The 69,489-nt window shown below is 41.8% G+C and overlaps 1 protein-coding gene across 3 annotated transcripts; it reads left to right on the top strand.

Moving 5' to 3' along the window:
- Nucleotides 1-12,916: 12,916 nt before the first annotated feature.
- Nucleotides 12,917-47,414, top strand: gabra6b (gamma-aminobutyric acid type A receptor subunit alpha6b). 3 transcript variants are annotated; one of them, XM_069678024.1, is made up of 10 exons: nucleotides 12,917-13,027; nucleotides 13,182-13,309; nucleotides 13,720-13,787; nucleotides 14,894-15,114; nucleotides 15,711-15,793; nucleotides 16,298-16,441; nucleotides 16,909-17,061; nucleotides 22,363-22,640; nucleotides 33,441-33,697; nucleotides 44,816-47,414. In XM_069678024.1, exons 1-10 carry the CDS (start codon nucleotides 12,939-12,941, stop codon nucleotides 44,826-44,828), a joined length of 1,434 nt encoding a protein of 477 aa, XP_069534125.1. In that variant the 5' UTR covers nucleotides 12,917-12,938; the 3' UTR covers nucleotides 44,829-47,414. The 3 variants fall into 3 exon arrangements, with proteins under 3 accessions (XP_069534125.1, XP_069534133.1, XP_069534141.1); XM_069678032.1 differs by lacking the exon at nucleotides 44,816-47,414 and having other exon boundaries at nucleotides 33,441-33,701; XM_069678040.1 differs by lacking the exon at nucleotides 12,917-13,027 and having other exon boundaries at nucleotides 13,067-13,309.
- Nucleotides 47,415-69,489: the final 22,075 nt, after the last annotated feature.

Raw genomic sequence — 69,489 nt, 5'->3', positions numbered from 1 at the left:
TGTCCATGGTTCTGAATGCGCTCCCCTCACCTACTATCGCTTTGTCTCAACACAAAAAGGGGGGTTCCGTGCTATAAATGCATCCCTGCACTAACACTTGCTCACGCATCGATCTCCACGCACCCGGGCCTCTGACGACAGCGAAAAGCGTGGCTTAATACTCTGAGAGGCGCGATGCCAATGCAGAGCCTCGGGGTTGAAACCGGGATGCATGGAGCAGAGCAGTATGCACTGAAGCCTACAGTCAGTGCAGCTCTCGCAGCCATGCACGCTTGTGGCTCCACGCACTGGTGAGCAGGATGTGCGCCACTCACCGTGTAAAGTCGGACACGAAACGTCATGGATATGGTGGGATCAGAGGCGGATGCTAGAGCAGTGAGCCCTGTGTAGGAGTCCTGCAGCGGCTCCCCTGCCTGAGAGAGGAGGGGGGCAGAAGTGATCCAAGCAGGAAGATGCTAAATGTACCGCAATGTACAAGCACAAGTGGAAAATGATAACTGGCCCTAATGTGATTCTACCCATGTTGACATTTTATTGATTTGGTGACATTAAATATTAGAACCAGTTTAATCATTTAAATAAGATGTAAAACTATGCACCCTATTTGACCTGAAGGGGGCGTTGTGAAATATAAAGACATGCAAGTCAAATTAAAGGCGGTTTAAATTTAGAAATAATTAATGTTTTGTTCTCAGCCCCATTACACATATTGATATTATATCTACAGGGGGGGGTGATATAAAGTTGTTGAGAGACAAAGCTCAGTTTGCCAGTTGCATTTTTAGCTTTTAATTCACTCTATAATTACCCACACCTGTCAAAAAATCAAATTAAAAAATAAATTAAAATTTAATAAAATATCAAAATGTGCAACATATTACATCTTATTACCTATTTATTTTTGGTTTCATCATTGTGTGGCAAAAAACAAACAAGAAATAGGTCGAGCTGAGAACACTTGCATGTCAAGAGTCCCTAATGTAAGATAACCTTCATAGTAAACACTTGGCCCATGACGCTTCGCTATAGCAGTGTTTGTCAATGTTGGTTGTGATTGAATCACTTGAGTGCTTAAGCTCTTTTTTGACAGTGCTTATTTTGTCTCCACCATGAAACTAAGGTATATTTTGCCATTTACAAAGCACTTCAGTTAAGTATTGTTTGCGTATCCTCCAGGTAATTAGTAGAGATTAAAAAGCATGACAAATGTAATTGGTATTTTGTTCAATATTAGTTGATCAAATTGACACACATGTATGTTCATTTTGCCATCCCACTAAACTCAACAGCAAATGTTCAATGCATTGCCATGGTTTTGCAAAAAAGACTGGTGGTGCAAGCTGTTAACCCAGTGCCTGGAACTACTTTAACTTTGGTGGTGTGTTACTAAGCAATTGTGTGTTCTCCATGCAGAAGGATCAGCACCACGGACAGCACTCATGACAATTGGTTCTACTTTTCCTAATGGGCCTGCCACCATTTTTTTTTATTTATGTCAGTTATGCAATCAACCCCCAACCCAAAAACAGAAAACACTGCCGCCATCAGAACCAAACTCCAATCTGTTGTTTCTCATGCATGCACAGATTTTAGTGACTGTCCTGATAAGTAGGTCAATCTATTGAAGTAATGTGCAAGTTTGCATGTGTGGGACAAAGAGGGCATGATCGAAATCAATCAAAGTTTACACATCCCAATCTCTTTTAGCATGCCTTTCATAGCTCATTAATATTTATCTGAGGGCAAACAGATGGTGGGACATAAAATGCTTCAGCAATGATAATATTGTGAGTATAAATCAAGAAGAACTTGTATTGTAACCCTTCAAAGTCAGTGGGTGGATGTTCACATCCCCCAGAAACTGGCACTGATGCAAGCAAACAAATATGTTGACCTGCTTCGCTGTTCTTAATGCCTGATTTACTGAACTGTTTAACTTTCCCAAAAGCGCTTTAGCTCTCCTCTTTTCTCTCTATACTTATGTCTTTCTGCATCTTTGCACTGAAAGGAATATAATGCCTGCTTTTTTGAGCCCCTCAGTAAAATAGCATGCATTTCTGCCACTGCAATGTTAAGGTTGTCCTGTGCTGAAGACTTAAAAAAAACAGGATGTCCTCAGCGTCTGAAAAAAAACAAAAAAAAACGGCATTTGTGTTGTTTCGTGTCAGTAAACAGGGGTTTGTTTGCTGGAATCTTGGCAAGATGATGAGAGATGTGCGTGTGTGTGTGAAAGAGAGAGCGAGTGAGGACTCTGTGCCTGAGTACACAGATAACACATCTCGGTCCATCATCTGCCATGACATTGACTTTTGCAGTAAATAACCACAAACATGATGAAAGAACTTAAATATTGGCAAACAAAGTCACACACTCAGTGTTTCATTGGTTATATGCCAAAAGCTTTAGTTCCCTTTGCTGATACACACACGCACACATTGTTATGATTTAACTTTGGTGGACAAGCTTTCTTCCCCCAAAAATAGGAAGTGAGTCTATTATTATATCATGACTCTGAGGTAGGTAAACACATGAGCACATACTACAAAATCTAAAACCTTGATGAATGCTTTAATAAGGCTTCTTCTGAATCACAGAGTAGCTTTCTGAATTTGAATTATGAGACACTGTGGTGAGGTGAGGCATCCAGCATCATTATTTATTCATGAAAAGGACAATTTCAGTACAACGACAGGTTTATCCACATGTCTCATTTAGGAATGTGTCCTCAATCAAATCTGGCTAAAGGTATTGTAAAACCCGGTAGAAAATTGGCGAACTATTAAAGCCGGTTGCGATCAGCTTTTATTTATTTACACATTTTCGGTTTGTCCAGGCTTGAAGGTGGTAAATTATGAGGCTGAATTACTATGCAGTGCTTAATAAACCGCTACAGCTTGTGGTCTTACTGCAGAGTTTGCACCTGGTCTGTTCTCAGCAGGTAACACCTCCCATGGATTTACTATCTGATATCCATCCAGCACCACTGAGATGGAGCGGCAGCGTGCCAAAGCACATGGCCAACAATACAGTGGCACCATTTCATCCACTTGCTGTAATGACTCGTTTCTTGGAATGGCACACTCAATAAAGAAATGAATGGCTGCTGTGGGTTTGTGTAGATGTACATGTGTTTGTATGAAAAAGCTGGTTAGCTTAAAACGACCTCCTAAATGTGCTTTTTAAGTTTAGTTGTCAAACTGAAAATAACCACACGCCAATAGCTTCAGACGGTTAACATACATAACATTTATAGTATAATCAAACACCATTTGTCAGCCGGAGATGAAAATTGCACTCTGCCTTCCTGTAATTAAAACACCTCTCTGTATTTCTCTTTTATATGTCCTGCAATTATAGCATTGACATAGCTGATTAGAGCTCCTTAACTCAGCAGGCGAGCTCTATTAGAGGCCTGTGGAAGGCACTTTTATATGATGGCCTTCTAATTATTTAGAGGGTGGGTATTTAGGTCAGTGAGACACAAAAAGAATTTAGAAACCAAAGAAATCTGACAACTAGCGAACTGCTGTGTAATTATAGGTGACAGGGACATGATTGATTATATTTATTAATTTAATTCAAGCATAAAGCACTGCTTCCTGGACTGGAAATACACGTGATCACATGCTTAGAAAAGCCATGGAGGAAACACACAGATCCTTTGTCTCGCTAACAGTTGAAAAAACTTGCATGTAAAATCGTCAAACTACAAGTGAAAGACTTGCAATCAAAATCGTACTCAACTAAAAGTATTACCAGTAGAATTAACTCAACTTAAATGATAATGTCAAGTTAACTGCATCCTGCATCAACACCATCTGTCATTATACATAAGCTAGAACAAAGGAACAAGTTATTAAGCAAGCCAAACATTAAACGCAAATCCACTGGTATCACTTTGGTTGAGCTAAAGTTAGCAAGCAAGCTAGCTAAAGTAGCTGATTGTTGCGCTGGTTGTTTTTAACGTTAGCTGCTAAATTACTTTTCAAACGGCAAGCTAGCTAATTTATCTGTCGGATAAGCTCTGCAAGCAGTTGAATAAGCTGATGTTATCCACTCAAACAGAATTGTGCTACTTTAAGTGAAGCTAGCAGCTTGCCTTCATTATTGAGCAAGCTAACTTTAGCTGACACAACCAAGCAAGTATCCCCACATGAATCACTAACGATCAAGAGTTTCTTCCCAACATCGGTCACATTTTTCCGGCTTTACTAGACAGAACATTTTGTGCTTTGCAGATGACTCCCTGTTGTGGTTAGTGCAATTCCACTGGTGACGCTAGCTAGTGAAGCACACTGCTAGCTAGTGTAGCACATGGTAGCAAAGAAAGGCAAGGGACTTATTAGCGTACATCATTCTAGAGATTCCAGGTGAATCTGCTCTAAGTCTACAGGCTGTTATGAACAACTAAGAAACATGGGAGAAGCTTTCAAGCAGCGTTTCAGGAGCAGGACCACTCAGCCGCGCCTCTTCTGGCAATCCTATAAATACCACCTGGCACCCCCTTCCTCCCACGCCTCCTCCTCTCTTGGGTACTGACGGGATCTGTCTTGCCTTTAGGCTACAGCAGATTTCCTACCAAAGCTTCCCCTCAGCACTGATAAAAGAGGTTGTTTTTCCTGCATCAATAATTGTGATGCTCTTACATTATCACCAGCAATTTTGTTCATTAACTTGTAACCAAGCCTGACAGATACGTAGACCGCCATGCTACCAAAAGTGACGACGCTCCATCCATCACTGTTCACCTTTACTGGAAGCTAAATTGCCCCGTCAATTTTGCCTCAAAATGCCCATGCATCAGTCTGGACAGCAGGGCTTTTTCACGCAAGCCCTGGCACCACCTGAGGGCCTCTGCTGGCCAGGATCTCAACCTGTCAGGCAAAATGTCATGCCAGTGGGTTCAACCTTCGAAGTGTAGATAAGCAGGACGAACGAAGCCCATCAGCCAACCGTTACGCCTCATTACCCGCCATCTACCAGAGGAGGCGCCACCTGCTACCATGTCAAGGTTAGCGTGTCCTTCCCAGCCTATCCACCAACCAAAACAGTAGATATTTGGCAGAGTCCTCGCCTACTTTCACACATTCAGTCCTCCGCTATGCTCCTGACAGACGTTGGCTATCATTGCCAAATCTGCTGACAGGAGTCCAGGGTGAGTGTCAGCTTTAGCCACAGTTGGAGCCGGTAAAGATGAAGGGAGCGGTGGAAGGAAGGAAGGAAGGGTAGGAGGATTACTTGGCAGGTCTCTGCCAAAAGCCCCTCTTTTGGTATCTTGGCGTCAGAAGTGATTTAGAAGGTGACACTGGATGAAAACACAGTAGTTGGAAGTGGTGCTGCCGTTTCACCATGCCGCCTGCAGAATAAAAAGTCCACAAGCCACTGTTAACGAGTATTATAGTTTCCTCTTCAGGTCCAGGTTGAGTTTCAGCTTTAGCCTCCCAAGACGCCACCCAAGAATAAACCCAAGAAGCAGTTACTAAGGTGTGGATTAAAGTTTTCATGGGGATTTTCCTCACTTAAAGTTAACCAATCCCTTTATTTATTCCACTGAGTAAATTGCAACCTGCACAGGCCCGCAGCTGCTTCGACCAGGTCAGGCTTAATCGGATCATCTCAGTTTGCAGATAGCTCCACGGAGTTGGCAGAGAACCACCTCTGCAGGCTCGCTGACTTCAACTTGACATTGATTCTTTACAAGTGGTAACCATAGAGACTGAATACTAACTTTCTATTCTTACACCTGCTGAAGGAGGAATATCATATGCACGGCGATGGTTCAGAATGTCAGAACAAATTTAGCATCAACTATTTGCGTGTTTCTTCATGATGAAACAAGCGTTGAAAAAACATTTAACTCAAAGGATTCATGTGTCTGCTCTTGTGCACATATTGGTACTGTATTGTTTCATTGCAAGTGTGTTTCTGAGTGTACCTTTTGTTATTCCTGTAAGCTTTGAGTCTCTGGATTCAGCCTTAGGACGTTTTTCTGAAGTGGTCAGTGTGTCCATTGTAGGGGGCTTTGGCCTTTGGTATAAGTCATTAACTATAATCAGAATACAGTTTCAGTGTGAACAGTGCTTTTACACTACATGTCACATTCAACCTTTTACACACACCACCTCCAATCAGGATCTATGCACATTCATACCTGATGGCTTTGCCTTTGGGAACAATATGGGCTTCAGTGTCTTGCCCAGGGACACCATGTCATCTGACAGTCAGGGATCAAACCCCCAACCTTCTGATTGAAAGACGACCGACTCTACCACTGAGCCACAGACAAAGTTTCTCTAAAGAGACACATTCATACACATTCGTGTTGTTGTACTCGAGATCGGTCTTGGTCTCAGGACCTACTCAATACCACTTTTCTCATCTCGGACTCAACTGCCTTTTCACGTGGTTTCAGACAACGAGGGCGAGGGATGTGGTTTCAAGCCTGGCCAAGACCACAGCTGCTGTAAAATAATTTCCTGTGCAGAGTCTGATTCATAACAGCATTACTGTTGATGGATGCAAAATGCATTGCTTCAAATGCAACCACTAACCTGACCAATTCTAATTGCAACTTTTATTGTCTGTATGTCACTCGCACTGCTCTGGCCTCGACTTGGCCTAGGCCTGTCTTTGTAATGGTTTGGACTTCGGGCTAATCAATCAAAGTCTTGGCCTTGTCAGGGTCTCAATATACTCTGATCTTGGTCATTACTTGGTCTTGGTTCATGTCAATTTATGTAAAAAGCACATTTAAAAACAGCAGCAGCTGACCAAAGTCCTGTGCAATGCATAAAAGAAGCAATAGACAGAAACCAAAGCAATGAGACAGACCCAAACAATAGGCTGCCTATTCAGGACGTGGGGGCTCAAAAGCTAGCATATACAGGTATGTTTTGAGGCGAGCCTTGAAAGACTCAACAGAGGGCGCAGACCTGACACAGGATGGAAGGCTATTACACAGTCGAGGGGCCTTGACTGAGAAAGCGTGGTCACCTCTAAGTTTAAATTACAGCGGAGGAATGCCAGGAGACCTGTGTCAGAAGATCTGAGCGGCTTGCAGGTTTTGTAAAGGCTGAGAAAGGGGACCAAGTCATTCAGGGCTTTAAATATAAACAACGCAACCTTAAAATCAACCCTGAAGCGGATTGGAAGCCATTGAAGAGAGGCTAAAATGGGACTAATATGCTCCCCTCTTCCTGGAACCAGTCAGCAGCCTGGCTGCAGCATTTTGGACCAGTAGCAGGCGGGACAGGGACGACTGGCTGATGCCAGTATACAGGGAGTTACAGTAATCGAGTCAGGAGGAGATGTACGCAGGTGGTACCTACTATAACAGTTATACACACCAATGCTTTATCAACCAAATATATGAGTGTTTTAAACATGCACCACAATGTATAACACATCTGTCTATAAACTCCAGATTAAACCTGATTATATTAGAAATATGAGCTTTTAAAATTCTTGTACTGGTAAGTTTCTCTCACTTTGTATTTCACTGGGAGCTGTTGGCAGAGTTTTATACTGATGAAACTTCTGTTTTCTTATTTATTCACCTTAAGTGTACAGGTCAGCTGAGGCTGTGAGGAAGTTTTCTCACAGTGGAAAAAGCTCAGTCACGATAGGCGCTTTAACATATTTCTTTTTCATCTTTACATGTGTGATACCTGCGTTTGATGTATTCTTCTTTGTTCCTATACACTGTACATGTACACAGCTGTTTTATGCATACATTTACATTTCAAATGCAACTACAAACCTTAAGGCAATAAAGTTTATTGAATTTACTTTCTGTTTCTGCTTCTATTCCCTCTCTGCGTGCTGCAGGCTGTTGGCAGCTGTCCAGCAAAGTTCATTGTGAAGCTCTGGGCTTCAGTCAGGCGAAAGGTCAGCCGAGGCAGTGAGGACAACTGTTTTCTCAAAATCAACATTTATTTTATCCTACTATGATATGGTTTGGTCTCCATGGAAACTGCAGTAGATATCTACTGGAGGTGGTGCAGCACATCATGTATAAGGAGTAGAGACGTTAAAAGGACTATAGGTTGTATGCGCTGATATGGATGTTTGGCTGTGGGGGGCTGAGATAGAGGATGAGGCTGTAGCAGGCTGAGTGGCAAAGTTTCCAAGTCACAAAGTTTAATGTGGGTATTAAGCAATGAGGTTAGGGAGAAGAACCTGCACACAATCTCTTTGTTCATCCAACCATGAACCCAGGCACGCAACAAACTATATACATAAACACATTACAAACTTAATTCTGGACTTTCTACTACTACACTTTCTCCAACAAAATCCCTATTTTCAAATATTAACACTACAAAAAATTAACCACCATATACTGAGTGTGTCTTAAGTCATCAGAATAAGCATCACAACCAGAATCAAGGTTTAGTGTTGTGACGTTTGAGGACGATCCGTTTCTTTTGAACGGCTCTTTGGTCTGAACGACAGGAACCGAGTCGTAGGTGAGAGCCCTTCTTTTTACAGTTGTGCCCAAATTTCACTGCCTGCAGGTCAATGCAGGTCAAGTGATTTAGTGCTGCTAAACCTAATCCACACATACCAATTGAAATTTTATTTGTGGGATGTCTAAGTTCGTATCTGATCCAAATCTTACCCTATCATTATCCAAGTGATTATTTCGCAGATAAACCTAGAAACCTCCGCCCCCTGAAAAAAAAAGGGGAAAAAAAAGAATGATGAATGGCTCTCAGAAAAGAACGGAGCCATAAGAAACAGCAGCACGCCGTCTGTCAAGAAACCAAAATAAAACAATAAAAAAATGAAACAATATTGTACAAAATATGTACATAGTAAATGTCATGGAAGATACTTATTGTAAACTAACCTTAAGTTAAGTCTAACTTAATACTCTAATTCTAACTCTGCTCCGCAACCTCACTCAAGTCATTTTCAGCAGCAATGACCAGAAATTTCTCACCTTTCTATTCTTGTAAGCACATTTAGTTCTAAATAGTCTACACACACACACACACACACACACACACACTCCAGCACACAAGCAGAGTTTCTCCTACTGTAAGTGGTTACCATAGATACCACATGGTGAGGCTCATGAAGTACAGTGGGTCCATCTCACGTGGGAGATATTGAGTATTTATAGCAGCACTGTGGTGTGGCCAGAAATGAGTTTAGACAATGCACTTTTTTGGGTAATAACAAGCGATGAAGTGCTGCGGTGTGAAAGAGGCTCCGCGCGCTGTGCTTGTGAGAGTGTGTTAGCAGTGACTTTGAATTGTCATTGTGTGTAGTCCTTCAGTGTGTTAAAAATAAAGTGGCTGTTGGAACTGTCCGTGGTGCTGAACATGTACTGTAAAGAATTCCGACTGTTCAGACAGGAATCTTTCTTCTCATTCCTTCTTGATTTGTCATCTGCTTGTGCAGATTTTTGCTCTTCCTCACAGCATGCTTTTATGTATGTCAGTGTCAGTCTGTTTTCCACAGGAAAAACAAAAACGGATGACTAGCACTGAGCAAACAGCTTAAAAAAATAAAAAAATACTCTGCCATCTGAGAGTCTCTTCCTTCAAAAGGTCAGCGAGTTTTTGAAAAGTTTCTCGCAATAATCTGCTAACTCGGCATTCGGCTGCATGTTACGGCGATTCGAATGCGTTGCACATATCATGACATGTTTAATTAAATCCTATTTTGTGGAATAATGAACTAATTAACAAACTCCTACAGAAGCCGCTTTTTCAGTCATCAAAACACGCTGGATTCTGAAGTATGTCCCCTTATCTTCCCAAAGTAATTGTACTTCTGAAATTGACATAATTGAATTGCTACCCCGGCTGGCACACGAGGTGTATTGTTCTCATGGAACAGAGCATTCATAATTGCAATCCATCATAATCAGGGCGCCTTTTTCATCTCAATTCAGACCTTAAGTCCAAAGAATGGTTCATATTTTGTGGAAGTATTGTCTACAAGATATAATGGCCACCAATTATTGAACATTATTCTCTTGACATGAGCTTTAAAAACTGAATAGCTACAGAAACAAGGTGTCATAGTCTGTCCTGCCTATACGACCTGTTAAAGGATTCACCTGAGCTGATGATCTTGACTTATTTTTTGATTAATATCCGCTTTATATTATGATCTGCATTTATAGCTCTAATTTTAGCAAGTCCAACCATCTGCTTCTCTGCAGCACAAACTGCCGATGTTGGCTCAGTGACTGACAGAGCCCGCTCAGTATCCGGGGAGAAGATGTTCCAGTCAGGAAAGACAGGCGTTACTTTTTGATGGCTGTCCATTAATCAGTCATTCTGTCTGTCGTGCGACCATTTAGGAGATGCATCTAGCTCCTTCGCATGTCATTCAATCAATCCGCCATTTAGCCAAACGGTCAAGCCTGCAAGCGTGTGTATCTAGAAAAATAATCCCTATGCTGACAGGAAATGAGGTGGGAAAAAACAGGCAGAAAACACACTAGTTAATGCAAGAACACACATGTGAGTGCACGTATAGAATCTGGATTTAGGGCAATGCAATCATCTCTAATCTAGACGTTACTGTGACGCTGCAGAGCCTCTCAGCATCAAGTATAAACTCTTAATGTAAGCTAAATTCTAAGTGCATTGCTCGTAATGTATTGTGCTAATTTTGCGTGAACACCAGCAGATTCTTATTATAGGTCACATGCCTAAAAAGCAGAGATTAATAACGACCGTGTGGGCATGTCCAGTGCATGATACTTAAAGCTACCAGCTATAGAGGTGGATTAAGAGTAATGGCTCTTGTTTTTGTCGTGTGTGTGTGTGTGTCCGGTTCATGTGTGCGCACTATACACGTGGCCCTGTGCTTGCTTGCGATGCTAGAAGCCATAGTGTCGCATGCAAAGCACAGGCGCAGAATAAGTTGTCCTGGCTCATCAACAAACCTCATGTAGTGCCAGCAAAGTGAATCAGGTCAGGATTCTTTCATGAGCGGCGCGTAAATGAGTTGACCTCCCGGTGGATAAGATCAAGTTGATGACAGCATTAGGGTCAGATTACTTACAGCCGACAGCGACACTGAAACAGGGAGTTGTCCACTAATTATATAAAAGTTCATCTCAACAGCCACAACCACAGAACTTGGTGTCTCTTACTGCTGTTACTACTTTGTCCTGCTGATATTCCCCCCATACTGCTGTTACATAAATTCATGTTACACCCGCCACTTCTACTCCTACTCCTGCTACTACTTCTTTTTCCAATACTCCGACAACTTCTGGATGGTGGGTTGCAGTGGGTATTGAGAAAAAAATATCAAAAGATGTTTGTCTGATCCCCGGCACTAGCAGTGTGAATGCAAAGTCCCTGAACAACAGACCATACCAACCAAAAGAGGCTGTTTCCCTCTGGTGCATCTGAAGAAATCCACTCACTCTAGTGTACAGCATGTTGGGAAAAAAATAACTTTTACTTCATGTAAACTTGAAATCCTGCAGAAAATTCTACTTTTAATACTCAATCCAGCTAAATCCAGCAGTACTAACCAGACGTTTTTAAGTACAAACCAACAGGAATGTGTAGCAGTAACGTCTAATCTTCTTTAAACGGACTAACTCCGGGTTCATTTGACCTGAAACTGATCCATTGTTGTTTGCATATGATTTTAATCATATTTTGAGATCATTATATAACTTCTGTTTGGAGTACAAAGAGACCGGAGTTGAAGGATTACGTTGCGTAATCATTCCCCACATTTTAATGCCGTCAGAAGAATATCCTATATTTTTTTCTCTCCCTCACATGAATTATTGACAACATGACTATGATACCACTTATAATGAAAAAGTAATGCTGTGCCGGAATAACGTATTCTGGTTCACTGATCAATGAAGGCGTAGTAAAGACGCTGAAACATCAGAGCTTTGATTTGTGTTTTTATTTTGCAGATATTTCCCATCAAAGGGTCAAGCAAGGTCAAAGTCACTTAAGTTCAGAGTTATAATTAGCTGGCATAGAAACAGGCAGTAGTGCAGAATAAAGTCCTCCCACGCAGTGCTTGCTTTACTTGTCAACTGCTTCTTTTGGCTAAATGACCACAGAACTGAATTTACAACTGGTTCAATCTTTCACCAAACTTTTAAGCTGCAATAATAGAAGAAAAACAGGAGGATTCCACTTTGGTCAGCAACGTTCTCTGTTTTGCCACTGTGACATAACGCTGCTGGTTGTGCACAAAATGATGCAGTTTCTTGATTTGTGTTTTCTGCACCAGAAATAAACTCACGCCGGTGTGGTTTGGATCAGCTGATTTTGGCTGTGTGGTGTTCTCCCCGTGCTCTCGGTCTATGGGTATTGTGAGTTTGAAGTTGCACTAAATGCATCTACCACCTACTCCACTCAACCACCCAACCACCATATGAATCACAGTTCAGCATGCTTTATCTGGAGTAGCAGTTTTTTTGTCCTTGCATGACCAAATCCTGTGGTTTCACACAGGTAACAAAAGCACAAAAAAATCTATAATTTAGAATTTATTCTGCATCCAAAATGTCACTGAGTATGCTCTCCATTGATATATGAGTGTTGTGTTAGTGCAACCATTCTTCCTTCACTTCTCCCTCCTCTCTCTCTCTCCCTGTTTCTATTTATCTCCTTCGCTTCTCTCCTCCTTTCCTTAATCAAACAGACACAGAAAACGTCATTATTCCCACAGAACAACATTGTCGAAATCTCAGAGTTGCATTTGAGACTACTGTATTTCCTTGCTCGGCGAATGTTAATGCCCCCCTCGTCCCTCCTCTTCACTCTCTTAAAAACTCTTCAGGTTTTTCCAACTGAGCGATTCAGGCTGAGGCGGGCGCAACCGCACTAGAGGGAAAGTCAAGTCGTGCTGGACTGGCGCGATATCCTCGCACGGTTCACAACTAAAAGAAGACCTGACGCGCGTTAAATCATGTTTCTAAACGATGGAATATGCTGATTTTAAAAGTTGACCAGGGATTTCTAGTTGTGGGGTGTTTGCGAGGGATGGCTTTCCTTTTAACTTGCTTATTTCTGTCTTGGTGAGTATGACAACTCTTTTCTCTGCATGTTCTCCGACTTTTACGCACGGGAATTAAAGACTGTGGACGGATGTGCATTTTTCAAAAAGTCTGTGTGTTCAACTGTTTTTTTGATCCGCTGAAATAAGCTGTCATCGGTGCTTATGTACTTTAGTTACAGTGTGAGCAGTGTTTGGGGAAATCAGCACATTCCAGATACCAGTATCTATTTGGATAACATCACGCGCATATTGGATAGATTACTGGATGGCTATGACAACAGGCTGCGACCTGGATTTGGAGGTATGCCCATGACCGTGTCATATTGTACTTTATAAGATATGCCCTCAAAAATGATGGATGGATGTTGTTTTTCTCAAAAGGTAAAGTTTCCTCCAGGAGTTGTGTGAGCCTTATGTTGATCCAGTTTTTTTGTGCTCGAGTGGTTAAATATGTTTCTCTTTTTAAACACAATAATGATAAAATTGCCAGCTAATGACTGCAAACTGAGTTTGAGAAAGATTATAATCATTTTCCTGCTCCTTTGTTGTTGAAACGAATGTGATTTCCAGTTGCCATTTTGCCTCTATAGGCTATATATTAAAAAAGAGCTGTTTTTTTCACTGCTTTTTATTGTGAGAAACATCCAAACGCCTCATGCAAACATGTTGTCTGTGTGTGTATCAATGCGACTACTTATCCTCCTGCTGTAGGTCCAGTTACAGAGGTCAAAACTGACATCTTTGTCACCAGCTTTGGACCTGTTTCAGATGTTGAGATGGTATGTAAAAACACGCCGACTACTGAAACCCCTCACACAGAGTACACAGGCTGATTTACTGACTTTCATGCTTGTGCACGAGTTTCATCACTTGTTATCAAAGTCAATGTCAATGTTTGAACTGAACAAAAAAAAAAAAAAAAGAATATGTCCGGTTGTCCCGGCATCTCAGTGCAATGGTCTGCTCAAGTCATGGTTCTCCCAGCCTTCATTATTCCAGCATTTGGGCAGGATGTCATTAGTGCAGCTTAGGATTTTAATCTGGTTGACAATCCCCCCGCCGAAGAGGGGGAGAGAGAGAGAGAGAGAGAGAGAGAGAGAGAGAGAGAGAGAGAGAGAGAGATGTGGCTGATGTTGGGACGGGGATAGGTTTCTCCTCCTGACATGGGATAGGCTGAGCGCTGTATATCTGTTGTCCTCTGCACTGCTTAGGCTTTAGGCTTTAGACACAGTTTCCCCTGCATCTATAGCCTACTTGAACCATCATGTGATGCGCTGGTGACAGTTCCATAGAGAGGCGTTTAAAAGGCTCTCCAGGGAATCAGGCCATGCATTTGATCTAAAAGCATCCAGGATAGACACTTATTGAAGAGTTTACGCTGACTCTGTAGATGAAATAAACTCCATAAATAAACTAATTATTCATGTTTTAAAAGATCATCAGTCACCAATCAGTATATTCAGTTTATTTTAATATCTGTCAGTGCATAGAAAGTAAGATAAAAGTGACAATAACCTTTAAAAACAGTGAGGAAAATGATGTTTTATGCTTCTGCATCTGTTTCAGTTCAATGTCTTTAGAAGGGATTTAATATACGTGATAAAACAAACATTTATAAATAAGCACCAACCTTGTTCTTAATGTTATCAGTGCTGGCAGCCTTATTATGATAGTCCCTAAATTAAAAAAAACACAACAATAAATCACATTGCCAGAACTCCACCAGCAGGTCCAACGAAACCACGGCTCATAAACCCATCTGCTAGTCTCTCCGGGGGTACTGGAGATGCTAGCAGCAGGAGCAGAAGCAGCACCAGCAGCAGTCGAAGCGGCAGCGATAGCAGTGGTAAATAAATCCTTAACCCACGCTCTAACCTCCACCCAGGAATACACCATGGACGTGTTCTTTCGTCAGACGTGGATCGACGAGCGGCTGAAATTCGAGGGCCCCATCGAGATCCTGCGGCTCAACAACCTGATGGTCAGCAAGATCTGGACGCCGGACACCTTTTTCCGGAATGGCAAGAGGTCGATCTCGCACAACATGACCACCCCCAACAAGCTGTTCCGCATCATGCAGAACGGAACTATCCTCTACACCATGAGGTAAACAGTGCTGGACAGTCAGCTCGAAACCCGGCCAAGACCGGAATAGAGCACAGACCTGGAAAGCAAATCAAACAAACAAGCGTCCAAGAATATGCACAGACATGAAAAGAAATGAGGAGTGCTTTTCCAAAAACAAGATATGTGCCATCTGATACTGAAAACAGGCCCTGGAAGGCGATTCAAACAAACATGACTCCACTTCCGCTCCAAACGGAGACGTGTAGCATGAAAAAATAAATCCCCTTGAGCGACTGATGGCACAAAAAGTGATTTTAAAAATAATTAGGTGGATCAGACGTACTTAAAAACATTTGATATTTGAGGTTGTCTGATCCAAATTGCTGCGCTGCAGAGTGAGTGACCTCTGCTTGAGGTGCAGTTACATTTTCCCCTCCAATAAGACATGATGCATTCCTATTATATAATGCAAAACCATCACATATTGATCCTTTAAGAGTTCAACCGCCATCAACTCACACTTTTGTAGCGATATTACACAGCATGCATCCGGCTTAAAACACCCATTTGTCAGCATGTTACAGTGAATCAACAGTACAAAGACTTCTCCTTCCTCCTCTTCTCCATCCTGACAGATTAACGATAAACGCGGAGTGCCCCATGCGTCTGATGAACTTCCCGATGGACGGCCATGCCTGCCCACTCAAGTTTGGGAGTTGTGAGTTGTTTTTTTTTTCTTTAAAGCCTCGCCGCTCTGACAGATGGTGTCACTCTAAAATGATCACTCTGTCACCGTCGACTGACTGACGGAGTAATCTGACAGCAAACATTCAAAGATTTCTATTTGAAATGTCATACGCAGCACATGTGGGTAACTGTATGTGTAAAGTGTATGGAAGACAAGACAAAAGGTTTGCTGCTTTCTCTTTGAATTACGGTGTCAATAAGTCACATTCTTTCAGTATGCTTTTTTTGGCTCAAGCATGATGAAGCTTTTTTCTCTGTGCTTTAACATGCAGGTTTGTTTGCAAGGCTTTATAGTTTGTATGCTTATTCTATATTTGATTTCTCGTAAGTGGGAACGCAGACCATAGGGTCAATTTTAAAAGGCAGACACCAATAAAGCAGCAAAAAATGCTTAACATTTAAATGTTTCTTTTGCCCTATATTATCAGAAATACACATATCTTTTTTAACAAAGCTCTTCATCTCTCCTCCCTAGATGCTTACCCCATCAGTGAGATCGTGTACACTTGGAAGAAAGGGCCCAAGTTTTCTGTCGAGGTGCCGCAGGAGTCATCCAGTTTGCTGCAGTACGACCTCGTTGGTCAGACGGTGTCAAGCGAGAGGCTAAAGTCCAACACAGGTAAATCAAGTTGCCCTTATCTATGATCTGTTATTTAAACCAGTTTTTGAATGTGGTGTCTGCGGAGTAGTGTAATATCTCATGTAGGAAATGAGAGCTTTTATTTAGAATATTGAAATGGCGCCGCTTTAGCTCAGCGACTAATCTCGTGTCCCATGTGCAGAGGCTCAGTTGCCGCATGCCCCTCGCCCGTGTTTCCGACACTATCCGCTGTCCTCTCTTGATCAATAAAGGCATAAAAGCTAAAAAATAAATTGAAATATGTAAAAAAAATAACATTCATGGAGGAAAAGGTTGACATATTTTTGCAGTTATTAGCACATTTTAGTCTCACTTCACCGTTTTTACACCTAAATGTTATTTCACATTTCTGAAGAGTTGTTAAATCATCAGTCCTGCTTGCGAGTTCATAAATTGCTGCTTTGCCGGCAAAACAACTCAAACATCTTTCCTGTTCCCCCTGCCAGGTGAATACGTCATCATGACCGTCCACTTCCACCTGCAAAGGAAAATGGGCTTCTTCCTGATTCAGACGTACATCCCCTGCATCATGACCGTCATCCTGGCCCAAGTCTCTTTTTGGATTAACAAGGAATCTGTTCCAGCTCGGACCGTGTTCGGTAAGCATTCCTTTAAACTTCCCTCTGCGCTCTACGGATTCCAGCGTCGGCTTCGAGCTTATTCTCCAAGTTTTTCCGAGTGAAAAAGGGACATTTATGCCGACTGAAGACAAATGGAAGAAGAACACATGCTGCACATTACTTTCCTGCTGGAACGGAATCATTTGGACAATCAGAGACGATTCTCGTGCCAGAAATGGCAACAAAATGGTTTTGCAGATAATGGAGCAGTCTTTCAGTTGTCATTTTTGCAAGATTGAAATCACTAAGAGGAGCGTAATTTTGTGGAAAATGGAAATCAAGTCAATTCAGAGTAGAAGAAGTCAGTGAGGTATTTCTAAAGCTTTGCCTCGACTGCATCTGACGAGTTTATCACAAAGTTTTAAGCTCCAACTTCATTTTTTTAATCCACAGCTACAGTGAAATTTTCTGGATTTATCAGCTCACCACCCACTACTTGACCCCAGTGTGTGCCTTTCACTGCAAACTTTAAGCCAACATACTTTCCACCGTTTACAGCACTGCGATCGGTTACAACACACAGAGCCGTCCTTAAAACACAACCTTCCGAACAAAGACAGAGCGAGTCATCACAGGATGTTTTAACCTATCGCATTATCTCTATTCCTCCTCCAGTGTGGTTCAGTTGAATTAATTGGGAATAAATGTCCTTTTTTTTTTGAAAATTGGTCATGCAAGGGGCCAAGAGAGGGAGGATGTTTACTTGGCCCTCTTCCGAGCACTCACAGGTTCCGCTTGCTCGCATTACATTACGCTACAGTTGCCATCAAGCTCTAGCCCCCGGAGCAAAGAGGGTGAGAGACTAAGTGGAATGAGAGGGACAGGAAGACGGAGACAAAGCGCAGAGAAGATAATGGGGAAAAGTGCAGTGCAGAAATTCCTGCCACTTTTTAATTTAATCTCCTCTTGCAAATTTTCAACAAGCTGCAGCTGAGCGTGGTAGCACTGATGGTCCTTGTAGGTTACGGTTCTCTAGTCTGCACTTGTCTGTGGAGGCGAGCCAGGGCTCCATGAGCCTGCGCACTTCTTCAGAGAATACATCCCAATCATTAGTGTTGGTGGAGAAGTTGGGAGGCCCCATGCTGAAAGCACATCTGCGGCAACTCATTAACCTCGCTCGTCCTGCTGTTTTCATTTCACTCAATATTGGGCTATAAGATGAAAAAACTGCTCGCTCTCTGTATCGGCTGTTGTTAAAAAGCAGCTCTGGGCTAACCCAGGGGACGCTTGCTATTTTAGAAGATGTTATATAGAAGAAATAAAATAGCACATATTGGATTTTTTATGACGAAAGGCTAAACTTTATCCCTCAAACTGCGATAAAGTTTGATTCTTAAATCAAAGTGTTCTGCTTATGAGCTTGAAAAGTGCTTGGAGCTACAAAAAAACTAGTTCCATATGTTTCTGGTACAAAACACGAGAAGCGATTTCGACTAAAAATACCGTCCTCGTGAACGCCGTCTGTGGTGCATGAGAAGGAAAGCTGAAAATGAGGTAAGAGGGAAGAGAAGTCAGATTGCCATATGGAAACACTCCACCATGATAGTACATTGAGTTCTCAGCCATAGTATGTTGTGTGCTGGATTGTCAACAGCCCCTCTAAGAGCTGAAAGTCCCCTGAGCAAAGTCTCGCAGACTTAATTGAGTGTGGCCTAATTTGTACCTTGCTTTTTTCCTATAAAAGCACATAAATGCCCCAAGCATTTCATTTCTATCCTGTCTTTATACTTCATCCCCCTCCCTCCTACACTTGTTCTTTCTTTTCTTTCTGTCTTTTTCTCTTGCCTCTCCCTCCTACCCTGACAGGCTTTCTTCCCGTCTCCCTCCGCCCCTTTAGCAATCATTTAACTTGTGCTCGATTTTTCAGACAGTCAGCGTCGGTCGGCTATAGGAGGATGTTGCATCGGAGAGTTGCTAGCTTTCACCGCTGAAGTGTTGCGTTAAAGGAAAATGCTTCGGAGACAGTAATAGGTGCATTAAATCCCCCATAAGTTCCTCCACTGCTAATGAAATGTGCACAACTACAGCGCACATTTGGTAAAAGCATGGATAGCAGTGCTCAATGGACCTTTTTCCCTGCTTGCTTTAGCTTGATGAAAGTGAATTAGATATGTACTTTGTTAATGGGCCATTAAAAGGGATGTTCATTGTCAGCATCTTTCTCTGAGTTAATAAGGAGGGAATCTGGGCAAGTCAGAGGAAAGTCCTCTCCCAGTGAGTAAGAGGCCTTTCTCTAGAAGCAAAACTGCACTTCATATCTATATTACTTGTACGTTCTGATAGTTTTCAGTAGTCAAACTATCATGTATATAAGAGAATTTCTGCTTAGCTTCAGACAGATTTGTTCTTTAGTTTTCTATACTTTGAGGCTGAGCTCAAAGGGTTCAGGCTGTTCGTCTTCAATCTGGAGCCATGGACAGAAGTTTCCAACTTTTGACAGACTTCAAAAAGCTGAGTTGTTTTCAGCTGAGAAAGATATAAACATGTCACTTTCACTCGCCGCTCATCCAGTGATACGTCTTTCCGTTTGTTTTCTCAACGTCCCATGGCTTGCAACGTAAGATGCTTATTAACGGATAAACAAATATGCTTTGTGGCTCGTGTCCGGTCATCCTACTGAACGGCTTTCTCGAGGATGCTTACAGTTATTTGGCCTCTTTTATCGGCATGCCAACGCGGGGGCACGGGTTAGTCTGCTTACGGACAGATTACTGACGTGACTTCTTGGCAGGTCCCACTGAACTGAAATGCCACATGGCCTGACATTCTAGTTATGTGCCATGAAACTGAGATGCTGCCATATGTCCAAGATATTCCTTGGGAAAGGGATGAAAGGTACCACAATTGGAACCACAATTTTTAGTATATGCAACATAAAATTACTTTTGAAGCTTGCTATGTTATACCCTTAACAGCCTGTGCTTAATAATACATTAAGACGTAAAACAGGAATATTTATTTGGACATCCTGCTATCCAAGTGATTAATAAGTTATCCGTATGCTGCCTTGATTTCAAATTTCCATATCCAGTTTCATCTGGTATTATTTAATATTCTCTGCTCATGTCTAAAATTTGATTAAAAGTTTAATAGTTGATTTTAATACCGTGTATCATACTTTTTCCACTTCTCTGCCTTAAAGTTGTAATCTCAAAGATCTCTGTTTCGTTCTCTTTGGCGGCACCTATGGCGATGAACGGAAATTGCCGGAGCACGCTTCCCAGATATCCAGACAGTGTTACATGTGTGACGTCCACGGTTGACTCGGGTTGTAACTCTTGATTTTCCTCGCTGACGGTTGTTTTCCTTTTGAAGTCGTATCTGTAGTCGTCAATCATTTTTTCGTTTGTTCAGCCATAGTAGATTACTGTTTACTCGCAGCACTTGCAGAGACCTTGGCCGGGTATTTTTCAAAACATACTTTTTTCTCTGCGTTTTGGCCTTTTGTCCACACATAAATGCTGTTTTAGGTCACTGAAAATCTTTTGTAAAACTCTTTTAGACTTTTAGAAACTCAGTTTCCACGGAGACGTGTAGACAGCGCTTTTGGCTCGTAACGTCAGGCTGTGCATTGTTATCTCTTTTATGAGGCGTCACAAATGAGGCGACATTTTGCAAAATGACGGATGTGACAAAAACACTGATGCTTCTCACCTTCCTAACAGGACTTTTTACATGTGTACACATAGATGTACAGTTACTCGTTCGAACAGAGGCGTTAGGATGCATTACTTCCGGCAATACATTTTTTCAGACTTTTGATTGGCCATGATTTTCTTTTTCTTCTCTGCATGACCGGGGTATATCGCCGCCTGTTGGTGTGGCACTCTCATGACAGCGTTTTTGTTGTGTTTTTGCGTTTCCGTTTGGACGGGGACTTTTTTTTTTTATAACCGTGCTTGTGTGAGTTTTTTTGTACCCATGTACGTGTCGATGTGGCCTGGAAAAACAGTCGCTTTACATACAAGTGTGTTTGTCGTGTTAGCTCCGCCTACCCTCTCTGGCAGACCAACCACTGCTGGGTGATGGAAAACGTGTCACTAACTGGGCGCCGCTTGTGATTTTTATTACTTTCAGTCATTTTAAGATGACATCTACCCTATAAATAGGATTAAAATCATATGAATCTTTATTAACAAAATGAGTGCTCAATAAACTGCCGACACTAATGTTTCATAAAATATCCCCTTAGATGACTTTATCATGTGTTGATAGCTTTCACACCTGTGTGTCAGTGACTCACTACTGTACATGCTAACACCTAGCTTTGAATCATCTATGCAGCCTCATGGTCCAATAAATACTGAAGACAGGAGTGCTTCACTGCGATCATCTCTGCGATGCTGAAGTGATCCCAGACGTTCTTTGCCAGATGGTTGATTTTACTAAGAGATTTCAAAAAGCTATTTCCACTGAGATGCTGCTGCTCTGTTTGCCTTTAAGATGCTAAAATAGCTCTGGTGAGAAGACCTGATAAATGTGATCTATTGATTAGAAGAAAAAGACACTCTGGAGTCCAATGATGGGCTGAACAAGAGCTATTTATCCTCAAGTTGTTTTTCTAACATATTGGGCAGCATTACATTAGTTTGTGTTTGTGTGTTATTGTTCATCCAAATGAAGCTGATTGCAGTGATCTCTCATAATCAAGCCTCTCCTTTGTTGTTCATTGACAAACATTCCCATGTGTTGAGTCACACGACAGAAACAAAGACACTCAGACACTCCAAACTTCACTAAATATCACTGTTCATTAAACTTAGAGTAAAAACACTCCTTTACTTTCTTAATGAGAGAGTGATGAAATGATCAATGCAATTCTGGCGTCTTTACATCAAGCTTGAAGATGAACAGCCAGGAGGTGGTTAGCTTAGCTTAGCATTTAAACTGTAAGCAGGGGAGAACAGTTGGCCTGGGTTGCTAATTACCATGATGTATCTCGTGGGAATCTCCGGGAGTTACCTTTCTATTTTTGGCCTAAAGCAGACATGCTATGTTTGTGTGCAGGTAAAACAATTTGGATACAAGGTGTTAGTAATTGAGCTTTACAGATGTTGGTGCAGCTAGCATAGTCTTGAAATTGAACGAGCAAGGCTAGCTTTTCCATGTGCTTCCATTTCACTTCCAACGCTAAGCTAATGTGCGTTTAAAAAAATGTTTAAGACGAGAAAAAACAGGTTTCATCTTAATAACACAAGATAAAGACCAGGGTGTCAATCCCTGTATACAGCAAGATACAGAAGACCATGCTCCTAACGTCTGTCTCCTCCCTGTTTGCAGGTATCACCACTGTCCTGACCATGACAACGCTCAGTATCAGCGCCCGCCACTCCCTCCCCAAAGTTTCCTATGCCACGGCCATGGATTGGTTCATCGCCGTTTGCTTCGCCTTCGTCTTCTCCGCCCTGATTGAGTTTGCAGCTGTCAATTACTTTTCCACCCTGCAGGCCAACAGGGAGCTGCGGAAGGCAGCAGCCATGAAGGCGGCGGCTCAGGAGGCAGCAGCTGCAGCCGTGGCTCCGGCTGCAGCAACGGGGAACGATGGAGAGGTTTCCTCTGTAAGTCTGACCTACTCTTTCACACTGTGCTTCATGTGTTGCTACATACAATGACAAATCTGATCTTACTCAAGTTCCAATCATGTATGTGACGGCCCTCCCATTAGTTAGAGCCTGCTGGTTGTTCCCTTTTCCTGGTTTTGGTTTTTGTTGCTGGTGGGCGGGGTTTGGTTCAATGCAGTGTTGGGATGTTTATTGTTCATTAACAGCTTACAAATTGCACTGAGCTGCCCTGATAAATTGTTGTCACAGCTGATTCTGCAGCTTGAAACTCCATCCAGGACCGGTCTGTTGTCTGAGTGTCTTTTTGACCCGGAGCCTTACTGGCTGAGCCTTTCCCTTTAAGGCCTTGTATGGGAAGATTATGTGTGCGAGTCTGGCAGGTTTATTATGGGAAATAAATCTCTGCTGCGTGTGAGTAACAGACCAGTAGGAAAATGTAAAGAAGAAATAGTAAGGTGCATGCTTTCCATGGGTTGTTAGGTGTCCAGACAAGCTTGGGCTCAAGAAAAGAGGTTACGCGTGTTGTGTTTACCGCACTGAGTGAATAAAGCACCTTTAATTTGCAACATTACCACAGTGGCTGACAACCAGTCTTCACTTTGAGTTAGCAAGCTTAAGCTAACTGAATCAGCCTAAAGAAACAAGCAGTCTCCCAACTACAGTTTGGAGGAATGAAGTCGGGGAGCGATGATGTCACACTATGGTGAAATACATGTTAGGTTAACCTGCTGGTTTTTCCGACACCTTCAGAGTCACTACTGCTTTAGCCATTAGCATTGTTTTGAACAGGTGTCTCGCTTGGTGCTGGTGCTTGTAAAATGAATATTTTTAAGGGTTAGTATAACCTTTTTTCATTTAACTCTTTTTCAGCCCTGTTAACTTACACCATTTTCTAATAACACATATCATAAACATGCGAGGACTAGTGGACGTAAGGCCTAAACTAACGACTATAGACAACTAGGCCTGTAAATCGAAGCTCTCTGTTCTCGATTTCTGAGCTGTTTTTTGTTTTACTTTGTGCATATAAAGACAATTATTTTTGTCTATGTGATGTGTTGAATTAACATACCATAATGACATAAATGTTAAAGGTTTAAAGGCCCTGGAAACTTGGCTAAAATAGCAGTGCGCTTCCTGCTGTACAATTCAGTTAAACAGATGCAGAAATTAGTGGTTCAGTGTAAACATGAGCTTAACACCTTTAAATTTTGCTTTGCAAGCTTTATTTGTTTACATTCTCATGAATTAGCATCATAGTTCATGTTGCACTTGCTAAATTCACTTACACCTCCCGTTTGCAGTGTAACCATCGGTATAATTATTCCAGATGTGTGACTTATTGTTCCTGTGGTTTTGGCTTTGTTTTGTCTCAGAGATGGGGTGCAATTTCCCTGGTAGTTTGTGTCATGTGGGTGCAAAAGGGTTAACCCAAATAAGATATAAAACTGCCAGTACCCCGCAGTACTGATATTAGGTCGGGTTCTGGATATATACATGTAATCTTCCGTCTTTCTGCTCTGTTCCACCCTCATCATGTCTTTCATCTGTCTGGTTTGACTTGCACAGTTCTACTCACTTGCTAATCTTGTCTCTACTTCCTCCTCCTGTCTGTCATTTTCTGTTTGTCTCTCTTTCCGTCTTAATCCATTCTCAGTGCGTTGCCCTTATATAACACTTTCAATGTGTGCTCTTTTTTTCAATTCAATTTGCTTTATTTGCGTGCTTTGTAAACACATCTGTGTTGTGACGTCTAAAAGCAAATAGTGGATGAGGAAAAAGAAAGTAATTGTAATTAAGAGATGAAACTGTTGATGGAAGAACATAATGAATGGTTTATTTTGAGATACATTATTCCCTATGTTGAGTGCACACGTAGATCCAGTCTGGCTGTAGAATTCGATTCACAAACTTAATGTTTTGTTTCAACATAATACTATATATTCTGTTTAACACAAAAGAGGGAACAAAACATTTATATTATTTATCTCTTGTGATTTATAATTTGTGCAGAGAAGCCATGGCTTTGCTGCTTTTGTACTCCATGCTTATAGTTACATAACTCTGATGGCTTTTATCATTTCATACAGTGGCCTTTGTCCATCTCCAGTTCATTGTTGTGTAGTTTCAGTCTGGTAAAACTTTGCTTCAGTTCATGTTTTTTCTGCCAGTTGAAAATCTCTTCTTCTGGTTTTTAGCAGTGGATCAAATTGCTTGTGATGTACCGTAAATTTTAAGAAGGATTTTTCCTTGCATTCAATACATTCAAACTGGTCCCCTCCTCCTGGGCTCTTCGTCATCAGAAGCTCACACTCACTCTCTCGCGAGAGAACACGGCCAACCCGCCGAGCTAACACAGACAGCATCACGGTTATCTTTGCGCTAGCATGCTAACCGCCGGTTACCTTTGTGCTTGCATGCTAACTGCCGGTTACCTTTGTGCTTGCATGCTAACCGCTAGTTAGCTTGTCCTGCCCGGTTTGAGGCACCTATATTCAATTTTTGAGACATGTCTGTGGCTCTTAGGCCGACTGGTTGCTCTGGTCAGTTTGGTGAAGGTCATAGCCAGCTGTTTAAGTCATGACTCGGAGCATTGTATTTGAATTTGGGTTAGCTTTTCCTTTTCTTTCTACTTTCCAACTAGCTCTCAAGTTCGGTCTACAACATCACTTTCCCCTCCTGTCCATCCTGTCCTCCCTTCCCCTCTCCTGCAAACAAAAACAAACAAAACTGCGCCAACATGTAACATCATCCCTCTTTTATTCTGCCTCTCCTCCAGCCCTCTTCTATTCTCTCTTGACACACACTCTCTCTCCCTGCACACGAATCTCTTGACCATCCCTCTTTTGCCTCCCTCTATCTCTTCTTGCTTGAATGTGCTGTCCACATATCCAAAGTGAAACAGTGTCCACTTTATCCACGCCTCACAGTCCCACACGTCCACACATAATCTGCAGCACACACTCTCACACATAGGCTCATATATAAATGCACACACGTAATCTGCCCCCTTGATCCATACATTTCACTCATCACTCTATACGATGTCTTATCCATCCATCACTCCACAGCTATCTATCATCCATCCATCCCTCTCGCCCAGTCCTCATTTGTGCCCTGTAACTAAGTGATAACCGCCGAGAGTGACGCGAGGAGACAGGCAGTGGCTCTCTAAACGATGTTGCTGCAGATTATGTAAGAGCCATAGATTAAGGGAATATCCAGTAGATCACAGCGGGTTGAAAAGGAGGAGGGCAGCCACCACAATGAGGTCGAGCAGGGGGCTGAGAGACCCGGTCGGTTTGTGTGGAGCAGGACGGAGGGATGGATGTGAGGGACCACTGGTTGGTTTGTTTTTCTGCCGTGTGCATGAGAGCGAGTTACACTGAGAGAACGAGAGAGTGGGAGGGATGCATCATGGAAAATGACTGCTTTCAACAAATATGTAGGAGGGAAGACTCTTCATTACACAGAGAAAAGGGAAAAAAACAATGGTGTATCATCGGGTATGGAAATAGCCCTCCACTAGTCACGATTTAAAACACTACGACCTGTTGTGACTGTCAGGTAGAGCCGTAGCGGGAGTGGAAACCTCACAACATCATAAGATAAATGGCTCAGTTAATGAATCAAATATACAACTGGAAGCACAGAGGGGAAGGGGGGTGTTTATCAGTGTGTGTAAAGGGCACTGCATGCATTGTCAGTGTGGTGTGTGCGAGTAGGTGGTGCAGTATGTGGTGCAGGAAATTAACAGAAAATAAAACAGTCGTGGGAGGAAAAGAAGCAGAAGAGAGAGAGAGGAAAAGAAGGGACCCTTATTAATAGGCCCAGCTACAGGTGCCGGCAACCCAAGGATTGGTGATGATTGCTCAGGCAAGGAGACTTCCTCATTTTACCAGGATGATTTACTTTAAAGCATCCAACCTGCCAGTAATTAGTTTGAACAAGTGTTATTATTTCCGAACTCAGGACAGAGTGCTGGCAACAAAAGATACCATATACTCTACTTGAAGTTAAAACAGAAAAGTGTGAATCCATGAGACATTTTTGCATGAAGGACAGTGATTAAAATTGAGATAATCTCTTATTAATGTTTGCGTTTTATGTCTTACATGCACTACTCATATAGTTGTGTCAACCTCTTTCTCATCTCTATTTATAGATCCTACATAGAAGTGTGGCATCTGTAGGCAGGGACGTGGATTTTAGGGACGGCAAGTGTTCTGGTTTTCCGTTTGTAGTGTGCTTGTGCTCCAATCAGCAGGCTGCGGCATATGCATGGAAAACAGTCCGTGTTGAGAACAAAAGCAGGCGCCGTAATGACAATGCGGCCTCATCAGCTATATGACGATGATTTAGCTTCTTATTAATCTCTATAAACGGACATCTGCATGCTAACAGCTAACAATCTGTTCTGGATCTGAAATTCAACTTAATTCCCTTGACACTGTGTCACGAAAGCCGCTCAGCGTTTAGATTTCCCAACTTCGCTCCGACCTCCGTTGAACAAACGAGCATTTTAAAACTAGTTTTCTTCTCCTCTTGAGGACAGACCTGACAAAGCTTCAGTTTTACTTTTTACAAATCTGCATCATGATGTTGAAATTTTCGGCAAAGGCAAGAGAAACAGGCTGTAAAGTGTGAAAACACAAACCCAAATGTAACAGGGAAAAGTTTCATATTTAGTCACCATTAAGGAGGTCTCCAAGATTTTAGGAGTTCCATTGTTTTCTTGGTGTGTGTGTGTGTGACTTTGCATCCTTTGTGTGTTTGTTCTTAATGCATTTGTTGAGGCTTGATTTTTTTTAGCAGCAACTAATTTGCATTGTTGTATTTTTTTTTTTTTTTTAATTTGCAGCTGTTTCTACTTACAGAAATATTTTAGGGCCATTATAGCTATTTTTTTATTTTCTTTACTTTTATTTTCATACTGGTCTAAGCATTGTTGATTTCAGTGTATGTCTGTACGATATGTAGAATGTTCAGTCATATTTTTGTCAGTAGTGGCTTTAGCTCACACAGTCCATCCTGCAAAAACCTTACTTCTATCATCAACATGTTATTTTTTGCCTGTTAACCAGCAGAGCTTTGCATCTTCAGAGGTATTTTTGTCTTCTCACATATGCCAAGTGTCTGCCCAGAAGGATGTGAGCCCAGCTTCTAAATCATCGTGGCATGCCCAACCTACCAGAACAAGCTGGCTTTACATTTTTTCCAGCAGAGAAAGTCTGTCGGTCTGTTGAAATGTTAGACTTAAACAGTCGTTGTTGCCATTAGCAACAGTGTTATCATTCCAGATAGAGAAAAGAGAATTTGAGAAATGTTTTGACCTTTGTGCACGCTGCCCAGACAATGCCCAGCTCACCTCAACATTCTGAAGTCGGCAGTTGCTGGTCGCAGTATTTAGAATGTTCCGGAAACCAACTGCCAGCTCCACACTGCCCAGACTTTAGCTGACAGGACAGACTTTTGTTGCCTCCTCTCAGTGTTGCCAGATCTGATTGACAGTTTCCAGCCCAATTACAGCTCAAAACAAGCCCAAATCATAACCCTGTCAGAAACCTGTGTAAAACTGTAAAACCATTACATAAGCAATAGAAAACAGATCATAAGCATGCAAAGCTTCATATCGGCATCAATAAACCAAAGATAAATATGCTATCACAACCCAGAGAGAGTGCAGTGAGACAACCAAATACACAAATTGGCATCGTGGTGGTGTCTGGCATCATGGCGCAACCACAATTAAGTGATATGCTGCCAAGAAATGTGACACCAAAATCCAACCTATTTAAAGACTATAACTATTTTATTAAACATAAATAAATAAAAAATATGAATAAATAAATATTCCATTAAATTCACCAAAAATATTAAACAATAAAGCATTATTTAGGCATTGATTAATAATAAAATGTGACTTCAATTGATAGTTCTGATTTAACCAATGTAAAAACAAAATTTATGTCACACTGTCAATTATAATGATGTCAAAGTAAATAGGTCCTCCATTATTCACAGGATTGAATACAACTCATGCCAATCAAACGGGTAAACAGTGAGTGAGTGGAAACCACGATAAAATGACAGCTTGTTTGGTGTTCAAAAACCCCGCCAAAATGTTGACAGAAGCAGCCCAAAATTCATCTACCAGCCCAATGCTATTTTCCCCAGCCCAAGTTAATCAAAAGAAGCCCAATCTAACAACACTGCATACTTCTTCTTATTTAAGTTTTGCTTTACTTAACATGGACGAAGGTCATGTGTACTGATGTTGCACACGCGAGTAAAGGCTAGTTGTCAAGGGAACGCACTCTCAGAATGTTGCGGTTTGTTGGGAAAAGGAGTATATTGGTCCGACTTTCCACGGCTCCACCAAACCTGACTGGACATGTCAAACTCCATCCGACAAACACCGACAAAAACACAGACTGTAGGCGCACACTGACCTGACAGTTGGTGTTGGTTGGAATTGGTCGCCGTTTGTGCCGCCACCTTAAGGGGCACTATATGACCACCAACTGCTGAGGGCGCAAACAGGGCTGTGTTGTTACTGGTGTTTTTTTAAAGTGTTATCCCTTTTCATTGGAGTTTCCTTTTGAGCCAGTCACATGAAGGCTACAGGAGTGGCTAATAATACACCAGGGTTTAAGTTGGAGAAGTAACTTGTAAGAGGTGTGAGAGCATAATAAGACTTCAGAAAAGTCTTTAAAGAGTTATTACTTGACATATTGATCCACAGTCCTGTGGCTGTACTATTAAGAAGATGTTATGAATGCAGTGTTAAATTTAGAGGATATTGTTAATGCATAAAAACCTTTTTCACTAGTCATCTTCAATCCATCTTTCACTGGCTCAGTTTGTATTTTTGCAACACTTGTGATAAATGTCTTTTTTTATCATTTGAATGTATGAACATTAACAATGGAAAAAGGAGTGTAATAGCTGATATATCCTGGCTACTTGTGGCCTTGCTGCAAATGCATTAATATAAAAAGTACATTAACATACACATAGATCTCTGACACCTTCTAATAATGATCCCAATGTGTACACGCCCACTCAACACCCACACAGTGATCTTCCATGCATTAATGCTATAGGGGAAGCAAACAGTTAGAGCAACCTTACACATACACCATGAAACACTCGCAAACACTCTTATACGTAGCTCCCAGCAACCCGCTCACAAGGACACCTCCACATGAGCCACCACCATACATCCATCACTCAGCGCCCAATCCTCCCTGTGTCAAAGTGGGTCTGCTGAAATCTAGAGCGGTGGATAAAGAGAAGAGGAGCTGATCCTTCAGGGAATTGACGAGGAAGAAGCCAGCCTGTTGTCATTTTCAAAAATAGCCTGTGTGTTGGATCGGCTGCGCATACGTACAGTACACCCCACACACAGGCCATGCAAACAAATTCTCACTGATGATCTTTTACTTTGAAAGCAAACATTAGGTAGCTATGTGAAGCTGGTGTTGCTGGCATTTTGGATACAGCTCCAACAGAAAACAAATGAAGTCCAAATAAGTCCAAACTCCTGTTCGAGCATGAATCCTCTGTCTCATATTAAAGGAGCAATTTGCCCCTGGAAAAAAGCAACTGTCAGTCAAAGCTGGTTTTCTCTGTAATCGATAGAAGCAATAATATTTGAAATTGGCCTCATAGCTGTGGAGAAAGTTGAACAAACAGCTTGTGGTTTCACCCCTTCTACATTCCTACAACACCCAGCGTGCATTGCGCTCCTCCCTCCGAAAGGAGCTAGAGACGCTGGAGTAAAATACTACGACGAAAATATACGGGTGGATCGTCTAAAAAAATCTCCAGGTCTGCAGTCTACATTTCAGACATGACATCAGAGGCGGGCGTCCTAGATTGAGGAAGTGTAGTTTAGCGAGCTCCCTGGCCTCCGCCAGATAACACGTTTTACATCTGGCGGAGGTTTACAGGGCCCATTGGAGAAGCGGATAGCGTCCTCCAAAGGCACAGAGCCAAATCTCTATCTATTTTTTTCCTACCATAATGGCATTAGCTCCCCATAATAGCATGATAGGACTGAGGTTGAAAATCGGCGAACTGGCCCTTTAAGCTTGACCTCACAGATGAGCAGTGATACAACATGAGGACGCATGCCTCACATCAAATAGGGGCACTCATTTTAATTGATTGATGAGTAAGCTTAACAATAGCATGACCAGCTGTTAGATCATCTGGACCCACTCACTCTAACAGCTCATCCTCGCTGTCATACTGCTTTTATAAATCCTGATCTATTGTTTTTTTATCCCGTCTTCCCGTCGTAGCACCCCGTTACATTTTTACTTCTGTCGCTGCAAGAGTGAAACGCTGATGAGAAAGTTTTATTGTACATTGTGGTTCTGTAAAGAAATGCCTCACACTAATGAAGTCTGCAGAATTGAAGATTTTATCAGAGTGCAACATCCTCCTTTCTCTTCCCTCTTCTCTGCCACACTTTGTACTTAGAAACACTCGTCAGTACATCAGTAAGGGGAATACAGATGTTTAAAATCAGAGCAATTATAAGTTAGTTACTGTTATGTATAGTCAAGCATAGACCACACTCTATTTGCAGACCTTCTGCACAGATATGGGAAATCTGCCCTACCATATATGGATCTCTTTCCTCCCTGTTAGCTGCGTGTTTCCATGGTTACACTCCTGATGTTGGACCATCATACAGAATTGGAAAGGCAGGAAGACTCAATTAAATCAAATCCATCTCAGGATAGCTGCCATACAACATGATGGTAATATTTCTTTGGAGATGAGCAGCAGTACAAAGTCCCACTACACCAAAAACATTCTGTGAGGTTCTGAATGACACATTTCCTTGTTGGCTGAAACCACTGCATCTGCAAATATGTCAAGTTTAGTCAAATTATAACCCAGTGACTCATCTGGGTTTATTTTGAGGTTGGCCTCCATGCAGTTTTGTAAGTGTTCCCCTCAGCCAGAGGATTGTAACACTTTCTTAACCTGCAGTGGAACATGTAATCCTGTGACCTCCCAAATCCAGCCTAAATCTTCTAAGTTCAGTTCTCGCGCCAAGACTGCTTTTTGGAAATACGTCAACTGTGAGGTGAATGTGCCAAACAGATGGAAACTTGACTGGTCATTTGTAGTTGTATTTATATGTAGTTAACAATTTGTAGGCAAATAACACGTTTTTGGGTATCAGAAGTGCTCTGGTTTCTGTTTGTAATCTAACTGTCCACCAGAGTTTCCACATGCTTTGTTTGCATGCAGGAATAGTCAGTGAGGAGAACAAAAGAGGCAGAACAAACAGGCTGTGATATTTCCGAACAGACATCTGCATGCAAATGATACAACAAATCCACAATTAAACCTTTAAACTCCATTTTTATTCTCGTTTCTCAAGCTGCTAGTCGGGCTGCAAACAATGGCAGCGCATGGAAAAAAGGAAGTCTCGGCCAGTAGTCGTTTATCGCTACTCGCTGGCTACACCACCAGAAAAGTTGTCCGTCGCACCCAGAGGCATATCGTCAGCAGGCGTTAGGCGACCGCTTTCGTGATTGCTGCGGTTGCACAAAAAGAGGCATAAATAATCATGTGTGGATCATTTATGTAAATCAGAATCAGAATCGGGGTTCTTTGCCAAGCGGGTTTACACATGCAAGGAATTTGATTTGGGGTTTTGGTGCAAAACAATTGTGAACGCCAATTTGTGTATTTGGTTGTCTAACTGCGCTCTTTCTGGGTTGTGATATTTATTTGGTTATTTGATGCAGATATGAAGCTTTGCATGCTTATGCTCTGTTTTCTATTGCTTATGTAATGGTTTTACGGGTTGCTGGCAGGGTTATGATTTGGGCTGGTTTTGAGCTGTAACTGGGCTGGAAACTGTCAATCAGATCTGGCAACACTGTTCATACGAAGCATCATGCTAAGTATCGTCCACAACGCTTGCTTCCATAATAATTTAATGACGCAACGGTTGGGTACACCTATATAACGTTGGTTCATCAGAATGATTGTTGAGTTGTATGCTTCCTCAGGATGATACCCAGATGTATACTGTCTTCTTTGGTCTAAACAAAGTGAAGGCTCTCTCTCTCACTCTCTCCGACTCTACCTACAGGCAACACGATGTTCCTTGACCCATTTCCCATGCGTACTCTCCCTCCCTCTCTCTCTTTGTGCACTGATACTGTAGCTGATTTACAACTATTGGAGCAGGGAGCATGTGCTGAGATCACTCCGGTTTACTGAAAGTTGATGAGGCACGGCGATAACCATGTGTCGATACACTGCGAGCCTCCATTGTTTAATATGTTTTGTTTGCTTCCCACAACTGCATCAATCTTCATGGAATGGGTTGATTGAAATCGCATCAAATCAGAAACAAAACATCATTGATTTCCTTTGTTGGGCTTAATTACTTTGCTACTCATTGGTATTCTAAACAGATCTTTGAAGACACACTCACACTGATGAGCTCACAGCTGTGCAAATATGGCTTTAACATCAGGATGGATTACTCTTTATTTTTCCTCCATTTAGCTTCATTTTCTTTTTGTTATTATAGTTGTAACGTCTTGATGTTATCAGATGGCTTTGCCATTATTACAAGTTGGTCATTTTTCATACAGAATCACTTTACACTCCACTATTAAGATTATTAACACGTAAAATATTATGTTTTATGACGCTCTGGGTACAACAGCAGAGCACCACTTTAATTATTAAAACCTCTCATAAATGTGAATGTCCTCTTACAGATCCTATATCTTTCCTCTCTGCCTCTCCAAGGTGGACGCCAGTAATGTTCTGAAGAAGAGGATGAACTCTGCCCCGCTGTTTGACCGCCCTGCAAAAACATTTCCCAACCCGCCCGTTAATGCCCAAGCCTTCCTGCAGCAGGGTTCAGCTGTACCGGCCAACAACGTCCTGACTGGCACCAGCATCATCGACAAATACTCCCGCATCCTCTTCCCACTTTCGTTTGGCGCCTTCAACCTGGTCTACTGGATCGTCTATCTCACCAAGGACACCATGGAGACGACCAGGTGAACAGACAGCATTATTGTTACGAATAAGTGCCTTCCCTCCAATTTTAATTTGTTCAACCTCCACCAGGCTACGTCCACACATATTCACAAATTAGATACTTGTGTATGTATAAAAGGTCATTTATAACAAACACAATCTCTCTTCCAACTGGTAAAATATGGCCGCTAGGTTAGTGGTCCAAGGTGTCAAAATATGGTGCGACAAAGACAAAGTTCAGTTAGACGTTTAGAATAAAGCTCAGCTTCCAGAGAGACTTTTAACATCGAGCTTGCTGACAAACACTTCACAACAGTCAGTAACATGTTGATATCTTTGTGGAATAGTGGCAGCTGGGCGCAGTACTAAGGACGTTTGCATGAAACAACCGTTTGGGATGTAATTAAAGGACCTTATATGATGTTACTAATGTACAAACTAATGTGCATAACGTAACTTATAAAGAAGTCAACTTCTTCATGAAGGTCAAAGTTGATAGATTTTGTCACACACAATGACTGTATATAATGATGGACGACGTGTCTCCATCTGCGCTCATTGTGCAAAACTGAAGCCAAAATACCCCCCGAGGTGGGCGCTGCCATCTTGCAATGGTGACGTCATTTGGAGCCAGAGACTGTGCAGTAGAGATCGGCAGGTGGAGCTGCCGTAGCCACTTCTGCTAACCAAAACACACAATAACTTGTGTTAACTGTTATGTGTGGGGAAAAAAAAGGCAAAGATCCCGCACGCTGGCGTTTTTAACACCAGAACAGCTTCTTGTGTTGGTCTGAAGTTAACATTCACAGATATGTAAACTTCAATGACTAGTGATTATTTTAGTCACGTTTCCTCTCGCCGTTCCTCCTCTACTCTGCTTATCCGGAACAGATCGGCTGCAGGAGCCGGATTTGTCAACAGAGCTGTCAATCATCCTTTTTACAGCATCAAATAACTAATTACAAATAAACTTGTCAGAAATGAACACTTGAATGTAACTCAGCATGATAAGAACTAACTATAATGACAGAAACCATGTTTGAGAGAAATTGATTTGGCGTTTTTTTTTATTTTATAGTTTCACTCCTGTCCCATCTGTTAACATGGAGGAGGCGGGCTTTATGACCTATACTGCAGCCAGTCAGTGCTCTTTTGCTATTTGCGCTCTTTAAGTGACTTTACTGTAAATTGAAACAATTAGCTAGAGGACTGTGTCCAGAAACTCAACAGGGACACCTATAGCATGATATTTTGAGGCATTGGACCACTGCCCAAGCTGCCATATTTGATTTAGGGAGTGAGAATGGGCTTTTCAAACACTTTATTCCTACAGGAAATATGAACAACTTTAAGACAGCCGAGTAGTTTAAAAATCCAACAGATGGGATGCTCCAGTGAGAAACTAAACAAGGCCAGACTCTTCTCTACTTTTAAAGTCCTTAATCTTGTGTACAAAGTGTTTTGCAACAGGGGTTTAAAAATTAATCAAAATTAGATTTTAATGGATTGCTTTGATGAAATAAGTCAAAGTTTCCAAAATCTGTTCAAAGTTTTCTTTGCCAGCGAACAAAGTTGGTGCTCGTGTTGACGAGCTGCCTGGGATCATCAGAGCCGATGGAGCTGGCCGTTTGTTTCTTAGTGTTTAGTACAATTAAATATTTATGGAGGCATATTAATGGGTATTCCATTGATATATATATTTTAGATTTCACATTAAGTCTAGAATGCATGTGTACATTATGCAAAGTAGTATAATGTAACATGGAATCATCAAAATTAAAGCCATAATTTACACTACAACACATGGTTCAGTGTAGAGCTGCCCTGATAAGGTAGCTGTAACATACATCTCACAGGTTGTATGGCTAAGATGTACTTTGTTTTCCTTTGATGTGTACAGGCGTGTGTGTGAGTGCAGGATGGATTGTAGCATGAGGATGTACAGCATGTATCTGTCTCCATTATACGTTTATTTCTCTTTTTTTATATGTGTGTGTGCCAGCCTGAGAGCCAATGTATTATTCAACAGCCACACAAAGCTCTTACAGCTCTAATTATTTACCATATGGCTTTTCTAAATGCATCAGCATGGTCGAAAGAGCGGTCACAGGCTTCATGCAGTCGTCGAATTATAATTGCAATGCAAGACCACCAGGCAAACGCTGGCAGGCTCTCTATTTGTCACTCAATGTTTTGCAACGGGTCCAGCACGACTCTGCCAACAGGCTGAAGTCCTAATAGCCTGTAGGTGTTTGTTTTTTCCATACACAGTGAACTGTAGCTTCAATGATGGCACGAAATGCACAATTAGTTCGAGCGTGTATCTGAGCAGCATTAACAAATATGTTTTTGTCTTTCAGGGGCGTTTTATTAGACATAGATAAATATAGAGCTGTGCTGGCTGTACACAGTCACAGCAGTGCTTTAAGGCACTGGCAATACCAGGCGGCCCCTCAAACATGTCATAAAAAAATACTGTAAGAAATGTATAAAATCCTAACATCCTTAAGAATTCAAATGTTCAAGTGGTTTTAAACATGTAAATGTAAAGAACAAAAAAGTATAAATAACTTCAAAGTAGTGATGGGCGAGTCATGACTCAATCGTACGAAAGGATCGACTCGTTTTACTGACTCGGGAGTCACGAGTCCTCATCCCCACTCACCCCTCCTACCCGCTACTAGCCACTGCAAACCGCAAATTTGAGGCGAGACCACCTTTGCCATTTGTTTAAACTCAGTACTCACTCCCAGAGTCCGGCACCCGGAGCTCGCTACCTGCCCTGAGCTGCAGGTCTGACTCGAGTTACACGAATCACTCACTGAATCACTTACTCAGTACCTGTCTCCCAAACAAAAAGCACTCTTTCCGCACACAATCATGGGAAAACGAGCGTCACAAACTCTGCGAAATGACTCGTTTTACGATCAGAAATAGATCAAATAGGTCCAAAAACAATCAGAAGGTCTAGAAGAGCTGCACAATTTAGTTTAATCTCCCATAATGTTATCGAGTGCTTAACTGGAGGTTAGCCCGATCGGGCGACGGGAGTCTCTAGTGCGCTATGGACGCTTGGACCGGTGGGGGATTCAAGCTCTGGGTAACTGACTCGAGTGACTCGAAAACCCGACTCTCTTTAGTGAGTCACTCATACAAACTTGAGTTAGTAAAAAGAGTCGAACCTCCCATCTCTACTTCAGAGTCACTTGGTAAATAGCATGTAATATACACTCACACACATAACACTTTTAATTTAAAAATGCTCCTACTATGCTCTCACATTAACGGCCATGGCTATCGTATCGTACAAATGCTGCATTAGATCATCCAGATCCTTTCCAAAATCTTTGCATAACGTGATCTTTTAAAATAAAAACCATCCCAGAAAGTCTGCACTGAGAAATGACCTGAGATTGGTCTTGATTAGATTCAAAGCTCTCCTCAAAGGCAACACTGACTAGAAGAGTAAATAGCAGTGTAAGAGCAATGCTGAGGTTTCCATAGAGATCTAGATGCTGTTCTTTGTTTGTATGATCACGAGAAGGCATGAACAGCAGCCCTGCACTCCACAAGAAAATGCTCATGTGAGTCACGCAGGGATTTCTTCTGTCTATCTTTAAATTTGCACCTCTGAAAAGACAAATTTTCCTTTGAGAACAGAAAAACCATTAAGGTCAAAAACGGCTTTCAGTTATTTTTTTGAAAATCTGTCGTTCAAGCTGTTGAGTTGAAGAAGAAGCTGGCAGGAGAAAGCTCTCTGTTAAAGTGCTTATCTTGTCAGCTTGGCTGTCAGCTGTCAATTTGAGGGAAATGTCCTGTCATCTCTAAAATCTGCAGGTTTGCTGCTATCTCTCAAGCATCAGTTTGAGAGGCGGCGAGTCCTCCTTCCCTGGAATTGTCCAGGTACGCTCGCACTGCGCTTGCTTCTCTTTCAAGTGCCTCGAGAGAAACACTGGGGCTTCTGCAGACATTTGCTGACGTGGTTGATCTGACACAATGTGTACCAGATTACACAGCACAGTGTGAAACTCCATGTCATTACCTCACCCTCAGTGCTGGCTTTTGCTGAGGACATTGTCTCCGAGCCATCTACGACACTGATGGGGTTTGGAGAGCGGACAATAAGTGTATGCTCTCTGGCAAACGGTACTTAAAGAAGTTTCACAACTTTTTGTTTGGATGTCTATTCAGTGGTGATGATGAATGTGGTCAATTGAAGCAATGTATTCACCTGCTGAGAAACTGAAATTGCATGCTCGTCAAGCCATTTCAGAAGAGTCTAAATGTACCAGGATGCATTGCAGTGAGCAGTCGCAGCCTTGGCCTTGTTCTGCCGCGTACTCAAAGTTGACCTAAACACTACAAAATCATCCACATTGAACACATGTCTGAAACAGAGACTAGAAAGCCAAGCCTGAAATAGCCTATAGGACTTCTATGTCAAATGAGCGCACTGGAGCTGCAAGGACAACAGATTTTGCGGCTTGTTCCATCTTGGTGCTCCCATTATCGTAGGACTGTCCTTGGCAGTCTAAAATCTTTAAATGTAGCAAGTTGAATGTGGTTGCAGCATTGCTGTGAAGTAGTTTGTCAGCTCTTTGGGGGCACACTCTTGCCCTGGGTTGCCAAGCCGTTGCTTGCTTTGCCTGCACGACAAAATTCTTAAAGAAGAAACACCTGTGCAGAAAGGTCAACATGTCTGTGTCCGACACTAAACTATATTGTTGCTGCATTCTCTGTTTTTTAATGGCACTACATGTTTTGTTGGTGGATTTAGAACCATTTTTGTGCACAATATCTGTGATCTGGTGTACGGTATTAATCAAGACACAATGCAACACAAAGGATGACAGTGGAAACTTCAAACACGACAGCTTCTGTTCTCGTCATGATGCATTGTGAAGTCTTAGAGGCACATTATTGTCACTTTTACAAGTGGTATCTTTCAAATGCATGATTAACTTAGACATATATACGACTCACAGTTGTTATTGATAGTCGATTTGCATAGCAGTCATGTCATTGTTATTGCCAAAGCAGTGTTTCAGTGACATCAGTAGCTGTATGATGCTCTCATACATCACCTGTACAGATCTTGCAGGGTTTGACACTTTGACAGAATGCCGAGGCTTATTCCGGTTGAAGGAGAACTCCCTGCTTATGATGCGTGTCTGCATGCAATTTCCTTTGTTTGATTTGTCGCAAGCATATGCTAGACACAGATGCAATAGCGTGGTTATGCATTTGCAAGCACACTATCGATGCACTTCATGACTACGGGGCTTTTCAACTGTGTGGGTTGAGGTCCTTCATTCTCTAGATTTCTCTCTCTGTAAAAAGGAAGAAGCCCCGAGGCCTGAGCTGAGACAGCTGGGAGTTGGGAGGCATAGGGATAGGTTTGTGTGACTGACCCTCTTAGTGATGCTCTCTTATATCTATTAACTGATAGAGATTGTAAGCAAGAAAGGACATCAGGCTGACAAACTTGATGCAGAAGGGTAGGGGTGATCGTTGCTTGTGTTGTATAAACTCTCAGGTGTACGTCGCTTTGGACAAAAGCGTCTGCTAAATGAAATTGGAACACTGTAAGGAGTCTGCTGACCTGCAGACCCTTTAAATGTATAGGAAATAAAGAAAATAAGTGTTTCAGTAAACGTGTGTGTGTGTGTGTATATATGCAACACACATAATGTTTCTGCATACATTCAAGAGTACGACAGAGCAAGTGCATGAAGTGTGGGCAGTGATGAAAGCAAAGAGGAGGTGATACATCACACAGTGCCATAGGCCTTGTAACTGAAAGTCCCAGTGGTGTTAGAACCTAAGTTGACCAGATAGTGAAAAGAGCAAGTACAACCACAGGTTGTCACTGTGATTGATTGTGGTTACATCCTTCTCCCTGTAAAAGGCAGGGTGTCTGACAGTGACAGAAAACTGTCACCAAACACTTTAACCTGCATGTGTTGTTGTTGTTGGAGAATTTTTAGTTGCATTCAACTGAACCTACAAATAGTTTTATTGATCAGACAGAAAAAGTGGATGTAGCCAATGTGATGTCAGCCATTGGTTTCCTGACAGCATGACTGAAGCCCTGATTTTGGGATTTGGCTGCCGCCATGTTAGTTTTTTTGGAGCCAGAAGTGACCATGTTTGGAGCTCAGACTTCTTGCACAGCCAGATAGTTCCATCAATCACACAACAAGCCAGATTATTTGTCCAGTTTTGGCATGAAAAAATCCCCAAAAGGAAACAGCAACACAAACACGGCGAAGTAAAGTTCAGCGACTGTGTTGACGTCTAGCAGACAGCGAGCAGTGTCCACCTGTCAGTCAAGTGACCCCTTCCCCCTATAATTTAAGGCTCATTAGAATTAAAATGGGTGAGTTATATAAAGATGTTCTAACAGGCTGTAAACATGTTTATTTCTGCTGTAAATGGGCATTTTCCCGTCTGCCATAATGTTATTTGCTTCTAGCCACTTGAGGAACTGCATATTTTTTTACTTCCGCATTGGCTTTATTTTTCAACCTCAGAGGTTTCCGCTTGGTGAACCCCCCTTTTGAGGTCTGCAGAATTTTCTCTGTCGCCATCTTGGCATTTTGAAGCCAGAAGTGACCATATTTGGACAACAGACTGGTAGCCACACCCTACAACATATACTGCTTGAAATGGACCTTCATTTTAAAAATGAGCATCATGATCATCATCATCAGACTTCAAGCTTGCAATTTATTTTGCCAAATGAATACAAGCACTTGGTCTCTATGGATAAGAGAGCAGTGATATTTGTGCATGAGGGTGCCGCGTGAGCATGTGATGAAGAGCAAAAACAAGCTGTGGTTGCGTTACCAAAGCCCGCTGCACCCGGGTATGACTTTCCCCGATTTGCACTGAGCCTGGTAAAGCCGAGATGTACTGCAATTCGATTTTACATCTGGCTAATGGAGATGCATATGAGTAACTGGGTGTAAATGATTGTTAAAATTACAGTTACGCACACGTGATGGAGCTGAACTGTGAGTCTGTGCAGAGTAGACACCAGCTGTTGTGCAAAAAGAAAGCAGATTCACACTCCATGGTACAATGCTTCACACTTCCACAATTAACACTTTACATTTCATTACTATTTTTATGCAGTACCACCCACACAGGTGACCTCTAATTCTGAGTTAGTTCCATCTAAATCCAAGTATTACATCTATTAGATAAAAGCAGACACTCCTTTTCACTCAGGAGAAATAAATATCCAGCTCTAGTGGCCCTAAGTGAAAGCAGATCACACTGCATGCAGCAGCTCTCTTTCATTCTCTGTAGCTTTTATTACACAAGGTTCTCCTGCGAGGATGAGCTGGACCAGAAGAAAACTCTGTTTGTGCGAGCGTGTGTGCAGGTGGATTCGTGTGCATGTCTACTTCTGCGAGTATACAGGCATACAAGTGTATAAATGTGCCATGGCAGCAGTGACTAGCGACTGGAGGCTATTTTAATGAATAGCACCATTCAGGGTGCGACATGAAGGAAACAAATTTGCTGAAAACACTTCCGTCTTTCAAGGGCCCCAGCTGGTTGCTGACTGGTTGCTGGCTGGCTGGCAGCCTGACTGGTGTATGTGTGTCACAGTGGGTACAGCAGGTGATAAGCCCTGCTCCTCTTTATTGCCCATCAGAGTGCCAGGCTTGAAAAACAACTTCCCCATTGTTGCTCATAAATCAAAACCGCTAAATGCTGTTTCCAACTCAATTCCTATTTTCGACTGCAGGGCCGTAGCCATAACTTTGGTGTAATGATCATTCAATTACAGGCCACTCAGACAGGGAGCGAAGAAGACCGATATAAACAGAGACCCCCCCATCTATCATATTTCTGTCGGCGGCCTCGTGGGAATTGCTACATCTGCCTTTGTCACCTAGTTTGTGTGTGCTTGCATGAATGCATTTCTCACACATCTACCTGTGTTTACATGGACGCCTGTGTGCACACTGAGGCGGAGAACATTTACAAATCCTTCTCGAGAGATAAATTGTTATCACACGAGAAAACTGCTCTTTGTCCCTGACTTTCACTTCGTTCATTCCCTCTCTCCTACTATCCCTCACACTCAATTGCTCTCTCTATTCCCCACTTTATCTCAGTGTCACTCTCTCAGACACTCTCTCTATTTCACCCTCCCCCCCCATCTCTCCTGCCTGTACTCTGCTTCCCCCTTTATAAGACAGGACAGCCCAACCAGCTAAGCAGAGCGGTCTCTCACTACCTCATCTATTCAGCCTTATCATCCAGTCATTTCAGAGCAATGAGGAACCTCCTCTGTACTGACTGCACAGATGTACATTGGCCATCTGTTTTCTTGTACAAATACAGTTAATGTAGCAGGACAGGCCTGTCTTAAGAGAAATGGTCCAATCACAGAAAGGTCACAAGTTCATTCCCTGCAAGAGCCGATATGAGCCTGTCAGCAGCTGTGTGACCTGTCAGTGAGCCCGGGAGCAAGACACTCAACAGTCCTCAGTCATTTATGTTGCAATGGACACCATTAATAGCCACCAAAGGGCTTTTCCTTGATAAAATAAAAATATATTTTAAACTGTCAACAGTAAAGATTGGAAACAGCATACAGAATATAGCAGTACAGAAACAGTATGGCAACGATGCACAATGTGTGTCATTTTTATACACGTCAGACCTAACATAGCTGCATCAAACTGAGAAATAAATATATTTAGACCCTATACTTTAACAGTCAGCTCCATTGATTTTGCATGAGCTGTTACTTTCTGCAATAATAGGAATTAAAGGTTGAAGGTGTAAAATTTTTATAGCCGATGGAAATATGGCTTGAAATAGAGTCTCATAAAGCATCCACAGAAATTGCAATCGCTGGGTGTTATGAGGGGACGGACCAGACTAAGAGTGGTTCAAAAACCCCGTTTAAAAGGCAGAAACGTGGAACAGCTACCTCGACCGGATCAGGGAGACCGGGGCTACACCCTGGAGCCAGACCTTGGGGAGGGGGGGATGCGTGACGGCGAGCGTCTGGTGGCTTGTTTCACATCCATCAGCCCATAGAAATAACATGGAGCCGGGCCGTGTGGGCCCACCCCCCGAAGGGATAGGCATAGAAGTCGGGTGCGTTGCAAGCTGTGCGGCAGGCAAGGGCAGGCTGGCCTTGGTGGGCTGATGCCTGGAGGCGTAGACTGGTTCTTCACCGTGACCCGGCCCAGGATAAGCAGAAGATAATGGATGGATGGGTGTTATGGCTGTAATAGCTGCCTTTTGACTTTTTGTATAATTGGAAAATCATGGATTTAAGCTCCGGTCATGTTTTAAGACGTGTAAAATGCTCTGCTTGAAATAATGAATTGTGTCTGATGTGTTTTTTCTGCAAAATACGTTGTAACCTTTTACCTTGTAAAAATCCTCCCAAGGCATCTCGTCCTTCTCCCTCATTAAACATTCCTGAATCTGCATAGTCCCCGCCCACTATGCAAATATCCAACCGCCCCCTCTGTCGCGAAAACAGAACACGTCTCTGCCATCGTTTAGTGGCAACTTGTTGAAACTTAGCTAGCTTGAAACAAGTAACGTTAGCGTGAGTAGTCGAAGTGAGTTTGCAAAAATTAGTTACAGCTGGCTCGTGCATCCCCTAAGTGGTTGCCATAGGTTTCACATAATGATCTGCATAGCGTCACTTCGTCCATTAACGGGATTAGCTCCTTAGGTTTGTGACGTCTCAAACCTGCCAATCTGAAAACGTGTTGTTCAGCCTGTCCTTGGTACACTGCAGTTTAAAAGCAGACAGGCCCAGCCATGGAGATGACTGCTTATGTTGTCCCTGATATGTCTTGTAGCACATGAACAACACCACATGGAGATATTTACAAGGTTAAGCACTGGATTTTCACTGGAGGGGGGCTTTAAGTAATACATATGTAAGCATTACCGAGCCCAATTAAAACCTAAAAGCAAGAATGTCAACAGTAACTATAATTACAATATTGTTTTAATTTTGATACGTACTCTTATGTACATGAGGCCCTATATTACATAGTTAGAAGGCTATTGTAGATTTGGGTATGTAGTGACTTGGCCAACCTTTTCCCTGCCTTATTGAGTTTGTTTGCACTGAGTGCTCAGTTTCCACCTTGTGTAAAATACACAAGAACCAAACGCAGGGATACACATTTGTATTACAGCTGTTTAGATGGTTTATGTAAATCCAGTAATGGAATTTTTTATCAATAGGTTTCCAAACAGATATAGCTGCATAAATCAATATGCAATACTCAGGATATGGCAAAACTACCTATTACACTGCTGAAAAATCACATCATCCCACAGTCTAACACTTATTTACAAGTTTCAATTCCACATGTGAATCTAAAAGTTAGTGAATTTAGAGTACAAACTATTGGATTGGAACAATAAGTTAAACTGAATGAAATGGCAGAGCATCCACATGCAAATACAGTGCATTTGCATACAAGGTGCATTTTGGAAAGTGTTTTAATTTGAAGAGCAAATTTTTCCTCCACTTTAAAGCACATGGACACATAACCTGATCGAGCCTCCTCGTCCACCTACCAGCCAAAAAACAAAAGAAAGTTTGGCCTTCTCTCCGCCAGCAGCCTTGAAAGTTCACCGGCTGAAAATGGCTCTCAGTGCTGTCAAAAGTGTCTCCTACTTTAACACATCAGGCGGAGGAGGTGGAGGTGTGAACTACCTGGCAGAGGTTCCCAGACGAGCTTCACAGGGTCTCTGTGAATAACATTGCCAGCAAGGGGCTGAATAATTCCAAAATTTTGAATTCAGCCTGGAATGAATGCCAGCCTCCACAGCGAGCCTGAACCAGAGCATGCTGTTACATCATGCCGCTGTGCGTTTGTGCTTGTGTTTGTGCAGGCAGATGTGAAATGGAGTAGGTGTGTGTGTGTAGGTGTCTGTATGCATAAATCTGTATGTTTGAATATGTTTTAAAAAAATCCATAATTTGGAAAAAAAAAGAAACCTTTATTTCCTCTGTGCAGCTTGCCACTGTGCTCCCTCTTTCTCTCCCTGTCTCTCTTTAACACATGCACAGTGTGCAGAGCCGCCATCTTTTCACTCACTTTGCCTTTATTTCTCTTCTTTTTGTCTTACAGGGACACGGTCTAAGCCAAGAGTTCGTCTTCCTGGAAATCACACACACTTTCATACACCTGCACAGACACACACACACACACATATATATATATATATTCACAATAAATAGATGACAAACGTTTGCCAAGCACTCTTTTATGCCGCCTCAGTGCATTGTATTTCTTTTTAAGCACTCCCTTGGAAAGTAAGTGTGTTGAGAGCCGATGAACCAGCTCCTATTGCCAACTTGACCCGGGAGCTCACAGCCTGTGGGCCCCAGGCTCTGGAACCATTTCAAACAGGTATTTTGTTTCTCTCCATCTCCCTCATTTCTTTATTTCTCCTCCCCGATGTTTAAAAAAGTCATATCGGAGGACCCTTTTGCAATGTTTGTCCCGATTCCCTTCCCGTGTGGATTGGGAGAGATGTAACAGCTAAGCTAAGCTAGCTAGGCTGCAGAGCCAGGAGCTGAGCCTGTACTTTGTTCTGTGTTTTTATTTCTGTATCTGTGCAACATGTATGCAGTTCCACACATGAGAGGGATTTTGCATGTATGTTAGAAAAAGCACATCCCCTATTATATTTAGAAAACACTTGAGGGAATGAGTTTGCTCGTTTCCTAGCTGGATCGAGTGTGACTGTCTGCTCTCTCACTACCAGCTCTTCTGCTTCTTTCCGCTCTTCATTTTTTACCCACAAGACCCATTTGCAACAGCATTTTTTGGTTCATTGGCTTAATTTCCCTCTGCTGATGGAGTACAGAGGATGTGAAGTACAATCTTCAAAGAGTTTTTTTTGATGGTGTGTTCCACAGATACATTGGCGTGGTTGAATCTTCACTGTCACATCCACATATGGACGGAGAATCTTCCACATTTCATATCAGTATCAAATACTGCAAAAACACAAACACTAAAAGATGCATACGTTCCACTCACTTACAGTTTATGATCTTCACAGTGACAGCATTGGCCTAGTTTTCATTTAGACATCAGTGCATGTTTTAATGATTATTGTAACATAACTTGTCAGATCCCAAAGCTGTGATCTATTTTGTAACATGTTTTGGGGGCGAGGAAAAACCCTGAAACACACACACAACCTGCCTCCAGAAATAGAATGTGCAAGTTTTACTGGATTTTTGATGCAAGCTGGAGGAGTTAGTTTGTGCTGAAAAATGCATGACACAAAAAAACTTCATTGCAACAATGGATGTAAACACAACAGATGCCAGAGTGGCATATATTCATTTAAAAAAATAAGAAGACAAAGTTAACCCTCTGCAGCAAACTCGTTAGCATCTCATACAGTGAGGTCTTCATGTATCCTGGCAACAAACCATCTTTCCCCGGAGAAGATTTAAGCCTTTATGTGCAAACGCTGTTATCATTGTCTTGTTTATTGTTGCTATTTATTGTAGTCATTTAATTGAAGTTAAAGGATTCTTACCCTAGTTGCCAATTAATTCTCGAGTTGACAGCTCTGGCGTCTGGTTTCCATTATGAAAGCAGCGAAAAATAGCAACGTAAAGCTATCATCATCAATTATACGAAATGCCAAAACATGTTCATTAATAATCCACTTGTGTGGATTTGCATACGATTACACACCATTTCCAATTAAGTAGAGGGGGTAACATGTTAAATCCATGTGGTTTCTATATATAAGCTGGTGCGTGTTTGCTTCCTCATGACATCAATCATCCAGGAGGATGTTCTCATTAAAGGCGTCTCTTATTAACACAGGCACCTTTTTGAAATGAGAAGCTGCACAGTGCGGCGGAAGATTCTACTAGTCTTGAGGACTGTACGCGTTCTCTTGTTGTTTGTTTTTGATGATAATTCAAGAGTTCTGTTAAGCGAGATGATTTCCTTGTTCTGAAATCGTGTGTTCTGTTCTTTTGTCTTCTTTTTTTAATCCTGGTTTGTAAGGAAGCTCTTTTATGTGTTGTACATATGAGCACTTTTCTTTTGACTACCGTAGAAGAGCTCAGTTCGACATGACTGAAATAAAGAGTAAATAATGCATGATTAGAACATTGCATCACGAACATTTTCCAGAATCAAAATATGCAATGCAATAAAAAATGCAATATAGCCTCTGGTTGGACTGCTCAAACCCATTTTCTGAAGATGCAAATCTGTCAAGCAATTGCAAACAAACAACTCTATCGCCAAACAAGAACATCAGTATTGGACTATTGCGCGAAACCTCGGATGACATCCAGTGCCAAGGATTTTTAAATTGTTTTATACAATAACTGTGCATGGCAACTATGGTTTGAGTATTGTATGATTAGGGATAGGATATTAAAACATAAGGATAGTTAATTTCAGGTCAATCCAATGTGCGAGGTTTGAACTTTTGGTAATTTGAAATTGAAATAATTTGGAGCTACGGCCGAGTGCAAGGGATCATTTTAAGGCCTGTCGTTGCATGTTTTCTTCCACGTGTACACCACAGGACTACAAGAACAGCGGTGTCCGACTGTATGAACTGTCTTTGTATACTCCCACTTCCTCTTCTTTGTCACCATCCTCCTCCGCCCCTCTGTCTTTGAGCCAGAGGGCTGACGAGACAGGCCATTTCAGCCCCTATTGCCCTGTGTGTCAGGCTCCATTGTGGGGGGGGGGGGGTGGGGGGGGAACCTGACTGCCAGTGAACTCGGACTGCTACAGAACTGCTGGCTCAACCCCCGACGGAGCACGAGAACAACGACGACCTCCCACCTCCAGCGGTGACTGAGTGTGTTAAAAAAGTCCATTCAAACAGATCTATGTGTCTGAATGTGCGTGTGCGTCTTTTTATAAGACTTAGCGCGTTTGCTTTTATCAATGACCCAATTGATCTGCCCTCCGACCCCAGCCTAGCTGCTCAGCTCCATCGCTCCACCATGAGAACCGCACTTGCATGACCTCAGACCATTTATGTGCTTGTTAGGGTTGTTGAATGTAAAAGGTTGTGAACTCCGTAGAATATAGAATTCTATCTCTATGGATGACTGCGGCCATGAACGGCCCTTTTGTCGCTCTGTTTCATTCCACAGGCATGGGCTGTATCGATGTTCCATTTAGCCGGTGTTAATGCTTTTTTTTTTTTTTTTCTCAGTTGCAATGTCATTCGCCTAGAAATTGTGACACAATTTAGAAGACAATGAATGCTACACATTGTTATTTTATGTGTATATTTTGTTAATATGATTAAGTATTTCTGTAGGTTGCTATTTGTATTCCAACTGTACGACCCTGCTTGATGATCAGCTGCACTGCATCCACCGTTTGTACTGATTTGAATGACCTCAACTTTTGTATTTAAGCAGTTTAGTTGCTCCATATTTGCCCCTTTATGAGTTTCTATTGTCATGAGGATGGCCGTTTTATTGCAAAACAAGAGAATATTTGCATATTCAGGTATTTTGTCCCCTGTTAATAAATGAGTCCCTACTCACTTTTCCCAACAGGATTGTAAGATACTATGTTCAATAAAAACAGAGTATGTATATATATATAAACAGAATATATCCCTCTCTCCTCTTTGTATGAAACTACCGCCGCACATCGAGAGATACTGTCTTTTGAAGAGGCCTTTGAGGCTCTGCTCATTGTGGGATTTTCAAAATACAATCTTTGTTGTACGACTGAAGATGCAATCTCTGTCGCCCTCCCTCGCAGAGCGCTATTCTTTTTATTATTGCCATAATTATAATTATATGCCACATATGAGGAACTTATTTCATCCTTACAGATGCCTCAAATTCAATTTCGGGGTAATTATTACTGTCTGTGCTCATGCAGAAGATCACAATTGTTAAATCTAACCAGTTTAATTTATGACATTTAACCACATGAAGACAATGACTCTCATTACACACATGAATGCTACTATGTGAGACTCTTTACTGCTCCCTGTAATAACAGTCCTGATGAGATGTCATGAGAGAAGAGTGGCAATGTGGTTTAGTCAGTGACTCATACATTTATATAATTCTGGCTCAACATGTTCTAGACTGTGAATGGGTCACATGACAGCTAACTACAGTTTATCACACTGAGTGTGACATTTTGCACTGCAAACACACACACACTGTTTAAGCAGCTATATATAAACATGTACAGTGCATCCCGGTGCATGAATCTATTTGAAAGAAACTGAGCCTTTAACACCAGAAGTGTTAACTCTCCATTCATCCACCCAGAGTGTTGTAACCTCCACCCCCACCCTCAATCTCTCTCTCCTCTCACTTCACTTCCATTCCTCCACACTAAGAGCAGCCTGCAGGCAGGAATAACCACAGGATGGAACAAAAAAAGGAAGTTTTATGACCCAACTTCCTGTTCCCTTTCGGATGCAAACGCATGTGCTTCCAGACCCGTCTCAGTCTGGGTCACCGTAGCCAATCACAAAAGGGTAGAGTGCCACCTATTGGCGCACAACCTGAATCCTCTCTCCTCTCCATCACCACCTCTCCACTCTCCCTCCTCCCACAGACACGCTGGCGCTCGACTCCTACACACTGACTCACCATATGTTTTTTACACACGCACAGAGAAAATCACAGTTTGAGTGCACACAGTAATGGCACGCACACAAAGACTGACACGGAGCAATGTCTCGGTGTGTGTGTGTGCGCATGTGTGAGGATGCACACAGATGCTCAGGCATGCATGCAAATATATGCAGGATCACAGCACATTGAGTCATAACAATGCAAAAACTGACATCCACATATCAACAACAATACCTACATGCATCACAAACACAGTGAATTTTAGTTTGTTAATCTGTATTATTAAGATTATTTTTTGTATTACTGTCTTTCAGGGTCTGGGGACCTGAATTGCATGTCACTCCCCAGCGCCCTGCCTCCCTTATTTCCTGTCATTTCTCTTCTGTCAAATCTTTAATAAAAGCTTTAAAATGAAGTAAAAATATTAAAAAATAAAGATTGTCTCAATTATGTTGCGTGACTTTTGGCCAAATGGTTCATTAATCATGAAAGAATATAGCTATTCATTATGCGGGGGCCTCTGCTTATGCTCTCTTTTGATTAATATCCTCAATGTTATGGGAAAATGAGACGTTTGAAAGGGTGTAAGTAATTTTTCAGAGTACAAGAAACGTTTATTTATTATGTGATGACAGTATAAAAGACAAATTGTAGTAGTTTTGAAGGAAGACATGTAAAAAGGTGTCAATGTTATGCCTTATTTAAAGGGGCCATATTTTTTCAATGGATATTCTCATATTTTGCATGGGTTTATTGTTCACAGTGAAAAAGTGAAAACTGCATTATTCCGTGTTTTTCCAGAATCACATGTTTAAACAGGTCGCTTCTGAAATGGGCCGTTCAGAACAGCTGCAGGTTTCTACGTAGAGTCTTGCTTTCGCTGAAATTGACCAATCGTCATTCACCGTCATTCACCTCAGGCTGCCTTCTTGCACTAGCTCAGTGGTTCTCAACCGGTGGGTCGGGACCCGAAAGTGGGTGGCGGATGTGTGTATGCAGTAGTAGTGTAGTTTATTCACACTCCATGTATCCACTGATTGGGTAATCCTAGCTACATTTACATTATTGAAACTTGATGAGCCCTACAGTAGTTGTATGTGTATTAGTTGTAGTATTTACGTTGCTGTTTTTAGCAAATTTCTGTAGAGGTAATATCTCTTATGCACTGCACCATTTTGCTTGACTATTACATTGTTGGGTTTTCGTGAAGTTGACATACTGTCATGATACGTTCAGTTTCAGGTCCAAACTGCACCATTTTTCTTTAAATACATTTAAGTGGTTGAAAAAAATCAGACGTTTGGGTCGTGGTTTGTCACTAGGAAGGGGGTGGTGGGTCCTGAGGCGAGCCCAGTAGAGAACCACTGCACTAGCTTGTAGTCAAGTCGTTTTCAAAATTTCAACCTACCATTCTGATACCTCCTGTCAATTCTGGCTCGCACATATAAGGCTGTATAACCGATCCTAGAGCAGCCATGTTTTCATCAACTTTTGAGTGACAGTGCAGTGTGGCCACTACGCGCCACTCCAAATACTGTCAGCCAATCGTGGCTAAGGTCTGACCTTTGAATGTCAAAACGGCTTGTTCGTTTCAGGAGGAAGGAGAGACTCCGAAAAATAATTGAATTAAATATGTGTACAATTTTTAAAACAAAACAAACTTTACCAACGTGATTTGAATAGAAAATCGATTGCAAAGCTAAAATATGTGCCCTTTAAGGTAACATCGTGTCATTCTAAATCAGAGACCATTTTAAGTGCGGAATGGAAGAAAAGGAGCAGGGTAAGTGTTCTTAGCCAGCAAAAGTTCTGCACATTTTTCACAATGTTAAATAAAGTTTAGAGTGAGAGACACCCCAAAATACCCCCCTCTTTGGAAATGATCATATCTACAGAACGGCAGTATAAAAATGAGTTTTGTCAGCACCTACCTGTTTCCTGTTCGCCCAACATCATGACCAGAGGTGGATGTTCTTATCACTTTATTTCATCCAGTGAAGCTCCTCAGTTATCACAGTCATGGTGATGGGAATTTTGAAGAAACAGCACGGTGATACCTGCGGGCAGAGAAATAGGAAGGCTGCTTATTCTGCTGACCTTTGACCTGCAGGGAAAAAAATGTTTATACACATACACGCACAGGTAAGCAAAGGGTTTCCCCTACGTGATGGAGGGTTAGCCGGGCCAAAGAGTAGCTGTGTCTCAGTGCTCCTCGGCTGTGAACAGTTTCCACAGCGCTGTCAGCAGGAACCATATTAACCACATCAGATTCACTCAAATGCCTGACTGTCACATGCAGTCTGATTCATCAACTTTCCACACTGTCAACCAGGGAGAGAAGAAGATAGAGAGACAGACGGAGGGGGTTAGAGAGGAAACAGAGAGAGGGAGGGGAGAGGTAAGTTGCAAAGATAGAGAGGTGAGAGGGAATAAACTGAGAAGTGGATAGGGGAGAGAATCAGGAGTGAGATTATAAGCAGAAAGAGAGAGGGGGATTTGGGGATTCAGATAAAAGATGTATGAATAAAAGGGGCACACATGCAGCTCTCTCGTGCCTGACAAGCCAAGCTGCTGCTCGAGGAAGAAACACAACGGCGCAAACCAGCCAATAACCCGGAACGCCGAGTGTCACACAGATGGGAAACACACTCCGACTCTCTCTTTCTTTCTCTCCCTGTGTGTGACGGAGCCACAGAAGCGCTAGCAGCTGTAGTGGCGTTTTGTGCGGAGGTGCAGGCCGGCTGACTCTCAATTCATTTTGTTCCATCTCCTTTCTTTCTGAAGGATGTAATGTGGCGTCACGCACACAGATCTTCAATTCCATTTGCTGCCTAGTGGCAGTACAGTACATGAAACAATGCTTGGGAGGCTTTGCTTGATGTGAAGTATCTTGAATGGAACCATCGGCAGGCATATCACATTTCAGCTGTTGAATATATGGAAAAATACAGGACTGGAGTGTTTTGGAGAGCTGGCGAGGCTTTCAGGGTCCCTGTTCGCTTTATCTTTTATTGACTCAAGAAGAAAATCCCTCGTGGTTAGGGATATTATGCAACGTGTCACAGTTTGAAATGTAAATGAGGTCTGAAGGAGCAGCTGGAGTGACTTTCTGTCACTTGTTGCTAAATTATTTTGAACAAGGAGAGATTGCTCTTAAGGCTGATGAAAACATAAATCATCATGAAACATCTTACCTGTTTATCTCAAGAGCAGAAGGGTTTTTTTTTTTTACAGATCTAAGTGTACTGTAAGAGGAAAACACTGCTCACACATGAGCAGGAGGGATGTCTGGCAGAACATTACAAGCCTGTGACAGAAATATGTTAGATTTCATGACTTTCCCAGTACGATGCAACCAACACGTCTCCATCTGCTCTCATTGTACGAAATTGAAGCAAAAATAGCCCCTGTGACGGGTGCTGCCATCTTGCGATGGTGACGTCATTTGGAGCCAGAGCTGCGCAGTAGAGATCAGCTGGTGGAGCAGCAGTAGCCACTTCCGCTAACCAAAACACACACACACTAAAATGACCAAGGTGATATCCATCCATCCATCCATCCATTTCCCTCCGCTTATCCGCGACCAGACCTCCCTCTCCCTAGTAACATTTCCCAGCTCCTCCTGGTGGATCCCGACGCGTTCCCAGGCCAGGTGGAATATTTAATCTCTCCAGCAGGCTCTGGGTCTACCCGGGGGTCTCCTCCTCCCAGTTGGACCTGCTCGGAATACCTCCACACAGGGAGGCGCCCAGGAGGCATCCTAATCAGATGCCCGAACCACCTCAACTGGCTCCTTTTCCGAGCTCCTTCCGGATGTCCGAGCTCCTTACCCTATCTCTAAGGCTGAGCCCTGCTACCCTGCGAAGCAAACTCATTTTGGCCCCTTGTATTATCTAAATGTGTATCTGACAGAAATATAGTACATTGTCCAAGTTATTACTGAACTACAAAGACCAGACGACACACTATGATCTGACTGTCCATGTGTAAACTTAGCGATACATTAGAATGTCAGTATTTCTTGAAATCTGCTGTTTGGTTAAACAATTGATAAACTTTTTTCCCATTTAGCTCTGCTTGTGACACTTTAATCATGGTAGAGAATAATTGTTGCTGACATGATGGACAGTAAACTTAGAGCCAAAAGCTTAACCAAGTTTTCTTTCCTTTGCAAAGGGTTCAGAGTTATGTGGATAATATCAAATATGCCTGCTGGTTATTACCCCTTTATGAACTAACTAATAAACCTAACCTCCTCTAATTCGAAGCTATTAGTGGAGAAATTGTTAGACCCTTATCTGCATTTAGCCCCAGTCACCCTCCTGTGTAATTGACCTTCGTCTGCTCCATCACGGTGGGCTATATGTACAGACCCAGTCTCATTTCATGAAATATATTTCCTGGTTAATTTGATGAGGAACATCCTGTTCCGATTAGACCCGCAGAGGAGGGGGGGGGGGGGGGGGGTGGTTAAAAATAACCACAGAATCAGTGACAAATGACCTCCTTCGATACATTCCAGCGCTCGACATGCTCCAGGACCCAAAACACCTCGCAGGGCAGATAAGGAGCTTTGATAAGCATTTTAATAGGATATTGAAAATGACGTTGTCTGGTTTATATCTTCTAGCACTGTCATATGATCTATTAGTCAAATATAGTGTGATAATTAAACTTTAAACTTTAAACAACAGTTAGTTCGAACCAAGCAATCTGATTGGACAAGAAGCATTCCATGAGTGCTGATATAGAGAACATCACCCCACTTAGCCAGGTGTTCTGAATAGTGTTAATTAACATCACAGCAGACTGTGTATGTCTACATTGATCAAACTGGTATCTCTGAATCACACAGCAGACTCTTATCACACCTGTTGCTTTATAAATTAACTCAAACAGATAAATCTACATTATACAAAGTAGCTGATCTGTGGTAACCTGTAGACACAGAGTGCTGGAGAATGTTTGGGTTGCTCGGCAACAACAGTCCAGTTTCAGTTCAGTTGTGGAACTAGTTGAGTCGGTGGAGCAAAAAAATAATAGTCTGTTGTTGATTGTTACTGTTTACTATTATTTGCTGCTTTGTTTAACTCTTGTATCAAAGCAATATCACACTCAAAGTCGTGATGTTGTACTGAATATCAGAACTGCTTAGATTAAATGCAGAGTGAATCACAGCTGTGATGATATTCAGTACAATGTCACAACCTCCAGTGTAATATTGCTTAATTCAAGTGGATCAAAATCCTAAAAAGCCTCAAATAGGAAGTGTGAAACATTGTTAGAGGGTTAAGTGCATCCTGGTTTAAAAAAAACTGTTTCAAGTTGGCCAGTTTCTTAAATTCAGACTGATACCTGGAGAATCAAAGGGAGATGTAAATTGGCCTGATATGAAAATGTGCCATATTGTACCGTTTAAAGCTCCTGTGAGGAACTTTCGGTTTGTGTTGACTTTGGCACCCCCTGTGGACCAAGCCGTACCTCTTATCTCTTTGCTGATTTTGTCCTGTACATGCTTAAGTGGTGGTTTTTAACAAAAAACCTCATCCTGCTTTCTTTAACAGTCATATGTATCACTCACCTGGCATTCCCAGGCCAGGTGGGATATTTTATCGCTCCAGCGGGCTCTGCGTCTACCCCCGAAGTCTCCTCCCTGTTGGATGTTCCTGGAATACCTCCACACAGGGAGGCGCCCAGGAGGCAACCTAATCGGATTCGGCCTCTACCCAAAGGTCATGATCAGGGTTGGAACATAGATCAGATTAGACTGGTGACTTGAAGTTTACTGGAATTCAGTTTCAAACTAATACATTTCATTTCAAATTATGAGATTAAAATTCAAATTTTTAATTCAATTATTCAACTTATTTGTGTTGATTTTGGCGCCCCCTGTGGACAAAGCGCTACGTCTTCTCTCTTTGCTGTTCTTGTCCTGTACATGTGAAAGAAGAGTTGTCTTGTAACATTAAAAGTATTCCTCGCTGTGACTCTTTGCTGTGGAAAATATAGAAAATTAAACGCCCTGTCTGACACCTACCCCCCCAGCAGCGATTACAGGCATTAAAAATAACTCTATAGATATGATCAGTGTTGTCGCCAACGGTCTGACATCAGTATTAGTGTCAGTCAGTTTAATAACCAGATAAAACCTCCTCACAGCAGCCGTACTTAGCTAAATAACAAAGAATGAACTGATTTAGTCTTGAAGTCTTGAGTCTGGATGAGTTTATAATAAGAAAACACAACTTAAAAAGAGCCTGGGCCTTTTTCCGTGACTTCTCTTTAAAAACTGGAGGTTGTGTATTGCCTGAGGGAAAGATGCTCAGATAAAAAACTGTTTGACTGAAGCGTCAATTAAAGTCAATTAGAAAGCTAACATCTAATAGACTCTCTTGGCCATTTTGTATGCTCTTTAATGACGGTTCCTAACAACAAGATGTGAATTTTAATGACGTTTATCCTCACTGGACATTAGAGATGCTGCCACTACTGGAAAAAGTGTGTTACAATCTTGTTAGCAGTGTGTGTAATGTCTGCGTGTGTGTGCTGATATGATGGTGTTATGACTCTGAGGAAAAGTGGTGTGATGTTCCTGGCAAATTGTGACAGTCAGTGCAAGGAAAAAAATAATTGCTGAAGAAATTTGAGCGCTGTTTTTGTATATTTAGAATGAAAATCTTTAAATTTGGAGTTTTTGTGAATACTCTGCAGAAAACCAGTTTGGAAATATATATTTTATAAAAGTCATTTGGCTTCAACAGCTTATATTCATGGTGAAATGGTGTCCTGTGCAATATCCACACTCAGCAGTTCGAATCCTTCCCTAGCATGCATGCAGATACAGTGCACTCTTTAGCAGCATTAAAACTTCTCTCTATAAAGCATCTACATAGCAACAACTCCGAGCATATCATTAAAATTCCTCTTGAAACCATGGCAACAAAAGTTTTTTTCTCATCGCGAGAGGTCAGTCGGAGCTTGTAGAGGAGATGGCAGGGTACCAACGCCTGGGTCCGCCCACGCTAGCGGGGTTAAAGGTCACATCTCAACTTCTGCATCAGGCTTGTGCTCTCCTCTTACAAATTATTCATGAGCACACATCTGTTTCTTTATTTTCCTTGGCTCATTTCACAGCCGTGTTTCCCACACTCTTAATAAATCTCGTCGTATGCAACATACGGCTATACTTCCTTGCTGTTTTTCTCACTGCCTTAACACCTTTTGCACAAGCCTCTGTGCCGTCATACAGGTGGTGAGGTAAGACTTAATTTAAGCGCTCCCCTAGGCGCTGCACTTCATACTTTTCACTCGGTGAGTTAGTTTTCTCCACTTAACCGAAAGTATTACGCATATCCTGTGTACTGAAAGGTAACTAAATAGCATTTGGCTACAGAGTGTAGCTAATTTATTTGAGATGAGGCTACATTGGTAATAAAGCTGCTACAGTTTGTATGACTAGAAATTATGCGGAGAAACTAATAGATGCTGGATGACTGCCCATTTAAACTCTGAACAAACAAGCTTATTTATCCAAGTTACTACAGAAAAACACACTTTCCTCCACTCACACCTCACCGTGCTTGTTTTAGACTACATACACCACTAAATGCGCCTCTCACCACACAAAACGCTCTGTTTCAAATGAGGTGTAAGTGAGGTAAGGAATAAATAATGCTGACGGGAAATCAATGGGTCATTTAAAAGGCAGGAGGTTTTGCTATAAAATGTGACAAATCCAGCATGAAATGCTCGCTGTTAGAGAACCGCCGAGCTGGAGGACGTGTCAGAGGAACATTCAGAGGATAATCACAGTCAGTTAGGATGTCTGGCACGAGTGACCCAACATATTAGCCTGTATGTGCCTGTATTTATCACATTATGGTGACAAAATTCTGTCAAACACGGCAACATTGTGGGGACCCGCCTCACCTCACCATTCACACTACAAGAAACCAGAGGACGAGCTAATTGTGTCAGTCGCATGGCTTCCTGCTTCTCTATGATATACTGTAAAAACATGTTACGTGTGAGCTGGCCGCTCTGAGAATACCAGGGCCAGGTTAAAGGGACAAGGGGGAGTGTTTTGAGGGTCTTGATTGGTCATATTGATGATGTGTCCAGTGGCACCGTAAACAGCGCTGATGGCTGACTCCCTTGTCTGTCTTTTAATGGGAGAATTCACAGAGGTACTGAGGATAGGCCAATTTCAGCCTGATTACTTTTATTGATCCTGAAGGACTGTACTGCACTAGTAATAGTATTAGTCATATTATTATCAAATGTTTGATTTGATATAATATAACTATGTTTACTGACGTGTTTTTCTAATGTTCTAACCATAACTGTTGCTGTCACCTTTTCAAATTGTAAATGTGTTTTTTATAAAGCTTTAATAGCGAAAGTACTGCACGGTGGTGCAGTGGTTAGCGATGTCCCCTCACAGCTAAAAGGTTCCTGGTTCGAATTCCTAGTTCGGACGAAGTCGGCCTTTCTGTGTGGAGTTTGCATGTTCTCCCCATGCATTCGTGGGTTCCCTCCGGGTACTCCTGCTTCCTCCCACAGTCCAAAGACATGCTCGTTAGATTGATTGGTGACTCTAAAATTGCCCGTAGGGGTGAAAGGTTGTCTGTCTCTATGTGCCTGTGATTGACTGCCGATCAGTCCAGAGTGTACCCTGCCTCTCGCCCAATGACAGCAGGCATATTTGTTTAAAATCCAGTGTTGAAAGAGGGCATGTGACTAACATATTTACAAATTTAAAGGCAGGCCTTACAATAAGATGCAATTAATTACTCCACTATAGCACAAACTGCGGCCCAACTAACCTGTAGTCTTGGCATATATGTGACCTTTAAAGGGCTGAATTGTATTCAAACATTATTTGACACCGACCACACAGCTAACATGACTGCTTGTTGCTCAGCTGTGCAGTGATGCATGTTTTACCTCTGCCCCTGACCACGAACTACTGCACCTAAATCCCACAGTCGTTCAGAGTGTGTAGCGTTACTCCTGACACTGCAGTTAAGGCAAAAGACATTCATTGTGAGGATTACAGCAGGAGAGAGAGAGAGTGACACTGTCAGAGAGCGAGAGAGAGAAAACATAGTAAAGCCGATCTGTACTTACAGAGGAACCAGTGCTATTAAGCTGCTTGGTGTGACCTCAACATCTAGATTATACTGTAGATACACGGTCAGTACTGTGAACGCACTCTGCATATAATCCACATAACAGAAAATAAGAAACAAGCTGTGTTTTTATCACAATATAAATATTAGTTACATAGTTTGCTTATATTTCTTTGAATCCGTTTTCAACTTGGTACAAGCATAGCAAAAATGCACAGCAAGGAAATAAAAAAAAAGAGAGAACTATACTGATGTATGCACATCCTTTAGCCAGCACTTACATTATAAGCAGCTATATAAGCAATTTATAGCAGCCAACAGTGTATTAGGCACCATGATTTTTGCATTAAAGAATGTCTATACATCAACCCGACTTCCTGGCGTCATGCACTCAGTTAGAAAAAGAGTTTTATTGGCAGGAAAAGCTGCCTTAATAGCACCTAGAACTCATTGATATTAATGCATTCTGCATTTTTCTTTGGCATTTTGGTTTAAGGCTATAAAGAGGGCTGTAAGGAGCAGGTACCAGAGTGATGCAGGGAGGACTGAGTTCAATGGTTGAGTACCTCAGATTTAGGGTGGCTAAAGGTTCACTCTCTGAAGAGTGGACGATAATACGGTTAAATTAAATACGCCCACTTTATAAACTTAAGGGATTTCCAACCGTATCTCTATACATCTCAGTTAGGGATAAAGTGTGCAGATTTTGTTCGGTGTTTCTGGAAAATCTGCTGCTCTCCTGGCACCAGCGTTGTTTCTTAGCGTAGTTGGTGGTCTGGAAGTATAACAGGCTATTTCAGCCTAGATTTATTGCATCTTGCCTTTGCTTGTATTGCAAACTAGCTACAGTTCCAACAGCATCCCAAAAGATGAGTGCAGAGGATAGATTTAACAGTGTACAGTGTTTATGAGGACACATTTTACAGTGTTTTGGCAGACTTGGATATTCATCTATTTCTGTTTGACCCAGAGTATACAGAGGATGAAACGCAGCGAAGCGAGACTAAAGCCGCGGCTGCTTGTGTGCAATGCATCCTGGTACATGTAGGCCAAAGCTTAGCAGTATAACTCAACTTTCTCAGGCAGAATAGCTTGCAATGTGGACTTTTTAGTTTCAATTGAGTACATTAAGCATCAACACTGATTGGACATGCAGTTCAAATGAGTGCTCAATGACTCCTTTGTGTATTTTTTAATTATTAGCATGTTGCAATAAATACGTCCACCTGCACAGAGGTGGAATTTGACTAAATGGAATAATAAAAGTACACACATTCACTCTGCCAAACAGCATTACACTCTACTGTAAGATTGACCTACAGCCTTCTGTCGTCTGATTTTTTTCCTCCTTTTTTCTCCATCTTTGCATATCTTAAGTGGAAGATTGATGACAGGCTGCATGCTGTGGACAGAACCTATGCTAATGAGGAACACGGGAGACCTCCCCTGGGTTTAGAAACAAGTTGAATCAGAAGAGGCACTAGTGACTCCGAGCACAGCGGGCGCCGCCTGCCTTTGCTGGAAATATGTGTGTACATACAGTATTTGCATGCGCGTGGGCAGACGGGTGTGTGTTTTAAGTTGATGGCTAAGTAATATGTGCATGTAATGGATAGGGCCATCTATACAGTAGCTATCTTATTAAAGGAAGGATTAGGTGTGGTGGTGGAGCGGAGGGGGCAGCAGGAATATTAGACACAAATAAGGTCAAATCCACATTACCATGGTTACCCACCAGAAGAGACCAGCTGGTCCATCTGTTCCTCGGCTAACTTTGAGTCGGTTCTCCCACACCTCATGCCAGCTGCTGTTGTTATAGACATACAGGATCTACATGTTCACTCAAGCAGCAACATACTGGGATCCAAATCTGAAGAATGCATATATAAGATAAAATACAGACTTATTGCACTGACTTTTATTATTTAAAGAAACAAAATAAAAATGAATAATGCTTCCTCTTTGGTGATAGGAAAGGTCAGATATTTAAAGGGCCAGTTTGCCCATTTTCAACCTCAGTCCTATCTGTGCCATTATGGTAGAAAAAAGATGCAATTCCACACTGTGCGTTTGGAGGACGCTATCCGCTTCTCCAATGGGCCCTGGAAAACCTTGCTAAACTACACTTCCTCAATGTAGGACGCCCGCCTCTGATGTCATGTCTCGTTCAAAATCGTTAGGTTTGAAATGTAGACTGCAGACCTGAAGATGTTTTAGATGATCCACCGGTATATTGTCGTCATATTTCAGATTCTGTCCCGCTCTAAGCCATTGTCTGCAGCGAAAACGGTAGTATTTCACTCCAGTGTCTCTCGCTAGGCTGTTCCTTTTAGAGGGAGGGGCGCAATGCACGCTGGGTGTTGTAGGAATGTAGAATGGGCGAAACCACGAGCTGTTTGTACAACCTTCTCCACAGCTATGGTGCAAATTTCAAATATTATTGCTTATATAGATAACAGAGCTTTGACTGACAGTTGCTTTTTTTCCAGGGGCAAATTGCTCCTTTAATTCTCGCTGAAGGGAGTGACATTTTTGGGCCAGCAGGGGTCAAAAGGTCAATAATTCTGCTGTTGGTAAGTAAGGGTTTAGTCCCTCTCAGTTTAAAGGGCATATACTGCAATCTAACTGTACCCCAGCAGAATCAGTGTAACTTATAGTTCAACTCACAAGGTCAGGAATAATAGTTTTGAAAGCTTTGAGTTTATTGCAAAAAATGAATTTCTTAGTAGTAGAGGCTTTTATATGAAGCATCTTTCTGCATAGACAGCAGGGACAGACAGTAAGTGCATCTGGAGTTGATAGCATTCCCATAACACAGGCAATTTCAGCGGCATACAGTACACTCTATTCAACTACAACTTGGCAGGTGAGGTATTGTAGAGAAACAACCCTTTGTTGTGGAATCAAACTCTATTAAAGCACAGTGCGGGTTTCCCAAATCTGAGTTTGAGGGGGCTGTATGTTGTGCAAAAAGTGTCAGTGTTAAAAGGCAGTAAAATTAGCCGTCTTAATTTGTCCTTTTGGTCAAAGCACTGGCACTTTCTGCCCCATAATTCCTCCCTCCTGCAGCATAAAGAGACAAGGGTGAAAGTAGCATAACTTGGCCTGTTGGAGTGTTTTCAATCTTTATGTTAAAGATGTTTTTCTGGGTAATTTCTCACCATGGCGGCCACTCTGGTTATCATGTAAGTCTGTGGGGGGGTCCAGAGTCAAGAAGCTAATGAACTGCTTACATAAAGTCTTCTGCCAAGGTTGTCTCTCTCCGTCAGGATGTCTGGGATAAGGCTCCCTGCTCACTGGAGCGGGCCGTTCATATCATGGATGGGCTTTGGGTGAGAGAGAAGGAAGGAGAGAGAGAGAGAGAAAATAGACGAGAGAGGTAGAAATAGAGGGAGAGTAGGAGGCAAGGGGAGAAGTTGGGAAAATAACAGATGGCTTGCTGTATGGCTGACTGGATGGTTGGATGAGGATGGATGGATACATTCTTGGATGTTTTAATCTAAGAAATCTGAGTGTGTCATGACGATCCTTTCACTGCCCTCTACAAACATAATACAAAGACAGAAGGTGCTAGGTGTGGTTAAATATCTGAGTAAACCATGCCTAACAAAACACGTGAGAGAAAATCTTCTTGAATAACAAACCTTCAAGTAAATGACGAGCCTTGACCAGACAGTTGTGTCACATGGGTCAAGGCCTGGTTTTTATGGTTGAATGCTTTTCTTTTCTGCTTGGACACTTTTCTCTCGATCATCTAACCGCAATGATGTAAGATAAAACAGTTGTTAAGTGATAAGAGCACTCTTTAAACTAAATTTCATGGCATGCTATATAGGCATGGTCGACATTATGTAGTATTGGTTTTACAGTTTGAGGCTGATAAAACAAAGAAGATGGCATGTGAGCCATTTTTTATGAAATGTTTAAGTCAGTGCATTTGGTAAGACATATTTGATGTGTTATTAGGTATGTCACTTTGTTTTTCACTTTGTAAAAGAAAGGTTTAAGTGTCCTGTACCTCTTAAAATCACAACAACAGAAGTGTATTAGATTAGACTGATAGACTAGATAGACTGCAGCACCATAAAATATTCTTGCCCTTAAAGGATTACTCTGTTGATCTGTTGGGGCGATCATCTTTCAGTCGGAAGGTCAGAGGTTCGATGCCCAGCTCCCTCAGTCTACATGCCCCAAATTGCTTACCAAATTGTGTGTGAATGGGTGAATGTGACATGTAGTGTAAAAGCACTATACAAGTACAGTCCATTTCCCATCCAGGGAGCTCATATTTATCCGCAACTGAAAATAGTCCCCAACAAAAGTCAATATTTACTCCTGTTTGATTGTTTGCAAAAAACTACAGTACCCAGCTGTTTAAGGAGTTAACAGTCCTTTATAAATTGAAACTGTCTTTGTGTTTGTAACCTGCGTTTGAAAATGTATAACATGAGTGGTCAATATTATGCACAAAATAATACATTTTCAATCAGGAGCATAACTAACTCAAATAGCCCTGAGTATAATACATAAACCTGTCCCAGCTCACCTTATTATACCTGACAACATGACCTTGATGGACAGTACCCTCTGATTTGACAGATGTGCGTGCAGTTCAGCGGGCATAAATACATACAAACCATTTTAGTGGTTTATGGGTTTCTATTCACTGCATCTACAAATAAATACAAATGTGCTCTCTTTACATTTCTAGACCTTGGGTCATTCTAACAAAAGCCTTTCACAATAAACCAAGCTAAAGCAGTAGCAAACTGGATGCAAGCGCCTTTTTTTGTTTTTGTTTAAAAGAAAGTGTTTACTTAGTAAACTATAGTTTTGGCTGCAGAGCTCGGATCCATGTCCCTCAAGTTTGGGAAACCTAATTTCCTACACACTCACAATCCCTTTCACTGCTCTGCTTTCCCCCACTGGCTTCCCAGCCACTGGGCTGACACTTGTGTTGGATCTCACAACAAAGCTTGAAGTGCTGCTGGCTAGAACTGGAGCCCGGATGTGGGAAGGGGTGTGCCTCTGGCAAAGGTCAAGAATGAGGTTTGTGAGAAACTTTTGTCAACGCACATTTCCTAACTATGGATCACAGACAGCAGAATAAAAAATATATCACTGAAAGCATTTGAACTATGTTCCATTAACACTTTTGTAAAGGGAAAAAAGGAAATGCAAAGTGTGCTTGTTTTATTAAATTGAGTAAAAAAAAAAAAAACTAAAAAAAGAAAAAATAGGATATATTTATATCCTGTGATTATTTTGTTTTCCTGTACATAACACCGTATTCTTATTTGTTGGCTACAATAATAATAATAATACATTTATTAGTATTTCACTTTTCAATGCAGGTAAAAAAAAAGTGCTTCACAACAGACTATAAAAGCAGGAAAAAGACAAAATATAATAAAATGTAATAAAAAAGTCAATAAAATGAATTTAAATAAGATCACAGAGTAAAAGCTTCTTTGTAAAGGTGTCTTCAGTAGTGAGATGAAACAAGGGACTGACTCCACAAGTCTGATCTCCTCTGGCAGGTAGTCTGGGGGCTATGACAGCAAAAGTCACCTTTTGTTTTCAGCCGAGACCTGCAAAGCACCACCAAAGGATATCAGACTGCGCGCTGGCTCATAGGGGGTTAAAAGGTCAGAAATATAGGGAGGGGCGAGCCCGCGTCTGGCCTTAAACGTGATTAAAAGAATCTTAAAATCAATCCTAAAATCAACAGGAAACCAACTGTTTCATATCAATAACTTTTGTTTAGAATTAACATGATTAAAAATGCTACAGTAAATCAATGAGTACAGCTCAATAATAACAGTCATTACTGACTTTGTGCTGCAGGCTATTGAGTCTTATGTAAAAGCTGTGTTACCCACTGGTGGGTGGTTTTGCATGACCAAGCTCGAAGCAAAACCTAAATAATCCCTGTTGAGCTTACAGAATGAGTATGATTGATTTTTTTTTTTCACATTAATTTAGCAGCCTTCTTTCTTGGCAATACATTGCTTGTGTCATAATCTTTTCCTACTGCGTAACAAACTGCGACATAATGACGTTTAAAATGCAAAAAACACTTACTTTAAAAAAAAAAGAGCTTTTTCATGTGTAAATTAATGAATCATTCATGAACTAGGTTACTGGGAAAAAATGCTTAAAGACGTTATATAACTATAAGCACATAAACCAGTGCTCATTTTATACATTTGGCTTCATTCTCTGTACTAATATTACATGGAAATAAAATCTGTAAATTCTCAAATGAGACCGTTGTGTGCACACTAGGGGGCATGTTGGATTTAAGAAAAAGGAAAGCAGGGAGGAGGGAGGAGCAAGGGAATGAGGGAGAAGTGTGTGTGTCCGTTTTTCAGAATAAGAGAGACAGAGGCTGCTGGTTACATGACAAGGAAAGGGGAGGGGGGAATGAGAGGACGATGCAGAATAATAAAGAATGATATTTGATTATAATGTTAAAGGGTAAAGCACTAGTGGGGATGAGGAGGGAAGGCCTGCAATGAGGTAAGGGAATGTGGGAAATAAGGGGTCAAGGAAGAGGCAGAGGTAAGGCTGCAGGGAGTGGGGTTAAGGAGGAACCGAGGAAGAAGGGAAAAGCAGAGCTTTATAGGAAGGAGACCAAGGCCAAAATGCGGAGGGGAAAATCTCTTTAAGGGGGCGTTGGAGGAGTTAAGGTTAATAAAAAAATCATGTTTCTGTGAAATGAAAAGAAAGAAAGCAGAAAGGGACTGAAAAATTGTGCCACGAAGACCTGACAAGTGAGGAACAAAACGGAGGGAGAGTAATTTAGTACGGCAGAGGGGCTGAGGAAAGACTGGAAGAAGATAAATTAGCACGGTGTGTGTGTGTGTGTGGGGGGGAGCAGGAAGGATGAGAGACGTATAACGGAGCAGGTGAACTCGGGATAAGGGATGAGGGGACGATGTAATGGACACTGTTGGAGGAAGATAAGGGATTGTGCGGGATGGACAGATGAATGTCCGTGTGTGAATAAATGGATGGAGGGATGATGGCTTGGATGGTGTGGGGATGGATGGATGGAGGTTGTGAATGAGGTTGTGAATGAGAAAAGAGGGGGTTGCTGGAGAAGAGAAATGAGGAGGGGAGAATCTGAACATGGTCAGTGTTGCTGAACAGATCAGTGAAGTAAGCAAGCATTAGATGTTAACGGAGACTGATCACAGCAGTGTGTTTAGGGTAAACAACAACAATGATGATGATAATGATGTGCCTCATAAAGTTCCTATCCTCCATTCTCCCATCTCCCTACCATAAAAGGCCTGCTTGTCAGAGATTGCCTCCCATAGAAATGCCCATCACGACTGCCTTATGCAGCCGTATTCTACATCAACCAATTTAAAGCTTCCTCCAATATGCTGACGATGCTCGAGTAAATGGGGAACCTTCATGCCATTGCTTAGTTGACATATTTCACATGTGCATATATCATTTAAGGGACAACAAAAATCCTCTGTCCATAGCCCTCGGATGCAAACTGTCAACCCACAAACATCAACACAACATCAGCCAGCAAAAGATCACCTGAAAATGATTACATCCAGGTAATCAAACACAGGCAGATGACCCACTACCATGAAGGTCATAGGTTTGATGTGTCCAGCACAAGGTGTTATAACTTAACTTAGCCGAACCGGAACTGAACATTTTAAACTGACCTTAAAAAGACAAAACTGACTCGACAAACCAGCAGAAACAGTTTAAAAGCTGATCAGACTATTTTAGAAACAAAAGAGGGAACACTAAGACATGAAACTGCAAACAAAACTACAATTAAAACAAGATGGATGAAAGGCAATAAGTAAAAAAAAAATGGAACAACTGAACAAAACAAAAGTACCAAACAGAACTTTTTCTGTATGAAAAAAAATGAAAAAGGTCACAAGGTAACCAATGAAATAAGGAGAAAAACTAACCACCTGGCCTGTGTCCACTAACAGCATTTTTTGCGCTGGCAGCGCCCACGGCCTCAATTTCAGAGCGCTTCTTGCCAGTGCTTACTGTTGCTAGGTTACAAAAGTTCTCTGGCAGCACTTCTGCTTTCCTCGGTACTGACGGTTAAGTCTGTTTTAAATCGCTCTGTATGCTTAATATTTGCTTTAATTCTATGAGATTTTACAAAGAAACGATGGAAAGGAATCATAGCAGCAGCTCTAGACCTGGAAGTTGTACCCTTGAAAAAATGAAAGAATTAGCTTCTCCTCCACCACTGTTTTGGACAAAGTTAATATCGGAACATCCGCCCCTTATTGATTTTAATTGGTCGGTGACAATGACGAGCGCAGCAGTGTTCCAAAAGTTAAGAATATTTTCAACTGAGAGCGCTGTGAGCGCTACGACAAAACACAGCTGACGCTGAGGGCGTTTTTGCACTGAGGTCAACGATCCCTTACATCAACATCTCAGTCAAAGCCTTTTTAGTAAGTATACTGTCATTTTATTAAGTTTGTTAAGTTTATTAAGTTATTAAGTTTGACACTTGTAGGTATGAAAACACTGTACCCTTGAAGCCTGATTTGTATGGGTTTGGGGCAAAGGTCCAGCCTGGAAAACTTTAATTATTTGCTTCTGTTTATTGAGGCTTAACCTCCAGGGCAGCTCTGCCTCCAAGAAATGTTTGTAGAGCTAAAAGTCCAATCTGCCGTCTCAGCAGCCCGTGTGTTCACGCTTCGGCCCCGTCATTGAACGAGACACTGAACCATTCCTGCGGATTTTTAAAGAGGTGAGGGTGAGAGCGTCAGCTGCATGCCAACATGTGAGTAAATATGGGCGGCCACCTCTCCAGTGATTTCCTTTCAGAACTGGATACAAGGGTCAATCCCTGCCTTGTTACCGCAATGTCAGAGGGGTTAGAAGTAGATGGCCTGGTTTTTACACTGTGGCCTGGTGGTTAAGATCCTCTGTCTTATACCCTGCTTCTGCTTAAAGGTATAAATTGGAAAGTAGAGCTAGAAACCAAACACTCCTGAGCCAACACATAGTCACTCCCAAACTACCATAGCAGCTTGGTAAGTGGCCCTAAGCTTCAAAATATGACAATCCCAGTACCACTATAGCGTCAGTTTGGCACATTCAGGGCTCTATGGGGAAGTTAATATTAAGTATGCGATGACAAGTTAAACTTTGAAAGTCCAGGCAACATAAACAACATCTAGTTAGATTTTCAAAAGTTTTCACATTTTATGACTCTTGGACGTGCATCATTATCATTTGCAGTGCTGTTTTGATTAGGCACCAAAACTACTTGGTTAAATTTAGGGGGGAAAAAATCATGCCTTGGGATTAAATAAGGACTTACATCTAATGCTAGTTATGTAAGCTACGTGCTTTACCTAACTAATGCAGTATGTATAACATAGATAACGTACGTAAACCACATACCTCATGAAGATAACGTACGCCAGATAACTTAAAGTTGTGATCTCGAAAGATCTCAATTTTGTTCTCTTTGGCGGCACCTATGGCGATAAACGGTAATTGCAGGAGCACACTTCCCGGATAACCAGACTGTGTGACGTCCACGGTTGGCTCCTGTTGTAACTCTTGACCTTTTTAGACTGTTTGCCTTCATCTGAGTTGAATTTGTTTCTTTTTCTTTGGATTTTCACTTATTTTTGAAGTTGTATCTGTAGTCATCTATCTTTTCTTTGTTTGTTCAGCTATAGTAGATTACTGTTTACTCGCTACAACACGCTTTTATGTTTTTTTTTTACTTCAGATCCATTTGAAAATAATAAGATTAAGGACATCGTCCAGAAATGATGCTAAATGGAGTTAACAAAGGCCCCACATTTTGACGCTTTAGCCACTGAAAAAGCTGCAGTTTTTCACAGCTTGGGAGTAAGAATTGGCTGCCTGAGCAAATTTCAATGATGATAACCATCAAGAAGCAAAGAAAGATTCCACCAACACTACCTCAGAGAAGCAAGACCACCAGCTGGGAAGCTTAACTCAGCACCCCTGTCCTGGAATTTACCACCCGCTTTAACACCATCACCATAAAGTGGACAGGTCATCTTAGCAGAGTGAATGGCTCCAGGTGTTCAACACAATTCTATTTCCTCTCCAGAGATTGATGTCTCGGCCCTGGAGGTCAGAAAAAGCATTAATATGACAATTCTAAATCATAGCCTGTGAAATGCCACAGGTGTGGGAAGCACACAGGACACAGGAGACAAAACTGAGGAGGATTACAGAGTTGACTTCGGGGCTGATGTGATAAATGGTGAGTCGATCGACCTCTGAAAAGGGAATACACACAAGTTTTGTAAAGGTCCGAATGTTTCTTAGATGTATTTGTTCTGACCAAGCGGCAACCTCCGGTGTTGAAAATTGAAGCCAATGCGGAAGTGCAAAAAACTGCAGTTCCTCGAGTGGCCACTTGAGGCTGGCTCCAGAAAACAAGAAATAATATTACAGCAGGTGGGAATATGCCAATTTTTACAGCAGAAATAAACATGTTTACAGCCTGGTACAAAAAACGGTTTTGTTATAAATAGCTAATTTTATTGTTCAAGATAAGTGTATGGGGGGTGAATTTTTTTATAACACACCCGTTTTAATTATATTAAGCCTTAAATTATAGGGGCCGGATCACTTGATTGACAGGTGGATCCTGCTGGCTGTCTGCTAGACGTCAACACAGACACACAGACACTGAGCTTAACTTCACCTGTTTGTGTTGTTGGAGACTTTTGGGGATTTTTTCATTCAAAGTTTGGACGAATAATCTGTCTCTGTGGGATTTATGGAACTTTATAGCTGTGCAAGAAGTCTGAGCTCCAGCTTTTCGGTGAGTTAAATGCTAGTGTTATTGTATTGAAATATTTGGATCACTAAGTAGCAGGTATACTGTGCTCGCTTTAGTTGCTTGTTAGCCTGTTCAGTGTTTATCAAACATTTATTTAATCGTTGGTCAGTAAATAGGAGTGAGCAGTTGTTGGCTTTTCCCCAGAGAGATTACAGCAGACTGCAGTGTTGAGCAGAGCAGTTATTATAAGTTTCCCTTTACGTGTCGGCT

This window comes from Semicossyphus pulcher, unplaced genomic scaffold, assembly GCF_022749685.1.
Source record: "Semicossyphus pulcher isolate SPU_LCO1_2020_fin unplaced genomic scaffold, fSemPul1.0.p SCAF_10, whole genome shotgun sequence".
NCBI classification, from domain to species: Eukaryota; Metazoa; Chordata; class Actinopteri; order Labriformes; family Labridae; genus Semicossyphus; species Semicossyphus pulcher.
This window is presented reverse-complemented; position numbering and strand designations above follow the sequence as displayed.

Bases quoted from the DNA above. Each gene is read 5' to 3' on its own strand.
- gabra6b (XM_069678024.1), top strand. From the start codon at position 12,939: ATGCTGATTTTAAAAGTTGACCAGGGATTTCTAGTTGTGGGGTGTTTG. The intron at 17,062-22,362 runs GTAAGCATTCCT...CCCTGTTTGCAG, and splicing joins TCCAGCTCGGACCGTGTTCG to GTATCACCACTGTCCTGACC. The intron at 22,641-33,440 runs GTAAGTCTGACC...TGCCTCTCCAAG, and splicing joins ACGATGGAGAGGTTTCCTCT to GTGGACGCCAGTAATGTTCT.